Source organism: Oncorhynchus mykiss, chromosome 29 (assembly GCF_057628025.1).
Source record: "Oncorhynchus mykiss isolate SJ-2025 chromosome 29, ASM5762802v1, whole genome shotgun sequence".
In the NCBI taxonomy this organism is placed as follows: Eukaryota; Metazoa; Chordata; class Actinopteri; order Salmoniformes; family Salmonidae; genus Oncorhynchus; species Oncorhynchus mykiss.
In genome coordinates this window covers 9366854-9437500 of record NC_143050.1, presented here as the reverse complement: position 1 = coordinate 9437500, position 70647 = coordinate 9366854, and the positions used below count along the sequence as shown (strand labels likewise).

The 70647-nt window shown below is 42.6% G+C and overlaps 5 protein-coding genes, 1 long non-coding RNA gene and 1 other non-coding gene across 12 annotated transcripts in view; 2 read left to right on the top strand and 5 right to left on the bottom strand.

Annotated features, from left to right (window-relative positions):
- Nucleotides 1-3530, bottom strand: part of katnal1 (katanin p60 subunit A like 1) — a 22384-nt gene extending 18854 nt beyond the window's left edge. The window contains exons 1-3 of one of the 2 annotated variants that reach the window (XM_036968167.2): nucleotides 3418-3530; nucleotides 1299-1496; nucleotides 356-516 (exon numbers count right to left, since the gene is read on the bottom strand). In XM_036968167.2, coding sequence (XP_036824062.1) covers nucleotides 356-516; nucleotides 1299-1460 — 323 coding nt within the window. In that variant the 5' untranslated portion in view covers nucleotides 1461-1496; nucleotides 3418-3530. The remainder of the gene's footprint in view (nucleotides 1-355; nucleotides 517-1298; nucleotides 1497-3417) is intronic. The other variant, XM_036968168.2, reaches the window with a different exon arrangement.
- A 6578-nt stretch (nucleotides 3531-10108) lies between these two features.
- Nucleotides 10109-16305, bottom strand: hmgb1a (high mobility group box 1a). 3 transcript variants are annotated; one of them, XM_021590218.3, is made up of 5 exons: nucleotides 16171-16305; nucleotides 12516-12670; nucleotides 11949-12094; nucleotides 11473-11647; nucleotides 10109-10982 (listed from the first exon to the last, which is right to left on the bottom strand). In XM_021590218.3, exons 2-5 carry the CDS (start codon nucleotides 12660-12662, stop codon nucleotides 10836-10838), a joined length of 615 nt encoding a protein of 204 aa, XP_021445893.1. In that variant the 5' UTR covers nucleotides 12663-12670; nucleotides 16171-16305; the 3' UTR covers nucleotides 10109-10835.
- A 7027-nt stretch (nucleotides 16306-23332) lies between these two features.
- Nucleotides 23333-47246, top strand: uspl1 (ubiquitin specific peptidase like 1). Of its 2 annotated transcripts, XM_036968230.2 has the most exons (9): nucleotides 23335-23470; nucleotides 24449-24624; nucleotides 25395-25517; nucleotides 26071-28279; nucleotides 30069-30179; nucleotides 31847-31982; nucleotides 34795-34920; nucleotides 41862-42022; nucleotides 43581-47246. In XM_036968230.2, the coding sequence occupies exons 2-9, from the start codon at nucleotides 24565-24567 to the stop codon at nucleotides 45791-45793; spliced, it is 5139 nt and encodes a 1712-aa protein (XP_036824125.2). In that variant the 5' UTR covers nucleotides 23335-23470; nucleotides 24449-24564; the 3' UTR covers nucleotides 45794-47246. The 2 variants fall into 2 exon arrangements, with proteins under 2 accessions (XP_036824128.2, XP_036824125.2); XM_036968233.2 differs by lacking the exon at nucleotides 24449-24624 and having other exon boundaries at nucleotides 23333-23470.
- On the bottom strand, nucleotides 34526-34597 carry trnae-uuc (transfer RNA glutamic acid (anticodon UUC)). The gene has a single exon. It is a non-coding gene; the product is annotated as a tRNA-Glu (tRNA).
- A 2863-nt stretch (nucleotides 47247-50109) lies between the features above and the next one.
- On the top strand, nucleotides 50110-56339 carry alox5ap (arachidonate 5-lipoxygenase activating protein). The gene is given in 5 exon segments (NM_001165225.1): nucleotides 50110-50236; nucleotides 50867-50945; nucleotides 55221-55291; nucleotides 55375-55456; nucleotides 55549-56339. Coding segments are annotated over 5 exon segments (465 nt in total). The 5' UTR covers nucleotides 50110-50166; the 3' UTR covers nucleotides 55712-56339.
- medag (mesenteric estrogen dependent adipogenesis) lies at nucleotides 56292-60768 on the bottom strand. Of its 2 annotated transcripts, none has more exons than XR_016493189.1 (5): nucleotides 60485-60768; nucleotides 60223-60359; nucleotides 59546-59661; nucleotides 58099-59361; nucleotides 56292-58057 (listed from the first exon to the last, which is right to left on the bottom strand). XR_016493189.1 is itself a non-coding variant. In XM_036967583.2 (5 exons), the coding sequence occupies exons 1-5, from the start codon at nucleotides 60679-60681 to the stop codon at nucleotides 57972-57974; spliced, it is 642 nt and encodes a 213-aa protein (XP_036823478.1). In that variant the 5' UTR covers nucleotides 60682-60768; the 3' UTR covers nucleotides 56292-57971. The 2 variants fall into 2 exon arrangements, 1 of the variants encoding a protein (XP_036823478.1); XM_036967583.2 differs by having other exon boundaries at nucleotides 56292-57992; nucleotides 59191-59361.
- Nucleotides 60769-61812: 1044 nt separating this feature from the next.
- On the bottom strand, nucleotides 61813-62388 carry LOC149970336 (uncharacterized). The gene is made up of 2 exons (XR_016493188.1): nucleotides 62026-62388; nucleotides 61813-61868 (listed from the first exon to the last, which is right to left on the bottom strand). It is a non-coding gene; the product is annotated as an uncharacterized LOC149970336 (long non-coding RNA).
- Between the last annotated feature and the right edge of the window lie 8259 nt (nucleotides 62389-70647).

The window sequence follows — 70647 nt, the reverse complement described above, 5'->3', positions numbered from 1 at the left end:
GTCGACGTCAAGAGGGGATCATTTGGTTAAGTGGCAGTTCCTCCTCTCATATCAGTGGATAACAACACACTGATATGTCCACTTCAATACGCACACACACAGTTGTTGGAGCTATAACGTTTCGGTGTTCACGCTACAATGATCCACATGATGTTGCCTTGAGATATTAACTTGAGCTCTGTACTTGTTCTTCGTTATAAAATGAGACCTTACACAGCCAGGTGCTGTTTACTCCGTCAGGTTTCCTCCTCTCCACTCAGTAACGGAGCTGGTTTGGGGGAACCAGGCTCAAGTGATGAATAAGATTGACTGAGACCTGAAGAAAATTGTGACAGGTCTCAGACACTCCATGTACCTGTGCTCTGCAGGGGTGGGTGGGGGCCACACTGCGGGGTCTCTGGGCCCCTCCTCAGACTGAGGGACGGGGAAGTCAGCTGGCTTGTCCACCTTAAAACTCTCCAGAGTTCCCACAATGCCTTTCACCTGCTCATACTCCTCCAACAACTCCTGTCTCACCTAGAGCGAGAGAGAACGAGAGAGGACATTTCGGTAACACTTTTAGCCAACCGGAACATCACATTATTACTTGTTAAGCATGCATGAGCGTTCATAATGTCTTATTACCAAACAACTACCTCTTTCCCTACTGTATTTATTTTATTTATTTTGCTCCTTTGCACCCCATTATTTTTATTTCTACTTTGCACATTCTTCCACTGCAAATCTGCCATTCCAGTGTTTTACTTGCTATATTGTATTTACTTTGCCACCATGGCCTTATCTCACCTCATTTGCTCACATTGTATATAGACTTATTTTTCTACTGTATTATTGACTGTATGTTTGTTTTACTCCATGTGTAACTCTGTGTCGTTGTATGTGTCTGCTTTGCTTTATCTTGGCCAGGTCGCAATTGTAAATGAGAACTTGTTCTCAACTAGTCTACCTGGTTAAATAAAGGTGTTCTCAACTAGCCTACCTGGTTAAATAAAGGTGTTCTCAACTTGCCTACCTGGTTAAATAAAGGTGTTCTCAACTAGCCTACCTGGTTAAATAAAGGTGTTCTCAACTAGCCTACCTGGTTAAATACAGGTGTTCTCAACTAGCCTACCTGGTTAAATAAAGGTGTTCTCAACTAGCCTACCTGGTTAAATAAAGGTGTTCTCAACTAGCCTACCTGGTTAAATAAAGGTGTTCTCAACTAGCCTACCTGGTTAAATAAAGGTGAAATAAAATACAATAAAAATGACCAATGCTTCAACATGTATTTGTAGTGCATGTGTTTGGGAGAGTCTCACCTGTTGCCACTTGACTTTGAGTGCAGGGTCTCTGAGGGCTTGGCCGTGTTTATGTATCTGCTGGATCACTCCCTGGTAGTAGACCATAGAGGAGTCATAGTTCCCCAGCAGAGCATACTCTCTGCCCTTCTTAGCGTTGTCACAGATCTCTGCCAGGTTCATCTTAAACGGAGGACAATGTTTCTGTGCTGGAACTGTCTGGCAGGGAAACAGAAGAAGGCAACATTAGTTCTCCTTCGATCTTCGGGTCAAAACGTTGCACAATAAAACTGTAGCAATCATCATCAGTGTGCGGGTATCTCTCTCTCTCCTTAGTTGACTTGTTGTACCCTGCAAGTTACTACTCTGAAACTAAGCTATATTAGTATGACATGATCTCAGCCCTGAGAATGTAAAAGTGACGCAAGTAAACCAAGATCATGGCATGGCTCACAGGCTTTACTAACAATGGGAACTGTTGTCAAACAGTAGTGAGAGCTCTGGGTTCCCTTTACTTTGCTCTACTGCTGGCTGTGTCATATGATCCCTTTCTTCAGTGTGTAGAGTTGGCTTGTCAGACTTACTATGTTCAGATTAGCTAGCTAACCAGCTAGCTACATACTATCTGAAATCAATTGACTGTTTGGACAACCAGGGTAAGAGTAGATATAATAAACTGTATAGACTGGAGGACTAGGAGGTTATCACACCGTGAGGGTGTAATTCCGTCCCTCTCCTTGCCCCTACCTGGGCTCGAACCAGGGACCCTCTGCACACAACAACAGTCACCCTCGAAGCATTGTTACCCATCGTGCCACAAAAGCCGCAGCCCTTGCAGAGCAAAGTGAACAACTAATTCAAGGTCTCAGAGCAAGTGACGTCACTGATTGAAACGCTATTAGCGCACACCACCGCTAACTAGCTAGCCATTTCACATCGGTTACACTCACCCCCCTTTTGACCTCCTCCTTTTCTGCAGCAACCAGTGATCTGGGTCACGGCGCCAATGGAACAGTATAGCTTCAGTCCCCCTCCTCGCCCCTACCTGGGCTCGAACCAGGGACCTCTGCACACATCAACAACAGCCACCCTTGAAGCATCGTTACCTATCGCGCCACAAAGGCCAAGGCCCTTGCAAAGCAAGGGGAACAACTACTTCAAGGTCTCAGAGCTATTGACATCAACGATTGAAACGCTATTAGCGCTCACCACCACTAACTAGCTAGCCATTTCACATCGGTTACAAGGGCAAGGAGGTTATCACACCGTGAGGGCTAAGAGGTTATCAGGACCGAGTTTGGGAAACCTTGTGCTAGACAAGCAGTAGGATCCCGAGTGGCAGCGGTCTAAGGCACTGCATCTCAGTGATTGAGGTGTCACTACAGACACCCAGGTTCGAATCCAGGCTATGTCACAACCTGGCCGTGATTGGGAGTCCCATAGGGCAGCGCACAATTGGCCCAGCGTCGTCAGGGTTTGGCCGGTGTAGGCCGTCATTGTAACGAAGAATTTGTTTTTAACTGACTAGATCAATAAAATCTTATCCCACGGTGAGCAGGATGTCCTATTGTTGATAGCAATGTCCTTCATTCCGGTTACACCGACATACCTTTCATTAACCATATGTTCATAGTAGCTAAACGAACTACATTAACTTCAAAGCCTATTTAATGTAGCCCTACTTAATCCAGATGGGTTTCATAGTTAGCTAAAATAGCTAACAAACATAATTTTCACAGTGTAGCTAGCTAGCTAAGGTAAATGTCAACCATTATCATTAGCATTACTAATGGGCTAGTATGTGAATCAACAATAATAACATCAGCAGGAAATATTTTCAAAGAATGCACATTATCCATAAAAATGTATCATCGCAAATCGGGACCCTGGTCTTGTAGTTCAAACACAGACATCTCTCCATCTATTTTGATCAGCAGTATGTGTAAATAAAACAACATTTCCCATAAACCTCCAGTCAGTTACACCCCAAGCTTAGGCCAGATAACAAAACGGATCGCATGGCAAGAAAATACCCTCTCGTTTCGAACAAATTACGTCCGCGCAAGTATGCCACAAAAACCCAGAGACAAACAAATAGCTACTATTTACAACTACGTGCATGAAAAGAATATGATTGTACCTCAAAGAGAAGCACTTGTTTCTGTTGTTGTCTGCCGTAGTCCGTTAGACGGTGCTGTTACCATGGCCGCGGAGAGACGCCGTGTGGAGAATGACGATCATATGGGGGGAAGAAGAGGAAGAGGCGTGGCCGCTGGAGTTCATGGATGACATCAGTCAACGTCAAGAACTGAACAGACTGTCAAAATATGGGTAGTATGCTCACAGAATTTTCACTAAATTGTCTGGATGAAATGGTTTAATCGAAGCTGGAAGGTAAACAATGCATTCTTTATACATCTTTGTTCTAGACTAGAGAGAGAGAGAGAGAGCAAGACAAAAATAATGGTGTTCCAAAAAAGGTCCAGTTGCCAGAACCACAAATACAAAATTCCATCTAGACACCGTTGCCCTAGAACACACAAAAACATATACATACCCAGGCCTAAACATCAGCACCACAGGTAACTTCCACAAAGCTGTGAACAATCTGAGAGATGAGGCAAAAAGTTCCTTCTATGCCGTCAAAAGGAACATAAAATTCGACCTACCAATTAGGATCTGGCAAAAAATACTTGAATCAGTTATAGAACCCATTGCCCTTTATGGATGTGCTGTCTGGGGTTCGCTCAACAACCAAGAATTCACAAAATAGGACAAACACCAGAATTCTGCAAAAATATCCTCTGTGTACGGCATAGAACACCAAATAATGCATGCAGAGCAGAATTAGGCCGATACCCGCTTATGATCAAAATCCAGAAAAGAGCCGTTAAATTCTACAACCACCTAAAAGGAAGTGATTCCCAAACCTTCCATAACAAAGCCATCACCTACATAGAGATGAACCTGGAGAAGAGTCGCCTAAGCAAGCTGGTCCTGGGGCTCTGTTCACAAACACAAACAGACCCCACAGAGCCCCAGGACAGCAACACAATTAGACCCAACTAAATCATGACAAAACAAAAAGATAATTACTTGACACATTGGAAAGAATTAACAAAAAAAACGGAGCAAACTAGAATGTTATTTGTCTCTAAACAGAGAGTACACAGTGGCAGAATACCTGACCACTGTGACTGACCCAAACTTAAGAAAGGCTTTGACTATGTACAGACTCAGTGAGCATAGCCTTGCTATTGAGAAAGGCCGCCGTAGGCAGACCTGGCTCTCAAGAGAAGACAGGTTATGTGCTCACTGCCCACAAAATGAGGTGGAAACTGAGCTGCACTTCCTAACCTCCTGCCCAATGGATGAGCATATTAGAGACACATATTTCCCTCAGATTACACAGACCCACAAGGAATTCGAAAAACAAATCCTATTTTGAGAAACTCCCATATCTATTGGGTGAAATACCACAGTGTGCAATCACAGCAGCAAGATGTGTGACCTGTTGCCACAAGAAAAGGGCAACCAGTGAAGAACAAACACCACTGTAAATACAACCCATATTTATGCTTATTTATTTTCTCTTGTGTACTTTAACTATTTGCACATTGTTACAACACTGTATGTAGACACGATATGACATTTGTAATGTCTTTATTATTTTGGAACTTTTGTGAGTGTAATGTTTACTGTAAATCTTCTATTGTTTATTTCACTTGCTTAGGCCATGTAAACATATGTTTCCCATGCCTTAAATTGAAATTGAATTGATATGTTGTTCTCTGTGGTTTGACCCTTGGACAGTCATGCAGTGGCCTTATCTAGTTGTTTGGATGTTGATAGTGGATTAGGGTTACCTGTATGTCCTTGAAGGAAATACAAAGGCTGTGAAAGAAGAAGGTATGATTTTATTCACATAAAATAAATGTTATCATTTTTGCCTGGCTATTCCACACCTGGCCAAACAACACCTGGCCAAACAACGCCTGGCCAAACAACGCCTGGCCAAACCACACCTGGCCAAACAACGCCTGGCCATTCCGCGCCTGGCCAAACCACACCTGGCCAAACAACGCCTGGCCAAACCACACCTGGCCAAACAACGCCTGGCCATTCCACGCCTGGCCAAACCACACCTGGCCAAACAACGCCTGGCCAAACCACGTCTGGCCATTCTAAGAAAAGACTTGAAATAGAAAGTTACACGCCTGCAGCTATGGAACCCTGACCTGTTCACCGGACGTGCTACCTGTCCCAGACCTGCTGTTTTCAACTCTCTAGAGACAGCAGGAGCGGTAGAGATACTCTCAATGATTGGCTATGAAAAACCAACTGACATTTACTCCTGAGGTGCTGACTTGTTGCACCCTCGACAACCACTATGATTATTATTATTTAACCATGCTGGTCATTTATGAACATTTGAACATCTTGGCCATGTTCTGTTATAATCTCCACCCGGCACAACCAGAAGAGGACTGGCCACCCCTCATAGCCTGGTTCCTCTCTAGGTTTCTTCCTAGGTTTTGGCCTTTCTAGGGAGTTTTTCCTAGCCACCGTGCTTCTACACCTGCATTGCTTGCTGTTTGGGGTTTTAGGCTGGGTTTCTGTACAGCACTTTGAGATATCAGCTGATGTAAGGAGGGCTATGTAAATCAATTTGATTTGATCAGAGCTGGTTTGTTTGTTCTGTTGTAAACCAATACAATAACTGCTCATATAACTAGTGTTACATTAACTTTTATTATTCCCACATATTTTATCATCAATACCACAGAGAAAAATCTTTATAACATCTTTGTCAATACTTCTGCAGTTCTTCTAAATATCCACTAGACGTCAATCCAGGCCCATGTATTATGTGCAGTGGGAGTGAACAGCAGGAGACTGGATTAGTGAGGCTTTGAAGCCCGCTGTCTGTCTGTTCTGTGGCGCTGTGTGCTGCCTACCTGTCTGTATGTGGCTGTGGACTGCTGCTTTCAGACCTAGTCTGTCTACTCTGCTCTGCGCTAGCAGGATAATAGTCTCACAGAACAGCACAGTGAACCGCAACAGCTGAAAGGGAGCAGATCAGTAGTAGACCACTACAAAGAATCAGCATCACACACTCACACCGCCCTGTCCTCAACTATCACTACTATCACTATGAATCACAATGTATGCCTATTGTACTTGTGGTACCAGGAAATGACAGCGATGGAGGTAAACATCGTAAACACACAGCCATACTTCATTGTTGTTGTTCCATTGTTAATCTTCTCATGGACTGGGAGTGAACTCATTCTCAGCTGCCCGTCTACTACTGCTGTTGTTGACCCTCTAACTCCCAAAACTCGTGGTAGAACAGGGATGGGCAACTGGCATCCCGTTGGGCCACTCCCATTTTGAAGGTCCTTGGATCAATTTCCCCCTGAAAAAATAACCATATGGTTTAATAGGTACAAAATGGTGTCCTTTTTTCAAATCCACAGTCTATCATGAGTCATGATGATATTGATGACAACTCTACGGTTGGCCTTGGCATTCCCATTGTAAATTATCACAGATTGTAAAATAACTCTGAATGGGGAAATCACCATTTGTTTTTATACCGGATCACATGGTATCGCTGTTCTACTTAACTCATTTCTATCTAAACGTTCCGTTCAGTAGCATTGCCTCCTCCTGAATAAATCCCGTCTCTATCCAGTGTGTGTGTGTGTGTGTGTGTATTTATGTGTGTGTGTGTGTGTGTGTGTGTGTGTGTGTGTGTGTGTGTGTGTGTGTGATTGGTGAGTGACACTGTACATTACATTAAATGAGGCAGTTCTACAACACCAGTATCTTGTTTCACTGGGTTTGTCAAAGCACATAATCCTTCTTATATAAACCGCTGCTGTTTTTCCCCATCCTGGATGGAAGTCAATGAGAGAGAGAGAAAGAAAGAGAGAGAGAGACAGAGAGAGAGAGAGAGAGAGAGAGAAAGAAAGAGGGAGAGAGAGAGAGAGAGAGAGAGAGAGAGAGAGAGGGAGAAAGAAAGAGGCAGACAGAGAGAGAGAGAGAGAGAGAGAGAGAGGGAAAGGCCGAGAGAGAAACCGAGAGGGAAAGAGATAGACATTGAGAGTGAGATAGAGAGAGAAAGGCAGAGAGAAAGAGACAGAGAGAGGGAAAGAGAGATAGACATTGAGAGTGAGAGATAGAGAATGCCTCAGTATATCTAAATAAAGCAGGGAGAACAGGAGACAGTGGAGCATGGTGTTATCATGCCACGGTGTGTGGCTAAGACATACTAACATCCTCTCTGTATACTGTTAGCTATAGCCTAGACACAGTAACTTCCTCCACCAGGGTTAAGGAGAGGATAGGATACAGCAACACACAGGCTCAGATGTTTATGCACACACACACACACACACACACACACAATTGTTCACACATTGTCATTAAAAGTACACTTTAATAGTCTGTGTGTACATCCCATATGACACCCTGTTGGTTACTGCATTACACCCTGTTGATTACTACATTACACCCTGTTGATTACTACATTACACCCTGTTGATTACTGCATTACACCCTGTTGATTACTGCATTACACCCTGTTGGTTACTACATTACACCCTGTTGGTTACTACATTACACCCTGTTGGTTACTACATTACACCCTGTTGATTACTGCATTACACCCTGTTGGTTACTGCATTACACCCTGTTGGTTACTGCATTACACCCTGTTGATTACTGCATTACACCCTGTTGGTTACTGCATTACACCCTGTTGGTTACTGCATTACACCCTGTTGATTACTGCATTACACCCTGTTGGTTACTGCATTACACCCTGTTGGTTACTACATTACACCCTGTTGATTACTGCATTACACCCTGTTGGTTACTGCATTACACCCTGTTGGTTACTGCATTACACCCTGTTGGTTACTGCATTACACCCTGTTGATTACTGCATTACACCCTGTTGATTACTGCAATACACCCGGTTGATTACTGCATTACACCCTGTTGATTACTGCATTACACCCGGTTGATTACTGCATTACACCCTGTTGGTTACTACATTACACCCTGTTGGTTACTGCATTACACCCTGTTGGTTACTACATTACACCCTGTTGATTACTACATTACACCCTGTTGATTACTGCATTACACCCTGTTGGTTACTGCATTACACCCTGTTGATTACTACATTACACCCTGTTGATTACTACATTACACCCTGTTGATTACTACATTACACCCTGTTGATTACTACATTACACCCTGTTGATTACTGCATTACACCCTGTTGATTACTACATTACACCCTGTTGATTACTGCATTACACCCTGTTGGTTACTACATTACACCCTGTTGATTACTACATTACACCCTGTTGATTACTGCATTACACCCTGTTGGTTACTGCATTACACCCTGTTGATTACTACATTACACCCTGTTGATTACTACATTACACCCTGTTGATTACTACATTACACCCTGTTGATTACTACATTACACCCTGTTGATTACTGCATTACACCCTGTTGATTACTACATTACACCCTGTTGATTACTGCATTACACCCTGTTGATTACTACATTACACCCTGTTGATTACTACATTACACCCTGTCGATTACTGGGTTTGGAGCTTGTGCACATGACATTAAATCTTGAAACTTAATCCCTATACTGTATATCTACACACAATAACATACTCACTATACACACACATATACACATGGATTTTGTGTTGTAGATATGTGGTAGTCAAGTAGGGGTCTGAGGGCACACTTAGGTGTGTTGTGAAATCTGTTATTAATGCATTGTAAATGTATTTCTTTTTAAATGGACCCCAGGAAGAGTAGCTGCTGCCTCGGCAGGAACTAATGAGGATCCATAATACATACAAATTCAAATACAGGGTACTATGGGCCCTGGTCAAATACAGGGTACTATGGGCCCTGGTCAAATACAGGGTACTATGGGCCCTGGTCAAATACAGTGCACTATGGGCCCTGGTCAAATACAGGGCACTATGGGCCCTGGTCAAATACAGTGCACTATGGGCCCTGGTCAAATACAGGGCACTATGGGCCCTGGTCAAATACAGGGCAGTAAAAGGAAATAGGTCTCCTCTCTCGTTTTAGTTCAAACTGACTAGTCTATTTCACAGCAACTAGACAGTTGCACTGCAGGCTTCCTAGACACAGGACACACTACAGTCAAACATAATGTGTGTGTGAGCTTCTGTAAAGCACTATTCCCAAGCGTGCCTACGACACTCTTGAGCCATGATTACTCCCAGATTTGACGGTCTTCGCGACGTTCACGTGCTAGACAGAACTAGGAAACTCTTGAAATGTCCAACTTGCTAACTATTTGCAGTTATACACGTGACGCATTCAACCACTTACCAAGTCGTAAATGTCAAGAGTTCCCGACTGGCACGTGAACACGGCATCACAGCTATGATTATTCCCAGACAGGATAACCCATAAGGACCATTCATGACCGAATGTATTATTGTCTGGCTGTCAATTAGACACTTGTGTTGACAAGGCAGTGAAGATGACATTCCTCCTGGGAGGAACCCTGTGGATAATATAGTCAATACAGAATCAGTTGACCCTACATCAGACGAGTTCATTGATGAGCTATAGCTGCATTGGCTTGAGTTACGACTTCCATCCTCGCCCATTCTATTCAAAACGTCCATACGACACAATCAAATGCCGGAAAAACAGTAACAGTATGCTTTGTATATATTAACCATAATAATCATCTAGTGGTGCTCCATCTACAAGAAAACATTTCATAATAATTAAAAATATATATATATATTAAAAAAAAAATGTTTATTGATGTCAGAAGCAATTCAGAATCAACCAAAACAGATGTAATCCTTTCATTTTGTTGTTGTTGTTGTAATTACAGTGGTATTCAAACAGTACAGTAAAATAACGTTGATAATACGGCATCTAAAAGAAGAGAACAAATACACCGGTCATTGAAAACAGAAGAACTTCTAGGACCCCCACGTATAACTAGGTAGTGTGCTGCTGTGCATTGCTACATAGGGAAAATAGACCCATCGGTTTCCCAGACTATTTTTTGTAATTTTTTTTACAACCGCTTTAAAACTGTACCAGGCAAAGTAATGCGTACCAAATGGCAACCCTTTCCCTATATAGTACACTATTTTTGACCAGAGTCTCATAGTGAACTAAATAGGGAATAAGGTTTCATTTGGGATGCACCCCGGGGATAAGTGGTATAAATAGTACCTACCACTGGAAGAGAAGAACACTAGACAAACACAATTGACACTGTTGTAGAAAAGGAGAAAAAAAAACTGTACAGCTTAAAAACGATTCTTATACACAGCGGTTACGTTTTTGTTTTGTGGGTTTTTTTTTTGGTACAGGTTTTTTTGTGTCTTTTTTAATTTTTTTTTATGTTGTTTTGTTTTCAGTAAGTGTTGTGTGTACAAGAGGGGGTGGGGGGGGGGGGGTTAAATGCTTTATAAACAAGACATTGTAAGTGCTATACGTAACAACGGTAATCTACTCGTCATCCTCATCGTCGTCATCATCGTCGTCCTCATCATCGTCGTCGTCATCATCGTCGTCGTCGTCGTCCTTGGCGGGTGCGGCGGCCTTCGCTGGCATGCTGACCGGCACCTTACCCTTGTTGCGGTACGCAGTGATGTCCTGAGAATAAGGAGAGATTTTTTGTTGTTTTTAACTGTTGTTCTGAATGACACGTAGCTAGTGTTTCAGATAACTGGGGTTCAATCATTACTCCAAACAGTTGCAAAATGTTCCAATTTTAGAACAAAAACTTGTATTTCTATTGGACAGGATCAGCATACGAAGGGACTTACCTGATTGATTCTGGCCAATAGAAACGCTAGTTTACGTTGCAAAACAATTACACCCCTGGTGTTAGTAATAGATCTTTTCGACTGTTAACATTAAGGTATTTCTAATCAAACTGTAGAATTTATTGTCGGTAACTTGGGGCCCGAACCCCATGTTGAAATCCACAAGTCTAACTTGAATTGTCACACTATTGACATGAACTACGAGAAAGTCCAAATTAGACACAGCCCTCAGTATACACCTGTCACCCCCGTCTGACTGCACGGTGTTACAGGTCCTCCAAATTGATGAAGGAACAAAAAAAGGGTTGTTTGTTTACCTTCTCGTACTTCTCCTTCAGCTTGGAAGCCTTCTTCTCATAGGGTACCTTGTCCTCCGCTGTTAGGTTGTTCCACTTCTCTCCCAGCTTCTTGGCCACATCACCGATAGACAGGCCCGGGGTCTCCCCCTTCACCTGGGGTCTGAAGTCAGCGCAGAAGATGAAGAACGCAGACCTGGAGGATGGGAGAGACGTCGGTGGAAGAAAGGAAAGAGAATTCTTACTAATGTTGTTTGGATATCATGAATTGATTGTTGTTGCCAAAACATGGGACACCCTGATTTTAATTGTAGTGTTAAATGGGTGCATTAAATGCAGTAGTTGTTTTATTCAAATGTAATCCAATTCCAATCACGTTTATTGTTCATTATTTTATTATAGTAATTATTTCATTAATTTACTTTAGACATGCTTCTCTGAGACATGAGCCATGGGGGGGGAGAGATGACTGTCTTTTTCTGTCAGGCAGTACTCACGATGGTCTCTTGGGGGCGTTGGGGTCCTTGAACCTCTTCTTCTTCTCTCCCTTGGGAGGAATGTAGCTCCTCATCTCCCTCTCATATCGCACCTTGTCCAGTTTGGCCAGATCCTCAAACTTCCCCTTCTCCTTGGCAGACATGGTCTTGAGAGAAGAACAACAACATGAAGAAGGTATTTAAGTACACGTAGTAAACACTGGTGGTAAGATGCCAATAGTGAAGCGTGTGTTTTGTGTCAGGTAGGGGCAACACACAGTGGTAGAGGAAGACAACGTTTACAAGAGAATGATACACAAGGGGTGGCAAATAAGTATGGAACAACTTAGCTGTGACACCATTAATTTGAAACTAAGTTGTACCAAAGACAACTATCAAGGGATTGATAGTAGTACAGGACAGTTTCAACTAAAGGGGCTGGCTCCCAAAATGGCACTATATTCTCTATTTAGTGCATTACTTTTGACCAGGGCCCATGCAGGGTGCTGGTCAAAAGCAGTGTACTAAATTGGGAATAATTCAAAAAGGGTGCCAATCAATCACAGCTGAGATGTGTTCCATACTTACCTTCCATCTCTCAGAGCACTTCTTGGAGAACTCTGAGAAGTTGACGGAAGCTTCTGGGTGTTTCTTCTTGTGCTCCTCCCGACAGGTCTGGACAAAGTAGGCATAGGAGGACATCTTGCCCCTCGGCTTCCTTGGATCTTTCCCCATCTCAATATCTAAAAATGAGATGTTTTAGAAATTAGCAAAACAGCAAAGAAGAAGTTAACAACATTAAATATTATAAACATTGTAGGTCATTTTATTCAGTATTTTTTGACAGAAACTATTTACTGCCATATATATATATATATATATATATATATATTTTTTTTTAAAGAGTCACCTAAATACTTTTCTGCAAACTCTGCACGTGATTGGAGATTGCTGTTTGCTTTCTGTAATGTTCTCCTTCTTTCCGATCGGCCATACCGGCTACAGTTGGCGAATGATCGAGCTATAGTTGATTCATGGACATTTTCTCCCATCTCAGCCATGGAACTCTGCAGCTCTTTCAAAGAGGCAGTTGGCCTCATGGTGAGTTCCAGAGCAAGAATCCTTTTCGCCCAACTGCTTATTTTGGAAGGCCGTCCTGATCTGGGCAGAGTCTCAGTGGTGCCATACACCTTCCACTTCTTAATGATTGACCTGACTGTACCCAATGGGATACTCAATGTATGGGAAATTTTCTTATAACCTTCCCCTAATCTGTGCCGATCTACAACTTTATCCCTGAACTCTTCTGAAAGCTCTTTGCGCCTCATGGTTTAAATTGACTACCTGACTGAGGGCCCTCACAGATCCAGGTGTATATTACACACAGGTGGAACCCCTTTCTCAACTTATTACAAATATTTGTTGTAACTGAGTTAATTAGATTTGCTTTGACAAAGGGGTTGAAGACATTAAATAATATAGTATTGGTTATTGATTTTGATTATTCATTTTCTAATCATTTGGATCCCCCTACCAGCCTGCACTAAAGACTGTTTCCTTCCCTCACTCTTGGCATCAGAACTGTAAACGCAGCCCTCTGCGAATAAACACGTCTGGTTCGTTCGTTCTGTCTGCTTGACGATACGTTTGTGGAAAACAAACCGTTTCTAGAGTGTTTGTCACAGGGACAGTGCCCTTTGCCGAAAACGCATCCGTTATTTTTACTGGTCAAATCATGAGAAATTTAACTTTTTAATACAATTTAATTAAAACAATTTTCATGCATTTTTGTTGACTTAAATTAGTCACATTTGTTATTTTTTATTTAATGCAGAATGCTTGTCATTCGATGATTTGAGTTTTAGCTCCAGAACGTTACAGAAGTTCTCAGTCTAGATAAAAAAAAATGCGTGCAACATTGGATACTCTTCTGTATATGTATGCAAATATTTGAAATGTTTCACGCACTAAAGCGGAAAGAAAATGAGAAATACATATCGCCACGTTTCTGATGAATTCGTGTATAATGTTAAAATTATAGCGCATTTAAGTCTACAGAAATATATTCCTTAGAAAAACAAACTCCGAAAAATCGAGAAAAATACCCTAAAACCACAAAATAACGTTAAAAGATGCTTCCCTTTCACTCTAAACTCGATTTGGCAACATTTGAAAAAAAATCATAAAAATTGGGAAAAAATCCCTAATATTTCCTATTGTATATTACAGTACGTCTGTGTTGTAACAAAGCAATGCATTTCTATCTGCCGAGTGAAGTAGTAATGGCGCATAGGCTTCTCGTTGAGGAAAAGGAGGTCAACAACGACGGCAATATTTCTTCTTCCATTTTGTAAGAATGCCTTCTTCGTGAAAGAAAGTCGCCCTGAAATGTCTCGACCCGCATTCCCGGTCGCTTTATTAATCGACAAACATGTTGACAAAGCCCGCGAGCATGACAATACTTTTCCCCGGTAGATTCCTATTGCATTAGCCGCCGTTTATAGCAATACACTGGGTCTGTGCTATGCCTATGTGCGGGCTGTGTTGAGTTAGTTTCCTATTAGCTCGGAATGGCCGCTTGTCTTCATCCACTAACATGGAGAATATGGCTCCTTCTCTTTGTGTCAATGCACAGCCATTACACGGTTTACACTAGATACCACAGCCACAAAATCACAAATTGTCAATCGTAAAATTAGTGAAAACAAAAATGTGCTTTTTGGTCTTAATGGAAGGTCATTGTTAGGCATAAGGTTATCAGTGTGGTTATGGTTAGGTTTAAGATAATATTTTAAGAAGATAAATTGTAGAAATAGGCGGGGTTTAGGACTTTTTGGCTATGGTAACTAGTGACGACCCCATTACACAGATAGAACAATGAACCAGATGTTTCACCGGATGTACAAATCCAGCAAGCAATTCCACTCGCCACCAAATATGGTGATGAGAGGAAGCCTAGTGACCGGCAGTGGGAGAAGATGGAGTAAGATGGATTTGTCCAACATTCTGCACATTTTCTAATCAATGAAACATTTGATCTCAATAAAGTATTTTGTTCCCATTACTAGAATATGTAAAGAACAGATTGGACTATGTTTAATAGACTTTACCCGTTGCTGAGTTTCATTAAATTGCGTTGTTTAGAACGACTTCATGAGCGAATGGAGTTATTGCACACGCGCACTTCATAGTAGGCGTTCTCTAACGGAAATATGCTAATAAATGCTACAACGTGCCAATGGGATCTTGCTAACTTGTGCTTTGCTCTGCCCACCTCCTTGCTTGTTCTGCCCACTATGATTCATTTGCTCCCATTGGAAACGACAGTCTGTGGTCTATCTTGGGTTAGTTAAATCTTTGGCAATTACATTGCATACAGTAGAGGGCAGCGCAACCGCGGGTACCCACCTTATTTCAATCTGTGATTTCAACCCTTTAATCTCGACGGAAAAATCAAAAAATACTGTCGTTGGAACAAGGACAGATGGGACTTTAATTTCCAATCGTTAGATTGTACAGTTTTATACGTGTTTGGTGAGAAATCACGGTTTGAAAAAGTTGAAGTGAACTGCGCTTGTATGGCTGTCTGCATTTTTTCCAATGCGAGAACAGTCAGCCATTACAGTAAAGCGCAGATTCCTGAGGTAATTTTGTTCACTCTTTTATGAGTCGAATAGTGAAAAATAACTATTAACAGCTTTTTTTCCCCACAATGTTTTCTATATTTTTATTTTCAATTTTCCCACGATTTCATCTTCGCATGAGAGGCATCACAGCCTCGCAACACTGCAATGGCTAGCTATGGCTGGAGCTCATACCATGAACCGTGTCTTCTACCATGAACATGTTTGTGCGCTAATGTTACATAGCCAGCTGTCCGCTGGACATTACTGATTTTTAATTCGATAAATAAACCACATTTTATCATAACAATGCAACACTTACCTGACATGAATTAATACAATAATTTGCATTCAAGGAAATCCACGTTTGTATTGAAATTCCACCGATTAATTTTGCTTTCTCCTTTTTTCAACGAGCGGCTAATGTGTGCTTACTGTACAGTAAGTAACGTTAGCTGGCTAATTTCTTGTTTTTTTACGTTCGCTTCGAATGAAAAATCACAAAATTGTTTCCAACCTAACATTCAAACATGGTCAATACATTTCTGAGGTATTTCTGTATTTTCTTATCACTTTCATCCTTACCGAGACTTAACATTTTTTTCGTGCCTGATACTTACCAAAGCGGCTGCCGCTGTATCTCAATGCACTGCAATGGCTGTATGTGGAATACCAGCGATACGCAGTGTCTTCAGTCTTAGCTTCTGTAACATTACTGTCGATGGTGCTCGCCCCCTATTGGCCACCGCCAAGTGTATCGCACGTCTGATTGGATATAACTTTTTCATTGCCCTAATATCAGACGATGCGCCATTGGCTATTTTTTTGTGAAACGTCACCGGAGTTTTCAGTGGCGCGGTGATACGAAACATGTTGCTGGTGCTGAGCTTGGGGCGCGCAGCTCGCTAGATAGTGTAGTAGTGTGTTTGCTATAGAATTGAGTTATGTGTTTTGAACACAGTGTAGCAAATGAATGGGGCAACGTGGAGCGTTCTAGTGAGCTACAGAGAGGTAAAAGTGAACGCGATACGGGTGTTGGTGAGCGTTTCCCCCGATCATCAATCACAACCATTGACTATTCACACCACCCAATGTGAACTTTATTAGCAAATTATGACTTTGTTAATTTAAGATTAGGATGGTGGGTTTTAAATAGGAACACAAGAAAAGTGTTTGAGCGACCTCTTGGTAGGTTGATATGTAATGTAGATAATTTGGCATAATTTGGCATTTGTTTTTGACCCAATCAATAGGCTATAGGCTAGACACAAGATACACTGCTATCAATGCAGGTGTATAAATAAATGACTGTCTAATTGTTTAGCCTACTTAAGCCACCATCGCGCTGCTTTTCGATACGAGACGGCGTTTACTGTGTTAATGGTGATTGTTTAAGATAAATACAATATTATTTATTCACGTAGGTTAATTTAATGCACATGGGGTATATTGCTATCAGTGGGCGCACCTCAAACATAACAACCTGTTTTATGTGCGCTCTTCTGGCTATATGAAGCGGTGAGACGCGCAATAGGCTACAGCTCTTGACTCGAACCGTTACTTTGTACCGTTATTTTTCTGCTATTGTAACTGTACGTTTTGTTACAATGTAGCTAAAGTCTAAACCTTTTGAATACATTTATTAGGATACAAGCAAGAGCATCGCGGGAGACCTACTAAAATATATTTTATGTCAACGCGCTTACAGTAGCCTATGCGTGTATGTTGCAACCCAATGTTCCAATTATCACATGCGCTCGCGCTCCTATGAATAGAACTGTATTGAATGCCACAGCCCATGGGGTATTCCAATCTTAACCTACGAGGTCCGGAGCCTGCTGTTTTTCTGTTCTACATGATAATTATTTGTACACAACTGGTGTCCCAGGTCTAAATGAAGAAATTGTGTGGAACTGGCTTCGAGGTCCAGAGTTGAGTATGAGGGGCCTTGGTCCCTTATAGGTACATTCTATTCACACATATAAGATCAATCCATGGATTGATTGAAGCCTAACTTACAATTTTAATAAAAACAATAATGTGTCATTAGAAATATAATCAGATTTTGATCTTGACAAATTTGTATGACATGTTTAATTGGCAGATTTGAATGTACCCTTGTTGATAGCACCATGCCCTTTATATTATAGTAAATGGGACAGTGCTGGTTTTGGTCATTCATTATCAAATCAATTATCAGCATCATCATCATACCACTGACAAAAAAAACAATGCCATTTTTATAGGGCTCTGAGACATTGTCTTTGCGGGTGTGGAAAGTACAACAATCATTAATGTCTAACTTAGAATACAATGATGACGGTGCTGGTGATGATGATGTGATGATGAATATGATGATAAAGCTGGTGATGGTCATGATGGTGAAGATGATGCTGGTGATGCTGATGTGATGATGCTGGTGATGATAATGTGATGATGATGGTGGTGGTGATGATGATGATAAAGCTGATGGTGATGATGATGATGATGATGGTGATGATGATAAAGCTGATGGTGATGATGATGATGATGGTGATGATGATAAAGCTGATGGTGATGATGATGATGGTGATGATGATAAAGCTGATGAGGATGATGATGGTGATGGTGGTGATGATGATGATGATGATGATGATGATGATGATGATGATAAAGCTGATGAGGATGATGATGATAAAGCTGATGAGGATGATGATGGTGGTGATGATGATGATGATGATAAAGCTGATGGTGATGATGATGATGGTGGAGATGATGATGATGATGATAAAGCTGATGGTGATGATGATGATGTGATGATGCTGGTGATGATGATGGTGATGATGATGATGCTGGTGATGATGATGCTGGAGTTGATGATGATGGTAGTGATGATAATGATGGTGGTGGTGATGATGATGGTGATGCTGATGATAATAATGATGGTAGTAATGATGATGGTGATGATGATGGTGGTGATGATGATGCTGGTGATGATGATGATGCTGATGATGATGGTGAGGATGATAAAGCTGCTGATGATGATGATGATAAAGCTGATGGTGATGATGATGATGCTGGTGATGATGATGCTGGAATTGATGATGATGTTAGTGATGATGATGCTGGTGATGCTGATGATAAGGATGATTGTAGTAATGATGATGGTGATGATGATATGGTGGTGATGGTGCTGGTGATGAAGGTGGTGATGATGATGATGGTGGTGATGATGGTGGTGATGATGATGATGGTGGTGATGGTGATGATGCTGGTGATGATGATATTATTGATGGTAGTGGTGGTGATGATGATGATAGTGGTGATAATGATGGTGATGATGCTGGAGATGATAATGGTGGTGGTGGTGATGATGATGGTGATGCTGATGATAATGATGGTGATGATGATGATGGTGATGATGATGATGATGATGGTAGTGATGATGATGGTGATAAAGCTGATGGTGATGATGATGATGTGATGATGCTGGTGATGATGATGTGATGATGATGGTGATGATGATGATGCTGGTGATGATGATGCTGGAGTTGATGATGATGCTGGTGATGCTGATGATAATGATGATGGTAGTAATGATGATGGTGATGATGATGCTGGTGATGCTGATGATAATGATGATGGTAGTAATGATGATGGTGATGATGATGGTGGTGATGATGATGATGGTGGTGATGCTGGTGATGAAGGTGGTGATGATAATGATGGTGGTGATGATGATGCTGGAGTTGATGATGATGGTAGTGATGACGATGCTGGTGATGGTGATGATGGTGGTGGTGATGATGATGGTGATGATGGTAGTAATGATGATGGTGGAGTTGATGATGATGGTAGTGATGATGATGCTGGTGATGCTGATGATGGTGATGATGGTGGTGATGATGATGATGGTGGTGATGGTGATGATGCTGGTGATGAAGGTGATGATGATGATGATGTGATGATGATGGTGATGATGATGATGATGATAAAGCTGATGATGATGATGATGGTGATGATGATGATGATGATGATGATGATAAAGCTGATGAGGATGATGATGGTGATGATGATGGTGGTGGTGATGTTATTATGGTTGTGAGGAAGATGAAGCTTTCCTTTCACATTCTGATATTAATTTACTGTTTGTTAGCCACATTTGTTGGCATCATTATCATCATTTTAAACTCAACCACCCTTGATTTATATTTCTACAATCAATTTCTATGTACCAGGGCCTGTATGCATACTCTGTTGCCTGCTGTTATGTCAAGCGTCTCCATTTTCTTTCGAGGTTACATTGATACCCTTAGACCTACAGAACAATCGAAGGGTGACACTGATAGTGGCACCAATCAGAATTTGCCATAGGAATACATTCTAGCACAGTGCTATTAAAAATGAAGGGAGGTGATATGTTCACCCAATAGGAACAATTGAGGGGAGGGACCTAATAGACTTATTTGACATATAAGAATAAATACAGTCCAGTTTTTTTTTTTTTTTTAACAAAGGAAAACAAATTAGGGGGAGGGGCAATTCCACCGCTCATATCTACGAGTAGGATTCAGGGAGCAGAAACTGATCCCAGATCTGTACCTAAGGGCAACTTTTATCCAGAGCCCCACTTGTCTCTGTCTGGCTATTATACTGTCATATGTCCCATGTAGCAGCAGTAGCAGCAGCACCGGTAGTATAATGACAGAAAGCCAGCCAGCCTGTCCATGAAGCACAGGGAGGAAAGGAGAGAAGAGGAGAGGAAAGGAGAGGAACGGAGATGAGAAGATGGGAGAAGGAGAGGTGAAGATGGGAGAAGAGAGACAAGGAAAGCAGAGCAGGGGGATAAGACAGCCCACCACCAGTGTATTTATGCATTCTATTGAGGCCTCTCTGGGGGGAAAAAAATATGCAAATTCATTTGTCATCAGGAGAGAAAAATAAAGGACAGCAGCGGTGCATACAGGAGGGGCTGAAAGAATGGGTGTCGGAGTGTGTATGTGCCTGAGTGCATGCGTCCATGTGCAGGGGGAAGACAGGAATAGGGGGATGTGGAAAGGGGGACAGGAGAAGGGGAACAGAGGAAGGGGAACAGGAGAAGGGGGGACAGGAGAAGGGGGTCAGGGGGATGGTGTGACAGGGGAAGGGGGGACAGGAGAAGGGGGGACAGGAGAAAGGGGGACAGGAGAAGGGGAACAGGGGAAGGGAGCCAGAGGGATGGAGAAAAAGGGGAAGAAGGGATTTTTTTGAGGGGGGGCGGGGGGCAGGAGCACTGAGATATACATGAAAGGGGGATTGTTTTTCAGAGATTTGTAGTACCTACCCCACCGCCCGCCCTCTCACCTCTGTACACTGAGAACCCCCATACCCCAAAGAACCCCCCTCTCCATTTCATGATTCTTCTTCTATAAATTCAAATCAAAAAGAGATGCTGAAGGCGATGTGGATAACAAAAGATGACATACTGTAGTTGCATTAGTACAGCAATTATTATTATTAGTATTCATATTAGTACAGCAATTATTATTATTAGTATTCATATTAGTACAGCAATTATTATTATTAGTATTCATATTAGTACAGCAATTATTATTATTAGTATTCATATTAGTACAGCAATTATTAGTATCAGTATTCATATTAGTACAGCAATTATTAGTATCAGTTTTCATATTAGTACAGCAATTATTATTAGTAGTGTCATATTAGTACAGCAATTATTATTAGTAGTATTCATATTAGTACAGCAATTATTAGTATCAGTTTTCATATTAGTACAGCAATTATTAGTATCCGTATTCATATTAGTACAGCAATTATTATTAGTAGTGTCATATTAGTACAGCAATTATTATTAGTTGTGTCATATTAGTACAGCAATTATTATTAGTAGTATTCATGTTAGTACAACAATTATTAGTATCAGTTTTCATATTAGTACAGCAATTATTAGTATCAGTATTCATATTAGTACAACAATTATTATTAGTAGTATTCATATTAGTACAGAAATTATTATTAGTAGTATTCATATTAGTACAGCAATTATTCACATTATGATGACCATGTAATCTTATATTATTATCAAATCTATTAAATAGATTGGACCTCTACTCCACAATGTCTGCTGTTTGTTGCAGGCAACTGTGCAGAATCTGCTGTTCTTCTTGATTTCAATCAAAATGTACCAGTCTCATAGAGGTAGATAGAGGACTCATCCTTGTGTCTGTGACAGAATTATTATTATTATTATTTGTTTTATTTATTTCACCTTTATTTAACCAGGTAGGCTAGTTGAGAACAAGTTCTCATTTACAACTGCGACCTGGCCAAGATAAAGCACAGCAGTTCGACACATACAACAACACAGAGTTACACATGGAATAAACAAACATACAGTCAATAATACAGTAGAAAAAAAGAAAAGTCTATATACAGTGAGTGCAAATGAGGTAAGATAAGGGAGGTAAGGCAGTAAATAGGCCATGGTGGCGAAGTAATTACAATATAGCAATTAAACACTGGAATGGTAGATGGGCAGAAGACGAATGTGCAAGTAGAGATACTGGGGTGCAAAGGAGCAAGATAAGTAAATAAATACAGTATGGGGATGATGTAGTTGGATGGGCTGTTTACAGATGGGCTATGTACAGGTGCAGTGATCTGTGAGCTGCTCTGACAGCTGGTGCTTAAAGTTGGAGAGGGAGATACGAGTCTCCAGCGCCAGTGATTTTTGCAGTTCATTCCAGTCATTGGCAGCAGAGAACTGGAAGGAAAGGAGGACAAAGGAGGAATTGGCTTTGGGGGTGACCAGTGAGATATACCTGCTGGAGCGCGTGATACGGGTGGGTGCTGCTATGGTGACCAGTGAGCTGAGATAAGGCGGGGATTTACCTAGCAGAGACTTATAGATGACCTGGGGCCAGTGGGTTTGGCGACGAGAATGAAGCGAGGGCCAGCCAACGAGAGCATACAGGTCGCAGTGGTGTGTAGTATATGGGGCTTTGGTGACAAACGTATGGCACTGTGATAGACTGCATCTAATTTGTTGAGTTGAGTGTTGGAGGCTATTTTGTAGATGACATCGCTGAAGTCGAGGATCAGTAGGATGGTCAGTTTTACGAGGGGTATGTTTGGCAGCATGAATGAAGGATGCTTTGTTGCGAAATAGGAAGCCGATTTTAGATTTAATTTTGGATTGGAGATGATTAATGTGAGTCTGGAAGGAGAGTTTACAGTCTAGCCAATGGGCAGTACCATTGAGACAATCCGTTCTGAAGTAATCAATTTTCTTTTTCACGATTGTCTGATCCTTCCTGATGTCCCGGTTGGACATGGGTCAGCCAATGAAGTTAGAAGTCCCACCCAGTTGATTATATTAAAATGGTGGAAGTCCTCAGTGGCACCGCCCATGATAAATAGCCTTTTTGCCACTAGAGGCCTCTATCCTTATCTATGACCAGTCTAGCCAGTAAGGTGTTATACATTGTGTGACCATTGGGGGGTGGTACACCAAAGTCTTTTTCCCCGTTCGAAAGGAAGGTAAAAGCTTGCTACACAACCAGCGCCAGCGATTTTCATTAGCTACCACAGCCACAAAGTCATAAACCCCGCCCATTTTCTACAATTTGTCTTCTTAAAATCTGATTTCCAACCTAACCTCCACCTCATTTTTAACCGTATGCCTAAAAAAAAATTTAAAAAAAAAAATTAAGACCAAATTTGTAGCTTTTCATGAATTTTCTACAATGCAGACAATTTTGACTTTGTGTGTGGGTTATCTAGTGGAACGCCCCCAACCGGAAACACAACGTTTCGATCCCGAAAGAGCGGTGCACGTGGAAAAACACCGGGGACCCGAGTTGATGAATGAATTAAATTCAGATGGATTATTGGAATCATATTCATCTCTAAATTGGATATAATAAGCGCTCTACTGAGGTATGTTAAAATATTAGCAAGGTTTGAGGTCTAGCGTTTTTTCAAACTGCTAGCTAGCATGTCATTGCTAGCATGTCATTGCTAACAACTAACAAAAACCGCACCACGTTATAGCTAACGTTACTATTTTTTTTTCACAGCAAGATTAAATCACATTCCCTGCATTGTCATATCAACTGTGTTACGGACATTAGTATGAACGATTATGGGTGTATAACGTTTAGCGATTAATTTAGCTAACTTCGTTAGATATCCAAACGTAATGCCAACGTTTTGCTGCATGTGTACTTTGCCAATGTACTCTCTGTCAGCGTGACATTTGTTAACTTTGACCAACAGACCAGCATCTGCGTTAGACCCTTCTGACTCCCAGAAAGCTCCGACTCAAACTCCCATTCACTAGCTCTGCAAGCGTTATAATGGCAAAATGCGTTCATTGAATTTCGCTGAGAGACTACCTTCATTTACTCCTGTTATGGCCGGTATAAAAAAGGCTTAAGTAAATCGGTCCAATAAAAATATTCGCCACAAATACCTTTTCAGTATATCCTGTTACTATCATCCGTAAAATATATTTTCAAATCAACTGGTCCTGGTACAACTATAAAACTCGAATAACCAAAATAACTTCGCTCATTGGTTTATTATTATAACGCCTATGACTCGGAGCATTCTGGACTTTAGAGGTCCCTAACGTAAAGATACTGGTTGAACTAGGTAACTACTTAATCATGAAACCCTATATTCTACCCCTGAAAGACCGTGCTTAGCTACACTAATCTTCAGTTCTGGTGGCTAGAATAGGGCTGTGTTGCACATCTGAATAAATATGGTAGTCAATTGCCTTGTCAGAAGGCCGGAGTTCCATTGGCTGACATGGGTTCATTCTCTGACTCTTCTTCTTTAGATACGTACATCTCTTAGGTAACACTCACTGTACCTAACATCTTCTGCTTTGTTGTTGTCCCTCCCCCATAGCCTACCATGCTGAGGTGGTGAGACTGGGTGGTCACAGTGATATGGTAATGTAAAGTGAATGACGCAGGACACTGACAGTACTGGCAACAACAACAAACAGCAGTGGTTTGCCTGTGATGAGTGGCGACGGCACTGGTTTGGGGGCCCCTGGCCCGCTAGCAGGTTATTGGGAAAAAGTCAGTTGAACTCGTGTTGTCTTCCTCTCACTTACTGTCACTTGTGCAAAGCTATTTTGGGTCTGAGAGATGCTGTCTGATTGGGAAGGCAGAATCCTCTTGTATCCCAAATCAACATTCAAAATCGATCTGTTGTGTGGGTGCTTTTGAGGGCTAGATTGATTGACATTGACTGCCGGGTACAATGCAAAACTTAAAAATGATTCTCATCGACTGGATTGTAAATCCACTGTAATAAATGATATCTTGAGATACAAAAAAAAAATCTATGATACTGTGTCCTCTAATTTGATACTACACTGTACTATATGGCATTAAGATACTCTCTGATTCTAAATGATACTGTGTACGATACTCTGATGGCACTCAATTCTATTTTGACGATACCATTATCGGGATCCCCTCCCCGATGCATTAAATGAAAACACAAAGCAGGTTATACTCTTTGGTCCTTTAAAAACCTGCTGTAAGTAAAATATTGTGTGCTATATCTTGGAAAATGAATTTCTCTCTGGATGACAACATGTTTACATCTGTTTACAACATTATGGCTGTCTTCCTAAAGAAGTGAAAATCTGCTTTGTTTTTTTGTCTTCTGGCTAAGGTACTAACAAGTGTCACGATACTGGTCATACTCTGTTGTACTCAATGATACTGTACAATACTGTACAATGTGTATTTACTGTATGTGGTCTCTCCGTTGACCAGGTTACCCTCCCCTACTGATATCTATCAGGGATATTAACATGTTTTGTGATTGGTCCCTGCAGATCCAGGAACGCTCAGCTTTGTTGGAGACCTGTCCATGGTGTGCTGCTAAAGGACAGTCTCTGGCCCTGCGCTCCTACAGGATCAACTCCCAGGAGTTCATCACTCTCTGCACTGACCCACAGGTAGGGTAACGTTAACACACACACACACACACACACATGTGCTCACGTACACAGACACACACATATACACGTGCACACAATCAGCACAACGTCAACAAAAAACAAGGGTGGATCAATGGGTGAATCCTAAACTGTCTGAACAAGACACCGGGGTTTAGTAGTTTCCTAGAGAAACTGGCCCTTGCCTGGATTTGTTTTGTTGTCCGCCATTGTGGCAGTATTATGAGAGAGTCAAGTTTTGGCTGAATTCTGTGTTACTGTCAGCGCAGTAAATGCATTCAGAAACTGTGCTAAAGTATCTTTTCACTCTGCTAGTTTATAGTCTTGAGTGTTGTCCTCTAGTGTTTTCCTGGGCCCCATCCTTCAATGCAAGAGTGAAAACAAGTGGTAGGATCAAGAAACAATATGAAGCCAATGTGAAGTTTGAACTTCCCCGACAGTTACCCATCATTTCTTCATTCAGCCTCGCCTCTTGCCAGGCCATTGTAAATATGAATTTTCTTGCCTGTTTTAAATAAACAAATAAATCAAAGTAACTTATTCTCCCCTACAGTGCCTGTTTCCCTTGGTCTCTCGTCCTTTGGAGGATGTCCTGGCCAGCCTCGTACCCCCTCTACACCAAACTCAGACAGGGAGCAAGAGGAAGAGCCCCTGCGGGTTGGAAAACGGAGACCCTGTACCTTCCCCCAAACATGCACGATCGGTGGAGTCCGAAGTGGCCGAGGACGCCGTATCACAGAGTGGAGCTCTATCAGTCAGCGGCATCACCAGCAAACTCAATGGGGAAGAAGAGTGCTTTAATGGGAAGAAGGAGAGAATCCGCCAATCAGAACACACCAACATGGATGTGGTGAATAAAACCCTCAAACACACACTTCCTGAGACTGAAAGGGGAGGGGCCAACGCATATCACAAGGATTCTGGTTGGTCGATGCCAGAAGAAATGGACCAGGAACTCCTAGAAGAGGAACAAGATGGTGTCTGTCGCCCAGAGGACGGTACACCAACTTTAGACAAGGGTTTTCCTCTCCAAAAGAAGACGGCCACCTGTAAGACTGGTAATGTTTCTGCTGTAGAGTCTACTGCAGAGTCTGTAGGTGCACAAAAGGAGGTTCTCTCTACTTTACAGGAGGCTGTATTTGCCCGAGAAAATACTTTCTCTGCCCCGCAAGTAGCCATTTCTCTCCCAGAGAAGATTTCACGTCCCTTACATGTGGCCGTTTCTGCCTCAACGTCTGCCCCAGAGAAACCCTTGGCAAAGGCTGCCTTAGTGGAGGTTGTCCCTACCTTCGAGGACACAGTGTCTCTCTTAGAGGCTTTGACGGCCCCAGGGGAAGTTACACAATCATCTCAGAAGGTTCACCCTCCCTTACAAAGGACTGTCAAGGTTGTGTCTGCGCCAGAGAAGGTTGTGTCTGCGCCAGACAAGGTTGTGTCTGCGCCGGAGAAGGTTGTGTCTGCGCCAGAGAAGGTTGTGTCTGCGCCAGAGAAGGTTGTGTCTGCACCAGAGGAGGTTGTGCCTGCGCCAGAGAAGGTTGTGTCTGCGCCAGAGAAGGTTGTGTCTGCACCAGAGGAGGTTGTGCCTGCGCCAGAGGAGGTTGTGCCTGCGCCAGAGAAGGTTGTGTCTGCGCCAGAGATGGTTGTGTCTGCACCAGAGGAGGTTGTGTCTGCACCAGAGGAGGTTGTGCCTGCACCAGAGAAGGTTGTGTCTGCGCCAGAGAAGGTTGTGTCTGCACCAGAGAAGGTTGTGTCTGCGCCAGAGAAGGTTGTGTCTGCGCCGGAGAAGGTTGTGTCTGCGCCAGAGAAGGTTGCCATGGTTCCACCTGCCATGGAAGCTGTCCTGGTGTTGCAGGATGCTCTGACTGTCTTAGAGAATGCTTCACCTGGCATAAAGGAGGGTCTCTCTGTCTTAAAGAAAGATGAGGAAGAGGAGTGTTTAATCGAGGAGGAAGACGTGGCTATACTTGTGGCTTTGGATGATGTCCCTGCCTCAGAAGAGGTTGAGAAGGCTCTACCTGCCTTGGTGGAGGATGTCCCTGCCTCAGAAGAGGTTGAGAAGGCTCTACCTGCCTTGGTGGAGGCTGTCCCTGCCTCAGAAGAGGTTGAGAACTCTCTACCTGCCTTGGTGGAGGCTGTCCCTGCTTTAGAGAAAGATGAGGAGGAGGTGGCTACACCTGCCTTGATGGATAATGAGTGCGGAGAGGATGATCTGTCTGTCTTTGACGAGGAAGAGTGCTCCCCAGAGGTGATGTGTAGGCCCTGTAGTGTGGACCTCAGTCAGAGCAAAGTGCCTGTTGAAGTTCATGATGATGATGATGGTCCTATCAAAGCTAGAAGAAGAGCTCAGAACACCCGGCAACTAATCAGTAGCGAGGACGAGATGACCGGCGAAACCATGGAAACCGAACGGGAAGGAAGCGTCACTGAGGAAGTGGAAGTCGTGCCATCACCGCCAAAAAAGAAAATGGGCCGGCCGAGAAAGACTTCTATTATTAAATACACGCAGGTAGTGGTGCCCAACTTTGACCCGGAAGTGATCTCAACTGAGGAGTTGGTTCCGGTTCCCGGGCCTCACCTATTCTGGAGGAATGAGCATAGTCTGTGTTGGCTGGACACCTTGCTGGTAGCGCTGGTCCACCTTCACACCCTGAGGGACAGACGGCCCACCAAGAGGCCCACTGTAGGTCAACCTGTCTGGGACCTGTGTGAGAGTTACAACCGGGCCTGTGGTCTCATCACAGCCTACCAACACACTGGCGCAGGTGGGTGGACTTATCTATTTAGTAAGTTTTATTTGAATTGATGTACAACATTGGCAGCTAAGAGCTGAATATCTATTTCGAACGGGGAAGAATGTATCCGCACGCACACTATCCCTTTGATACAATACATGTATTGATTGAATTACCCCTCTACAGACTTAGCCCTGTCTAAGCTCGATGTCGGCGGGGTTGTACTAAGCTATATGGAATTGTTTTAAGAAGGTCATACCAACGATAATTTATCTATTTGATTTAGAATTTTAAGACTGCTTGAAGTGTCATTTAAAAAAAAATAATAATAATTAATTTTTGGCCTTTCTGCTGTTAGCCCATACAAATGAATTGCATAAAATGTTTACTACATGGATAAACAGATGGTCCCCCCCCCCCCAAAAAAAAAAATCTGAAGTAAGTTTGTTCAGAAATGTCTGTCCTATATTTGAGAGAGAGATAAAAGATTATTATTATTATTAGTAGATATTTTTATTTTATTTATTTATTTACATGTATTTAGCCATCAAAATTATGAAATAACACATGGAATCATGGTAGTAACCAAAAAAGTGTTAAACAAATTAAAATATATTTAATATTTGATATTCTTCAAAGTAGCCACCCTTTGCCTTGATGACAGCTTTGCACACTCTCAACCAGCTTCATGAGGAATGCTTTTCCAACAGTCTTGAAGGAGTTCCCACATATGCTGAGCACTTGTTGGCTGCTTTTCCTTCACTCTGCAGTCCAACTTGTCCCAAACCATCTCAATTGGGTTGAGGTCGGGTGATTGTGGAGGCCAGGTCATCTGATGCAACACTCCATCACTCTCCTTCTTGGTCAAATAGCCCTGACACAACCTGGATGTGTGTTTTTGGGTCATTGTTCTGTTGAAAAACAAATGATAGTCCCACTAAGTGCAAACCAGATGATGGGATGGCGTATTGCTGCAGAATGCTGTGGTAGCCATGCTGGTTAAGTGTGCCTTGAATTCTAAATAAATCACAGACAGTGTCACCAGCAAGACACTCCCACACCATTACACCTCATCCTGCATGCTTCACGGTGGGAACCACACATGCGGAGATCATCCATTCACGTACTCTGCGTCTCACAAAGACACGGTGGTTGGAACCAAAAATCTCCCATTTGGACTCATCAGATCAAAGGACAGATTTCCACTGGTCTAACGTCCATTGCTCGTGTTTCTTGGCCCAAGCACGTCTCTTCTTCTTATTGGTGTCTTTTAGTAGTGGTTTCTTTGCAGCACTTCGACCATGAGGACCTGATTCAAGCAGTTTCCTCTGAACAGTTGATGTTGAGATGTCTGTTAATTGAACTCTGTGAACCATTTATTTGGGCTGCAATTTCTGAGGCTGGTAACTCTAATGAACTTATCCCACGCAGCAGAGGTAATACTGGGTCTTCCTTTCCTGTGGCGGTCCTCATGAGAGCCAGTTTCATCATAGCGCTTGAAGGTTTTTGCGACTGCACTTGAAGAAACTTCCAAAGTTCTTGACATTTTTCATATTGAATGACCTTCATGTCTCAAACTAGTGATGGACTGTCATTTCTCTTTGCTTATTTGAGCTGTTCTTGACATAATATGGACTTGGTCTTTTACCAAATAGGGCTATCTTCTGTATACCCCCCCCCCCCCCCCCCCCCCACACACACACACACACACACTTTATCACAACAGCTGCCTTCATCAGGGCTTCTCGTGTATTAATCTATTACCTAATCCTTAATACATGTGGACCTGTTTGTGTTTGTCTCCCTCATCTCTCTCCAGACGGTGTTGTCAGAGTGCCCTCTGCGGTGTTACAGAGGGTCCAAACTGAGATGCAAGCCATCAGGATGTCCATCTTTAGACTGCTGGAGCCCCTACTGAAATGTAAACTGGGTAAGAACCTGGCTGGGGGCCTCCCGAGTGGTGCGTTGTTCTAAGGAACTGCATCACAGTGTTAGGTGCGCCACTAGAGATTCTGGGTTCGAGTCCAGGCCCTGTCGCAGCCGGCCGTGACCGGGAGACCCATGGGGTGGCGCACAATTGGCCCAGCGTCGTCCGGCTTAGGGGAGGGTTTGGCTGGCAGGGATGTCCTTGTCCCATCGCGCACTAGCGACTCCTGTGGCTGGCCGCTCGCAGTGCACGCTGACCTGGTCGCCAGGTTCACAGTGTTTCCTCCAACACATTGGTGCGGCTGGCTTCCAGGTTAAGTGGGCATTGTGTCAAGAAGCAGTGCGGCTTGGTTGGGTTGTGTTTTGGAGGACGCACGGCTCTCAACCTCCGTCTCTCCCGAGTCCGTACGGGAGTTGCAGCGATGAGACAAGACTGTAACTACCAATTGAATACCACAAAAAAAGAGGTAGAAAAAATAAATAATAATAAAAAAAAATTAAAAACAAGAACCTGGCAGGGAATCAGAGGTGATTGGTGATGGCTCTCGGCAGTTCATAGGTCAACCAACATGTGTGAAAGCTAGAGTCTTTCTGGATAAGAGCTTCTGCAAAATGGCTCAGATGTGTAATAGGCTATTTGTGCATGTGACCCTGCTCTTACCTACTTAGTCTAAAGTAATATACAGAGCCTTCAGAAAGTATTCATACCCCTTGACTTATTCCACATTTTGTTGTTACAGCCTGAATTAAAAAATTCATTAAGTTATTAGTTTTCTTTATGTGCAAATGTATTACATTAAATACAGAAATATCTCATTTACATAAGTATTCACACCCCTGAGTTAATATTATATTGAAGCACATTTGGCAGCGATTACATCTGTAAGTCTTTCTGGGTAAGTTTCTAAGAGCTTTCCACACCTGGATTGTGCAACATTTGCCCATTATTCTTTTCAGAATTCTTCAACCTCTGTCAAATAGGTTGTTGATCATTGTTAGACAACCAGTTTCGGTTCTTGCCATAGATTTTCAAATAGATTCACTGTCCTCTTGGTAAGCAACTCCAGTGTAGATTTGGCCTTGTGTTTTAGTTTATTGTCCTGCTGAAAGGTGAAATCCTCTCCCAGTGTCTGGTGGAAAGCAGACTGAAGCAGGTTTTCCTCTGGGATTATGCCTCTTCTGTTTCTTTCATTTTTATCTTGTAAAACTACCCATTTCATAATGATTACAAGCATACCACCTTCTCAACCATCTCTTACCTTCAGAACTAACACAAACATACCACCTTCTCAACCATCTCTTACCTTCAGAACTAACACAAACATACCACCTTCTCAACCATCTCTTACCTTCAGAACTAACACAAACATACCACCTTCTCAACCATCTCTTATCTTCAGAACTAACACAAACACACCACCTTCTCAACCATCTCTTATCTTCAGAACTAACACAAACATACCACCTTCTCAACCATCTCTTATCTTCAGAACTAACACAAACATACCACCTTCTCAACCATCTCTTATCTTCAGAACTAACACAAACATACCACGATTGATTAAAAATGTACCTGATTTGACTTTGTGAGCTGACCCTGATTTGACATTTTTTATATATATTTTTTAATCCCTGACCTCACCCTGACCCCTGCTGTCTCCTCTCCTGCAGGTCAGAATGAGACACCTGTGTTTGCCCTGCCCCTCCTCCTCAGGGCTGACTCCTGGGCAGAACCTCTCTTCCAGCAAGCTTATGAGTGGCAGTTTGAGTGTATCTCAACAACTTGTCAACATGCCACCAACACCAAGTAAGAGCCATCTTGAACTTTTAGGGACAGTTTTCTAGACATAAATATATAACCTAGTCTTGGACTAAGAAGCACTTTCAATTGTTCAATGGTGAATCTTCATCTTTCTGTGATTTAGTGATCATTATCCTAGAAGATATGTGGGGCGGCAGGGTAGTCTAGTGGTTAGAGCGTTGGACTAGTAACCGGAAGGTTGCAAGTTCAAACCCCCGAGCAGACAAGGTCTGTCGTTCTGCCCCTTAACAGGCACTGTTCCTGGGCCGCCATTGAAAATACGAATTTGTTCTTAACTGACTTGCCTAGAAAATGACTTGCCTAAAAAATAAACGTTCTTTAGTTTTCATAAGAAGCTTTGTAGTCCCACTGCAATACTGTAGATTCTGTCTGTCTGTTAACTAATGGTCAGTACGGTAGACTCTGTCATATTAACCTAATGGTCAGTACTGTAGACTCTGTCATATTAACCTAATGGTCAGTACTGTAGATTATGTCATATTAACCTAATGGTCAGTACTGTAGACTCTGTCATATTAACCTAATGGTCAGTACTGTAGACTCTGTCATATTAACCTAATGGTCAGTACTGTAGATTATGTCATATTAACCTAATGGTCAGTACTGTCATATTAACCTAATGGTCAGTACTGTAGACTCTGTCATATTAACCTAATGGTCAGTACTGTAGACTCTGTCATATTAACCTAATGGTCAGTACTGTAGACTCTGTCATATTAACCTAATGGTCAGTACTGTAGATTATGTCATATTAACCTAATGGTCAGTACTGTAGACTCTGTCATATTAACCTAATGGTCAGTACTGTAGAATCTGTCATATTAACCTAATGGTCAGTACTGTAGATTATGTCATATTAACCTAATGGTCAGTACTGTAGACTCTGTCATATTAACCTAATGGTCAGTACTGTAGAATCTGTCATATTAACCTAATGGTCAGTACTGTAGAATCTGTCATATTAACCTAATGGTCAGTCAGGTGAGAGAGCAGATTTATAAGTGTCTTGTCCTCTCTCACAGTAGACCTGGCTGGTAACAGCACAATGTGGGATAGGCATGGACATGGGAATGTAGAGGGAATGAGAGAAGAGGGAGAGAAGTGAAATGAATATAATCAACATGGTGATTGTACTGTAGTGCTGGAGGAACGTCCAGTCTTCTGCCCTGAGGATGTCCCTAAAGAGGAAAGAATAGGAAAATGAGTAATGAATGAAAACAAACGTTTACTCATCTAATTCCTTCCTCTATTTTGGGGATTTGTCATATTATGACTCATTGAGAATCTTGGACCAGTACAGGTTTACCCAAATAGACAGGGAAGTAAGTTTACCAATATAGAGAGTGAAGCAGGTTTACCAATATAGTCAGTGAAGCAGGTTTACCCAAATAGACAGGGAAGCAAGTTTACCAATATAGACTGTGAAGCAGGTTTACCAAAATAGACAGTGAAGCAGGTTTACCAATATAGTCAGTGAAGCAGGTTTACCAAAATAGACTGAGGCAGGTTTACCAAAATAGACAGTGAAGCAGGTTTACCAAAATAGACAGGGAAGCAAGTTTACCAATATAGACTGTGAGGCAGGTTTACCAAAATAGACAGTGAAGCAGGTTTACCAATATAGACAGTGAAGCAGGTTTACCAATATAGACAGTGAAGCAGGTTTACCAATATAGTCAGTGAAGCAGGTTTACCAAAATAGACAGTGAAGCAGGTATACCAAAATAGACAGTGAAGCAGGTTTACCAAAATAGACAGGGAAGCAAGTTTACCAATATAGACTGTGAGGCAAGTTTACCAATGTAGACTGTGAAGCAGGTTTAACAATATAGACTGTGAAGCAGGTTTAACAATATAGACTGTGAAGCAGGTTTACCAATATAGACTGTGAAGCAGGTTTACCAATATAGACAGTGAAGCAGGTTTACCAAAATAGACAGTGAAGCAGGTTTACCAATATAGACAGTGAAGCAGGTTTACCAATATAGACAGTGAGGCAGGTATTTGGCAACATTTTAGCAGTGCAAAGAGCAAACAATACTGTGAACCTATTGGTCTAATTAAGACTCTTCAAGGAACTTGGCCCAGTAGCTACAATACAGATGGTGAAAAGGGTAGCGATTTAGTCTGTTGGAACTAAACCGTTATTTACTGGGGCGGCTGGTAGCCCTGCGGTTTAGAGCATTGGGCAAGTAACTGAAAGTTCCCTGGTTTGAATCCCAGAGCCGACGAGGTAAAAATGGTCTGTTCCCTTGAGCAAGGCACTTAAACCTTAAACCTGTTAGTTGTTCTGGATCAGAGCGTCTGCTAAATGACTCAAATGTAAATCTCATTGAATATTTCCTGTAGTTTTTGGTTTGGTATCTTTTGATGAGCTTGACTCAGTACAAGTTTACCAGATGATGAAACGAATAGATATTATTTGTTGAAACCTTCATCTCTTATTCCTGTGTGAATTAAAATGTAATTGGTTTAGATGGCTTATAATACTTTTTAAGTGAGATGAAAACTATAAACAAAAAGACTCATTCCCATACCGGGAGTCGAACCCGGGCCGCCTGGGTGAAAACCAGGAATCCTAACCGCTAGACCATATGGGAAGCTGTGTCTGTCTGTATTTTAATTGGGCTTTTGAATAGTAACAAGAACAATGATGTAATGTTGACAGAAAGGGAGTGTACAAGGACATTTCAGAAAATAATTTTCATTAAACAAATAAAGGGGGAAACTGACTCACTCAACTGGACCAAAAGGTCTGTGTGTCTTTTAATTACTATCAAATTTATTTTTCTTTCAGATGTAAGAAGACCCTCACCACTTTCACCAAGGTGCTTTCTGATTGGCACCCTCTCAACGCAGCCCACCAATCACGTTGCAGCAAGTGTAATAAGAGGAAGCAGACCAGGATGTTGGTGCTGGAGAGGTGAGGGCGCAACTTCTAACCTTTCATACCTGGGGTGTATCTCAAACCAGGGTTGGGGACAATTCTGTTTTTTTTAATTCTGGAAGTGAATGAAATTGAAATTCTGTTCACGAATTGAGAAGTCCTCACAGAAAACAATGGGCAACTTCCTATTCAGTGGAGGAATAGAACTGAATTGACCCCAACCCTGATCTTAAGTGAATTCCGCTCCGGGGATTTCCAGGCCCTTTTCTCTTTACCTATTCATTCAGTGCAGATGGAGGAGATGAGTAGTGGAAGACACTGTAGACTATTGAGATGGAGCCTATAGTTGATATTGTAGACGATTGAGATGGGGCCGTGTAGTTTTTAGAGGGCTTGAAGTTGATGTATGATGCCACCTGGTGGCCGTGTTGGAAGACCACCGCATTAATTCTTCCGACAACAGCTGACTAGCTTCCAGAAAGAACATGATAACAGTGCCTAAAACGTCTTTGATTCATCAGTATTTGGCTGCTCTAACATTGCAGGAAAGACAACGGGGGAAAAAAAACATGTTTATTGATTCCCCGCAATCATGAAACACCAGGATACACCAACTGTCAGAAAAGCGAAGAAACATTTTTGCCTGTCAAGACCTGAACCCAGACAACTGTCAGTACAGGGTCTGCTACGATCATTTCATCACTGGTAAGTCCAGTCTGATCAATTTCCAGTTTAGTTTAGCCGTTATGCTAACCAGGTGTTGACAACACTGTTAAACAAAATTAGCTAGAAAGATAGCTTGTAGTCTAGCTATTAGCTTGTAGTCTAGCTATTAGCTTGAAGTCTAGCTATTAGCTTGTAGTCTAGTTATTAGCTTGTAGTCTAGCTATTAGCTTGTAGTCTAGCTATTAGCTTGTAGTCTAGCTATTAGCTTGTAGTCTAGCTATTAGCTTGTAGTCTAGCTATTAGCATGTAATCTAGCTATTAGCATGTGTTGCGTGAGTTTAACGTTTTAGAGGAAGCAAATTTTTGCACCATTAAAAAAAATGCACCTTTTTATAACATGCATTTATCATCGCATTTGCAAACTAATGTAAGTCTAGTATTCCTAATGTGATGAGTAGATTGGATGGTCATAATGTAGGCTATTAATAAATGGGTAGTGGCATAGGCCTATAGGTTTTTCTGGAGACCTTTCTGTGGCCTTATGACAAACATTTCATGGATTTGTAAAATGACTGGAGACATTAGCAGAATTTGTTTTTAAAAGACGATCGTAGTCTCGACCTACTCTGCTGACACTTGACAACAGATGAATGAAAACGACCTTGTCTAGAATGTAACCATATAATCTAGGCCTATGAAAAGGGGTCATGGCTAGAAGGGATCCAGCTATTGGTAAATTAATGTCAAGTCATTTTTTTTGTTTGTTGCATTTTAGCTAAACCTTTTCCTTACCCTAATAATTATCCTAACCTGCTATGTTAATTATCCTAGCCTGCTATGCTAATTATCCTAACCTGCTATGTTAATTATCCTAGCCTGCTATGCTAATTATCCTAACCTGCTATGTTAATTATCCTAGCCTGCTATGCTAATTATCCTAACCTGCTATGTTAATTATCCTAGCCTGCTATGTTAATTATCCTAGCCTGCTATGCTAATTATCCTAAACTGCAATGTTAATTATCCTAACCTGCTATGTTAATTATCCTAGCCTGCTATGCTAATTATCCTAGCCTGCTATGCTAATTATCCTAATCTGCTATGTTAATTATCCTAACCTGCTATGTTAATTATCCTAGCCTGCTATGTTAATTATCCTAACCTGCTATGTTAATTATCCTAGCCTGCTATGTTAATTATCCTAGCCTGCAGCGTAAATTCTCCTAATTAGCTACGAAAAGTCAAATGACTTAGTCGGATCCCTTCTAGCGATGACCATGAAAAGAGAAGACACAAATTGTACAATATGAGGCTGGAGGAGCCTGGAGGAGGACATTATTGTCCAATGACCCAGTGATCATTTGTAGAGAACTTGATTCATAAGTAGAGGTAAAATGAATGGACATTACAGCATAGGACAAATGCCTCACTGGGATATGACAACCTGTTGTGTTGACTAATGTTCCAGCCCAACAATATATTGAATATTTATATGACACTAAAACACCTGAACGAATTAAACACAACCAAACAATTATGAGCCATGATGGTATTGGTGACCTTAAATAAATGATATTCTAACATCAGGTGTGCCTCTCGTGTTTATGTACTGTAGGTTCACCAGCTGACCTCTGTCAAGACACCCATGTCGACTGAATTCCCCCTGTGAAGATGACCAATGCTGCAGGACCATCAGTTTCCCCCTGTGAAGATGACCAATACTCCAGGACCATCAGTTTCCCTCTGTGAAGATGACCAATGCTCCAGCACCATCAGTTTCCCTCTGTGAAGATGAGTAATGCTCCAGCACCATCAGTTTCCCCCCTGTGAAGATGAGCAATGCTCCAGCACCATCAGTTTCCCCCCCCTCTGTGAAGATGAGTAATGCTCCAGCACCATCAGTTTCCCTCTGTGAAGATGAGCAATGCTCCAGCACCATCAGTTTCCCTCCCTGTGAAGATGAGCAATGCTCCAGCACCATCAGTTTCCCCCCCCTCTGTGAAGATGAGTAATGCTCCAGCACCATCAGTTTCCCTCTGTGAAGATGACCAATGCTGCAGGACCATCAGTTTCCCTCCCTGTGAAGATGACCAATACTCCAGCACCATCAGTTTTCCCCTGTGAAGATGACCAATACTCCAGCACCATCAGTTTTCCCCTGTGAAGATGACCAATACTCCAGGACCATCAGTTTCCCCCTGTGAAGATGAGCAATGCTCCAGCACCATCAGTTCCCCCCCCCCCCTGTGAAGATGACCAATGCTGCAGCATTTTATACTTCTTCGTCCTTTTCCAGATATGAAAGGAGACATCCTTCAGTTAGACACATTGGTTGTCAAATGCTCTACTTTGGTAAATCTGAATGATTTATGTTGTGCCATTTGAGTAGTGAGCACCTTGTCATGACAAAATAAACCGTGTGAGTATATACAATGTCATTTTAAACCAAATGTAAACTACTAATGTTTATGATATTGTTAACATACTGTATTTTAATATATAGTTGTATAGGTGATATTAAAACGATATTGTGTGTCATCTCTGCTTCACCCCATTGAATAAAATGTATTTCTTATAGCCCAACTATTGTCTTTCTTTTTACGATTTAAACACATTTAGCATAGACAATGTAATTGTTGTGGTAGTCTTTGGCAAACCATCTTCATTATCACAGTGGAACCTCCAAGTGCCTCTCAGACCTTCTGGCAGACAAGTATCTGGCATGGAACTTGGTGGTAGTAGTTTTGTATGTTCTAAGATCAGGATCCCATCATCTCCTACCAGACATTTCACCACCAATATTACAAGGGTTGGATTTGCACTAAAACAATGTCATGTCAACACAAGGCATGTAAAACATCTGGTGTAGTCTTAGCCTCTACAGTGCATTCGGGAAGGATTCAGACCCCCATCGACTTTTTCCACATTTTGTTATGTTACAGCCTTATTCTAGAATGGGTACAATTTTGTTTTCCTCTGCAATCTACACACAATACTCCATAATGACAAAGCAAAAACAGGTTTTTATAAATGTTTGCACATTTATAAAAAAATAACTTATTTTTTTCCCCTTTTTGCTATGAGACTACAAATTGAGCTCAGGTGCATCCTGTTTCCATTGATCATCCTTGAGATGTTTCTACAACTTGATTGGAGTCCACCTGTGGTAAATTCAATTGATTGAACATGATTTGGAAAGCCTCACACCTGTCTATATAAGGTCCCACAGTTAACAGTGGATGTCAGAGCAAAAACCAAGCCAAGAGTTCGATGGAATTGTCCGTAGAGCGCCGGGACAGGATTGTGTCGATCTGGAGAAGGGTACCAATAGGCATTGAAGGTCCCCAAGAACACAGTGGCCTCCATTCTTAAATGGAAGAAGTTTGGAAACACCAAGACTCTTCCTAGAGATGGCCGCCCGGCCAAACTGAGCAATCGGGGGAAGGGCCTTGGTCAGGGAGGTGACCAAAAACCCAATGGTCACTCACTGACAGAGTTCCTCTATGGAGATGGGAGAACCTTCCAGAAGGACAAGTGTCTCTGAGGACCACCAATCAGACCTTTATGGTAGAGTGGCCAGATGGAAGCCACTCCTCAGTAAAAGGCACAAGACAGCCCACTTGGAGTTTGCCAAAAGGAGTTTGCCAAAAGGCACCTAAAGGACTCTCAGACCATGAGAAACCAGATTATCTGGTCTGATGAAACCAAGATTGAACTCTTTGGCCTGAATGCCAAGCATGAAGTCTGGATGAAACCTGGCACCATCCCTACGGTGAAGCATGGTGGTGGCAGCATCTTGCTGTTGTAATATTTCTCAGCGGCAGGGACTGGGAGACTCGGCAGGATCGAGGGAAAATGAATGGAGCAAAGTACAGAGAGATCCTTGATGAAAACCTGCCCCAGAGCGCTCAGGACGTCAGACTGGGGCAAAGGTTCACCTTCCAAAAGGACAATGGCCCTAAGCGCACAGCAAAGACAAAGCCGGAGTGGTTTCGGGACAAGTCTCTTTAATGTCCTTGAGTAGCCCAGCCAGAGTCCGGACTTGATCCCGACCGAACATCTCTGGAGAGACCTGAAAATAGCTGTGCAGAGACACTCTCCATCCAATCTGACAGAGCTTGAGACGATCTGCAGAGAAGAATGGAAGAAACTCCCCAAATACAGGTGTTCCAAGCTTGTAGCGTCATACCCAAGAAGACTCGAGGCTGTAATCGCTGCCAAAGGTGCTTCAACGAAGTACTGAGTAAAAGGTCTGAATGCTAAATGTAAACGTCATATTTCAGTTTAACCATTTTTGAACGCTGTAACGTAAAGTGTGTAACAAGTCAAAGGGTCTGAATACTTTCTGAATGCACTGTACATTGTTGACTGGTATACATTTATTTTTCTTGAACATATAGCTCAACAATATGTAAATAATGTTAGTCGATAATGCTTCAGATGGACAATGTCAAAGGGGTGCATTGCAAATGCCTACAAGGCAGCGTTTCTCAATCTCGGTCCTTGGGACACACAGCGGTGCACATTTAGTTTTTTTTGTCCTACCTCTACACAGCTGATTCAAATCTTGATGATAACTTAATTATTTAAATCAGCTGTGTAGTGCTAGGGGCAAAAAAATGGAATGTGCGTACCGAGGACCAAGTTTAGGGAACCCTGCTATAAAGGCTTATGCCATCACACTGTAGGCCAGTGGTTCCCAGTCCGGTCCTCGAGAACCTCCACACGGTTTTTATTGTAGCCCCGGACAAGCACACCAGGCTGCAACAAAAATGGCTGGGAACCACTGCTGTAGACCTATGGCTGCATTGGCGTTGCAAAATGGGTTCACGTGGCTGATAATCCTGAACAAAAGTGACAATCAAATAATACTAATTGTAAGAGCTTACAACTGAACAAAAGGTAATGTTCATTTGAGAATATGACACACAAATTAGACAGGTTTGTGAGCTGTGATGAATCAACATTGACACCTAGTTCATCTTGAATAATAGTTTTAAAGTGAACAATTAAAACAAGTTTAAACACTTCACTTCAAAGAATCAACACTATTTCAGATAATTTTCAAAGTGTTTCGCGAAAAACTAACTCCTATGTAAAGGTTAGACGTGTTAGTAACAAGTAGGCTATTATTATTATTATTATTACTAAAGCATAAAACATGTAAACACCAGAAGGGGCCAACATTGCTCCACTGATCCCTGATCTACTGGCTGGGAGGACTTCTATTCCAGCCCAGCAATAGCACACTTCATTTTGATCAATTGAATCATGTCTGTTAGTGCTGGGCTGAAACAGAAGCCTGCACGCCCAGCAGGGTTGGCCTTCTCCAGTTGTAGGAGGTTTCTATATTGTGTGTGTGACACCTTTTTAAAATGTATTTTTCTTTACTCAATATGCCAACACATTTTACACATATAATCCATGGTTTAAAAGGATCCTTATTCTCTTGGGACATTCTTTAGGACCTCTTCATCTGCGGACAGGGTTTCACCGCTCTCTGTATCGGAGGACAGAACACATCACATAGAAACAGGCTGCGTTCTACTCCAAATAGACAGCACTAAATATTATGTTGCTGTGTCTCTCATAGTTTTCCTCGCTAGGGACTGTAAACTGGGGAATCTTTTCATAGTGTCCTCCCACACAGGTACCTAGCCTACCCAGAGTACTACTCTCCCTTCTCTGACAGCTGGAACTGCCATCCATCTATTCCTTTCACCCGTTTCCATGGCTGTTAGCTAGCTAGCTACAAATGCATTTTGAGTTACAAAAATAAATAGATCAAGATAGGTAGCTAATATGACGTTAGCTTGCTGGTGATATTTAATTTACTTGATTACCTATACAGTATGTCAAGTCAGCTAGCGAACATTACATTAGCTCATTTGAGTTAGCCTGCAGCTGTCATTTTCAAAATGATATTTACTTACTTGGATAGGTTCTTCCACTGCCTCCGTTTTCTGGGTCCTTAGAAAAAATTAAATAATGGGCCTTCTTCCCGACGTTTACGTCGATGGCAAAACGCAGCCAGCCATGGGGACGATTGGAGGACTTCCACCAGACTTGCTGGTCTTCCAAAGCTAGGTGATTTGTGAAGCAACTGCAAAGCGCTCGAGCTTGTCTTGGTTTTCCTTTTTTCACGTTTTCTGTTACAGATTGTCGTTCTGTTACCAGTCGGGTGCAGATGGAGGACAGGAAATGAGTAGAGGATTTATCATCCAACGATCGAGACACCATGTTGTAGATAATGTCTTGCTTTCTCTACCTCTGTTTCCTGAGGCTGATATATATTCTGTCTGTTCCTCCAGGGTGTCTCCTGTGTTTGTGCTGCACTTTGTAGAAGGTCTTCCTGACAACGACCTCTGCGTGTACTCCTTCACCTTCCAGCAGCAGGAATACTCCATCACCACAGTCATACAGTATGACCAGCAACTCAAGCACTTTGTCACCTGGATACGCAGAACTGACGGTCAGTGTGACTTTGTCATTTAGTTCAGTATAACATTATTTGTCCCTTCAGGGGCAGTTGACTGTCATTTCCTTAGTAAAGTTTTTGTTGTTGTTTACTGGTCAACAAGTAAATTTGTGTTCTTTGTAAATGTGTATGTCGGGTTTATCAACTTCCCCAGTCAGATGAACTCGTGGCTACCATTTTTATGTCTCTGCGGACAGTTTGAAGGAAATTGCTAACTAGTGTTAGCGCAATGACTGGAAGTGTATGGTAACTACTAGCATGCTTATAGATTGCTAGTTAGCATTGGCTCGCGAAACTACCTCTTAACTTCCTTCGTACTGGATGCAAGGACATAAAAATGGTATCCCTGAGTTCATCTGACTCTGGAAGTAGATAAAGGGCTTAATTGCCAAAATCTCGAAATATCCCTTTTAAGAATGCTATATATAGCTTATTCATACCTCCATTATCAATGGATAGAAGCAATTATATTTCATAATTGAAAAGTAATGTCAGTCTCTGTCTAATTATGTGTAGCATTTATAAAATGCCAATCAGTAGGTCTCTACATTGTGTTGGGTTAACTCTTTAAAAGAGATGGACAGCACACCAAAAATACCTTCAATAATCCATTTAGTTATCACAAGGATTCAGCACCTTCCTACGATTGAGGAATGATCAGAGTGAGCATGTTATCCAGTCCTCTGTGACTGTGGTAACTCTCCCCGTCCACAACCAGTGTATAGAACCCATTCCTCTGTGACTGTGGTAACTCCCCGTCCACAACCAGTGTATAGAACCCATTCCTCTGTGACTGTGGTAACTCCCCGTCCACAAACAGTGTATAGAACCCAGTCCTCTGTGACTGTGGTAACTCTCCCCGTCCACAACCAGTGTATAGAACCCAGTCCTCTGTGACTGTGGTAACTCTCCCCGTCCACAACCAGTGAATAGAACCCAGTCCTCTGTGACTGTGGTAACTCCCCGTCCACAACCAGTGTATAGAACCCAGTCCTCTGTGACTGTGGTAACTCTCCCCGTCCACAACCAGTGTATAGAACCCAGTCCTCTGTGACTGTGGTAACTCCCCGTCCACAACCAGTGTATAGAACCCAGTCCTCTGTGACTGTGGTAACTCTCCCCGTCCACAACCAGTGTATAGAACCCAGTCCTCTGTGACTGTGGTAACTCTCCCCGTCCACAACCAGTGAATAGAACCCAGTCCTCTGTGACTGTGGTAACTCTCCCCGTCCACAACCAGTGAATAGAACCCAGTCCTCTGTGACTGTGGTAACTCTCCCCGTCCACAACCAGTGAATAGAACCCAGTCCTCTGTGACTGTGGTAACTCTCCCCGTCCACAACCAGTGAATAGAACCCAGTCCTCTGTGACTGTGGTAACTCTCCCCGTCCACAACCAGTGAATAGAACCCAGTCCTCTGTGACTGTGGTAACTCCCCGTCCACAACCAGTGTATAGAACCCAGTCCTCTGTGACTGTGGTAACTCTCCCCGTCCACAACCAGTGTATAGAACCCATTCCTCACTCTTCTCTCTTGCTGTCTCTCCCCACAGGATCGTGGTTGGAGTTTGACGATCTGAAGCACCCTAACTGTGTCTCCCACACCCAGCTGGTGGTCCCTCCTAGAGAAATCCATGTTGTCTTCTGGGAGTTGAAGACCGACAGACCGGACAACCCACAGACACCCTGCTCTCCCCCTGTATCCCTGACAAGCACTTTACTGATACACAAAGAACTGCAGCAACCTCCCTTAGCCAAACTCTTTGTCAACAATGAATCTCAAGACATCTCTCAGACGGTCTCTGATGATGCGGACACTGACATGGACAGCACCATAACTGCTGGCTATATTGATAATGATATGGACGCAACATTAACAAATAACGTTAACTCTCCCATCACCATCGGTTCCACCAGTGTGCTTCATGGCGTACCGGTTCAATCCTGTTACCACAACCTCTCTCTCCCCCTTCACAACGACACAGCCGTTGTCGAGGCACTGACTGTGTCTGACGATACCGACATCATGGACGCCACGGTAACCACTGGTAAAGCTGGTAACTCGTCTATCAGCACCACACTGCTTGACACCTTCGAGGGCCTCTCCCACGATGACGTTGTCACCCTGACGCTCGTAGAGGTCAAAGTTGGCTCTGATGGGAGGCCGTTGGACGACAACAATGTCTCCCTGGCTCCCGGGCAAAATGGAGACCTCAGTCCTCCTCTACCTGCTCCTACACCTGAGGCTGAGAACCCTGCACCTGCCCACGAAATGCCCCCTGAAACAGATGTTGTCGTCATCAAAAGGCCATCGTCCCCTGATACTGCCAGTGTGTTTCTCCTTGCCAGCAGTGACGGTCCTTCTGAGCCCGACTCTGAAAAGCCCACTCCTCCTAGTCCTCCCAGACTCAGAAGGGGCAGAAGCACCAGCAATAAAGCCAAAATGATGGCATCCAACACTCCAGTTGCACCAGCAGCTAAGGTGGTCGCAACAACACCACCAAGAACAGCTACACCAATGGCACTTCCTGGAAAGTGTGGTGGAATAATCCTGCCCTCAGTTGTATCTATGATGTCACCGTCATATGTGGAACCCAGCACCCCAGCACCAGAGGCCCCTACTCCTCCTTCTCCCCCGCCCCACTCCAAACCCGCTACTACCTCCACCTCTCTGCAGAGCAAACCCGGCCTTCCACCACCCCCGGACCCCAACTCTCGCTGGTCCTACCTGCTTAGCCTCCACCCCACCTCCATCCCCAATCCCCCAAGACCAACCAGTCACTTCAAACACTCAACACCCAACCGGTTCCAGCAGCTTTCACATAGCTGGCAGACCCCAAGCATGGCTCCCCCCAACCCAGACGCCAGGTTGAAGAAGCCTCCGCCTCCGCCTCTACCCAAACCCAAACTAAGTAAGGTGGACAACGAGGCCCTGCCGGTGAAGGCTGCCGAGATGTACGGAGGGTTCCAGGCCAGGAGCAGGATCGTAAATATAAACATGAACAGCCCCTCCAAGACTTCATCTCCCACCCAGCTTCTCTATAAAAGAACTGACCCTCAAAATGGCGCCTGGAAGATACCAAGTCAACCTCCCGCCCTCGTCTCGCGAAAACCCCTTATCAACCACACCACTTCAACAGTGCCTATTGTGACCTCACTTCCTCCCTCTCCAGGAGTCACGGAGATCCCTAAAATCTCTTCCTCCAGGAAACACAGCCCCGGCGGTCAGGTCAGTGAGACCGATGCCCTCAGGTACAAGCTGCTGAAGAAGCTGAAAGCCAAGAAGAAGAAACTAGAGAAGCTGAATCAGATGCTGGGTTATCAGGGGGGTGCGGGAGGACGGGGGGAAGTAACCTGCACACCAGACATCACTGATCGGAGTCCCTCCCACACCGTGAGCTCTAGTACCTCTGTCTACGACAGCCCCGCATACGACCAGTTCTTTGCTGACCTTCTGTCGCCGGCGACGACCGCCAGCAACCTATCGCCGGACAGCACGGGCTTGCTGGAGATGCTGACTACCAATGGGCAAGAAGGGGGCGGGGACTTGGTGTGTGGGGGGAATGGTATTAGTGGAGCCTCACAGGTGGTGACACCTGTGATCTTGCATCCGGCCAATCACGGCGTAGTAGTGCCACAGCCTGGTCTAGCCGAGCCAATCACGACCTCTGGTGAGAACTTCCTGGAAGAGTTCATATCAGGGTCGGCCAATCAGCAGACGGAGATGGAGACAGATACCCTTAGTGCTCTCGACCTGTTCTTTTAGGCACGTTAACTACAGGTCTAGGATCTGCTAACAACTCTTACCCAACCCCTAAGCTTAAACTTTGGTTGGAAATGCAAAGCTTACCTCAGATCAGAGTCTACGTCTCAAATGTCATGCTAATCCCTATATAGAGCCTCTGGTCAAAAGTAGCACCATAGAGATCCTATTAAATTAAACTACTCTAATTCCTAATTATATGAGTAGTGCACTATAAAGGGAGTAGTGTGCCATTTTGGATGCATACAGACAGTTTCTAGCAGAAACTGCATGCTACTATTCCTTTCAGTCGGGAGAGTGAGTGAGTGAGTGAGTGAGTGAGTGAGTGAGTGAGTGAGTGAGTGAGTGTGTGTGCTTGGCATCAATGGGTCGTTCTGTTCTGGGTAGCATGTGTTACATGAAGCGGAATCAAACTGCCATTTTAAAGAGAGAGTTCACCTAAATTACAAAGTGACATATTGGTTTTCTTACCCTGGAAGCAGTCAATGGACAAGGTACGATGGCGATCCATGCTTTGGTTTAGTTTCCCTGCCACTGTTTCCACGGTTTCCACGTTTTAGCGTTTGTGGCACAAATGCCATTCAAGTCATGGGACCGATGTATTATTTTCTACACATCCTGTTCAAATCATATTTAAGTGACTTTGGTTAGATTCACAATTAATTTTAGATCATTTTAGATGGTTAGGACAGGATGCATGAAAAATGCTAATATCGGTCCCTTGGATGGGATTTCTGATACAAATACTAAAACGTTAGCATATGGAAACAATGCCAGGGAAACTTAACCAAAGCACGGATTGCTGTCATCCATAGACCTGCTTACAGGGTAAGGAAACCAATGCATCATTTTGTCATTTGGGTGAACTATCCCTGTAACTCTGGTAAGCACTCGCATATCGCTCATGTATTTTTGTTGTGGTTTTACCAAGAATGTTGAAGTTGAACATGGAGTAATGTTAATACTCACTGAGGTTTTGTCCTCAATGGCACCTTATTCCCTACATAGTGTCCTGCTTTTGACTAGGGTCTATAGGGATCTGATCAAAAGTAGTGTACTTTTTTTTTTTTTAAAGGGAATAAGGTACCATTTGTGATGGAACCATTGTACTTACAGGTTCTGAGGCTTTAAGGGAGATTAAAAATGGAGGTTGTTTCAGAGTATTCTGGAAAGTTAATAGACCCAATTATTTGATCCTGCTTTGTGGAAAAAAACTGCTGAAGACAACATATGCTGTTTTTTGTTGGCTTTTTTTTATTTGAGTTTGTCTGAATTACTTGAAAACTAGGATAAAAAGCCTGACATCTAGGATAAAAATATGTTTGTGTTTTAAAGGGTGGTTCGAACTGTTATCTTTTGAATGTATTTTCTGTAATACAAAACTGTGACAGAGTTCTAAAATGTTGTACTGAATCAGATACTGTATGTAATTCTAATAAAATATTCTTTACATGGATACACATGTTTTGGGGGGTATTTGTCTGAGCCAGAATCTAATAATAGTTTTTTGTATTTGCGTGAGTCCGTGTGATGTAGCTGTACCTCTTGTAGCTGTACCTCTTGGACAGAACGCTTGTCGGTCTTACCCCCCCTCCACAAACCATCTCCTTATTTATTTGTGAATGGTAGGTAGTGGGAAATACTGTGACTCCTTGTAGCAAATCAATCAGGAGGCAAAATGCTCCATATTGACAATTTCTAGAAGAAAATGTTCTTGGGGAGAGTTGTGAGAAATGAACTAGCCACAATAGACAGGTAGTGATACCCAGGCTAAGAATCATCAGCAACCTGCAGGGAAGTATACAGACTTTACTAAACTAAAATGAAGGGAAGGGATATGAAAATGTGGTGATGTAGCTTTGTAGTTGTGGTCTCATTACACGGTGATAAATTGTATTTAATATACATTGTTTGGGAAGTAGTTTCACCACCGCCTGTTTACTGGTAATACAATTTCACTAGTAGTGACGCTACAAATAGCATACTTTACTTCACCATAGCAGGCTCTTCGATAGTGCTAATGCGCTCCCTAGTGGAGAATATTTGAAAGACCATGTCCATTTACCCAACTTCAGTTTTTCAATATTCTACCAAAGATGACAAATAAGAGTTTATCCAGATTTTTATTTTTTTTCAAGGTTCCTGTGAGCTCACGGGTCCTCCATAATATCTGGCATACTCATGCAAAAGAGAGGAATGCAGCTTAAGCCAGACCCTCTTCAACATCCATGTCAACGAATTGGCGAAGGCACTAGAATAGTCTGCAGCACCCGGCCTCACCCTACTAGAATATGAAGTCAAATGTCTACTGTTTGCTGATGATCTGGTGCTTCTGTTACCAACCAAGGAGGGCCTACAGCAGCACCTACATCTTCTTGGCCCTGACAGTAAATCTCAGTAAGACAAAAAATAATGGTGTTCCAAAAAATGTCCAGTCGCCAGGACCACAAATACAAATTCAATCTAGACACCGTTGCCCTAGAGCACACAAAAAAACTATACATACCAACCAAGAATTCATAAAATGGGATAAACACCAAATTGAGACTGCATGCAGAATTCTGCAAAAATATCCTCTGTGTACAACGTAAAACACCAAATAATGCATGCAGAGCAGAATTAGGCTGATGCCCGCTAATGATCAAAATCCAGAAAAGATCTGTTAAATTCTACAACCATCTAAGAGGCAGCGATTCCCAAACCTTCCATATCAAAGCCATCACAGAGAGATGAACCTGGAGAAGAGTCCCATAAGCAAGCTGGTCCTGAGGCTCTGTTCACAAACACAAACAGACCCCACAGAACAGCAACACAATTAGACACAACCAAATCATGAGAAAACAAAAAGATAATTACTTGACACATTGAAAATAATTTACAAAAAAACAGCAAACTAGAATGCTATTTTGCCCTAAACAGAGTACACAGTGGCAGAATACCTGACCACTGTGACTGACCCAATATTAAGGAAAGCTTTGACTATGTACAGACTCAGTGAGCATAGCCATACTATTGAGCCATACTAAGAGTGCATACTGCCCACAAAATGAGGTGGAAACTGAGCTGCACTTCCTAACCTGCCAAATACATGACCATATTAGAGACATATTTCCTTCAGATTACACAGACCCACAAAGAATTCAAAAATAAACACAATGTTGATAAACTCCCATATCTACTGGGTGAAATTCCACAGTGTGCCATCATAGCAGCAAGATTTGTGACCTGTTGCCACAAGAAAAGGGCAACCAGTGAAGAACAAACACCATTGTAAATACAACCCATATTTATGTTTATATATTTTCCCTTTTGTACTTTACCTATTTGCACATCGTTATAACACTGTACATATACATAATATGACATTTGAAATGTCTTTATTCTTTTGGAACTTCTGTATGTGTAATGTTTACTGTAAATTTGTATTGTTTATTATCTACTTCACTTGCTTTGGCAATGTTAACATATGTTTCCCATACCAATAAAGCCCTTAAATTGAATTGATAGCTGGCTCTGGTCTACTTATTGTCCCCTCCCGCTCGCCCCATCCGCCCCGACCATAAAAAATTAGCCAGTGACATATCTCGCCTTGGGGCATCTGCTCCGCGGGGCGGGAGAAATAAGTAGACCAGAAAGAATTACGGAGTGTTTTGTCTCGCTTTCTCTACCATCTCTGGTTCTATCTAGCTACAGTATGTAAATTATTATCAAATAAGGTATTTTATCAGTTGGAGGAATCAATGTTTTGTTTAATTTATTGACATAAATTATACATGTGTAACAGTCAGTACTAGCTAGGCTGATGTATTGGATGTTCTCTCGACTATCTTACGGTTACTAACGCAGAATACTCCTCGCCAATTGGAACGTCAAGCATGCATTAAAAGCATAATTGTAAAAATATGTAAGTACATTTAATTGCCTATAAAACGATTTATTGGTGAGAAGACTAGTAAGAAAAATACTCGTTCCCATACCGGGAGTCGAACCCGGGCCGCCTGGGTGAAAACCAGGAATCCTAATCGCTAGACCATATGGGAGTATGAATTTGTTTGTCATCAATGGGGTTTTGAATGAACTACGCAATGACAACAACAATGAAGTTGACGGAAAGGTGAGGGAGCTCCGTTACCAATACACACATCACTAAGGAAATCATGTCTGAGAAATTGTTTGCATAAAAACGGAGGAAAAAAACGGACAGTCTAACAGGAAGTGCAAGAGAGAGAGAGAGAGAGAGAGAGAGAGAATGTGTGCGTGTGTGAGAGAGAGACAGACACAGAGAGAGTTATAACTGTTGTCTCTCCTCCTCTATCCTTATATTCAATAAAGCCTGTCCTCCCTCTGTTCTATCTGTCCCTCCGTTCTGAGTCGTCATGTTGTCCATAGTGGTGGAACACATCTTTCTCTTGGTCATCGTCACTCTCATTAGCGTCCTACAGAATGGTAAGATAATTAATACACTTCATATCAATTATTTATGTTATTATTATTATTATGATTTTTTTTTATTTTTATGTTTGACTACATTTTTTATTTGATTTAAACTAGGATGTTCCATTTACATGAATAATATATGTATAGAAAGGAGGCCAAAAAGACAACTGTGGCGAAGTTACTTTTTTCTGGGTCTTTTCCCCAGACACACATTAAATCTAATCCTGGTATAAAAACCACTTTCAATGCCGATTTTTTTAGTCCAGGACTAGGCTTAATCTGCGTTTGGGAAACCGGCCCTATCTCAGGTAAGAGACTATAATATAAATGTAATATATTTTTGTTTGAACCAGGAAGTCCCATTGAGATAAATAATATCTTTATAAATGGTGACCTGTGGAGGATTTACTCACATTGTAAAGTAGACATTACAGACATTAGTAGTGGTGTTCTTTGTTTTTCATACTGTAAAATGTATTTATCATTTAACCTCTCGGTTGATGCTTTGAATTGAATACTATGCCTTACTTTTAAATGACTGTATATCACTTGATAACCAAGTCTTTTTCTTCACTTCTCTGATCGACGATAAAATACATTTGTGAACTGTTGGTGTTTTATCTGTCGTGTTATTTCCAGCTTTCTTTGCAACAAAGGTAGAGAGGGAGGGTAAAGAGCACAACAACAAAACTGCTTTTGAGAGAGTGTCCTGCGCCAAGTAAGTAACTTTCACACACACACGCACACCCACACACACACACCATTTTTCCCAGACACACATTAAACCTAATCCTGGAATAAAAATATTGCTTTTAAATGCTAGTAAAACTAAGTGCATGCTCTTCAACCGTTTGCTGCCTGCACCCTCTCGCCCCAATAGCATCACTGCTCTGGACGGTTCTGACCGAGAATGTGTGGACAACTACAAATACCTAGGTGTCTGGTTAGACTGTAAACTCTCCTTCCAGACTCACATTAAGCATCTCCAATCCAAAATTAAATCTAGAATCGGCTTCCTATTTCGCAACAAAGCCTAGTTCCCTCATGCCGCCAAACATACCCTCGTAAAACTGACTATCCTACTGATCCTTTACAAAATAGCCCCCAACACTCTACTCAGCAAACTGGATGTATTCTATCACAGTGCCATCCGTTTTTTCACCAAAGCCTCATATACTACCCACCACTGCGACCTGCATGCTCTCGATGGCTGGCCCCCACTACATATTCGTCGCCAAACCCACCGGCTCCAGGTCATCTATAAGTCTTTGCTAGGTAAAGCCTCGCCTTATCTCAGCTCACTGGTCACCATAGCAACACCCACCCGTAGCACGCGCTCCAGCAGGTATATTTCACTGGTCACCCCCAAAGCCAACACTCCCTTTGGCCGCCTCTCCTTGCAAAAATCTCTGAAGCTGGAGTCTTATATCTCCCTCTCTAACTTTAAGCATCAGCTGTCTGAGCAGCTTACCGATCACTGTACCTGCACACAGCCAATCTGTAAATAGCCCACCCAACTACCTCATCCCCATATTATTACTTACCCTCTTGCTCTTTTGCACCCCAGTATCTCTACCTGCACATCATCATCTGTAGATCTATCACTCCAGTATTAATTATAAATGAAATTGTAATTATTTTTGCCTCTAGTGCCTATTTATTATCTACCTCCCTACTCTTCTACATTTGCACACACTGTACATATATTTTAATTTAATTTTGTGTTATTTGACTGTATGTTTGTTTATGTGTAACTCTGTGTTGTTGTTTGTGTCGCACTGCTTTGCTTTATCTTGGCCAGGTCGCAGTTGTAAATGAGAACTTGTTCTCAACTGGCCTACCTGGTTAAATAAAGATTAAATAAAATAAATAAATATAAAATACACACACACACACAGACACAATGCACAATTACATTCTTTCCCTGTGTATTCAGAATGTGAACTAAGCCCATAATGTCACGTCCTGACCTTAGTTCCTTTTTTATGTCTCTATTTTAGTTTGGTCAGGGCGTGAGTTGGGGTGGGTTTTCTTTGTGTTGTCCTATATTTGTGTATTTCTGTGTTTGGCCTGGTATGGTACCCAATCAGAGGCAGCTGTTTATCGTTGTCTCTGATTGAGAACCATACTTAGGCAGCCTGTTTTCCCACTATGATTTGTGGGTAGTTGTTTCCTGTCTTTGTATGTAGTTTACCAGACGGAACTGTTTCGGTTGTTCTTTTTGTTACTTTGTATTTTTAGTGTTCAGTGCTACTGATTAAAATGACGAACACTCACCACGCTGCATATTGGTCCGATCCTTCCTACTCCTCCTCAGAAGAGGAGGAAAACCGTTACACATAACCCAAACAGGGACGTACCATTTTAACTGTGTTTAACTGTTGATCCAGCTGGTTATCATTTCTTTACTGCTTATTTCATTTACATAAATGCTACTATCCCCGTGTATCAAGCCATAACCTAATAATAGCCATGCTGTAACCCACACAAGACTGCGTGTGTTTCTTTACACATTAGTTGTGTTGCCAATGGGAGAAGGGTTTTGCATATCCCATGTCTCCTCTCTCTCTTCCATCTGGTCACCTTTTACATGTGATTTCCATCTCTCTTAACATTACTAACCATCACATGGAGTTTCCTCAAAGTCCAACCAGACCAGGTTATAGCACCCTATTTTCTATTTATAGTGCGTAACTGTTGACCAGGGCCCATACAGTAGTGTAATATATAGGGAATAGGGTGTAGGGAATAGGGTGTAGACTCTGCTTACTGTGTGGATCTGCCCTGGGTCTTTAGGGGAGGTTAGACTCTGCTTACTGTGTGGAACTGCCCTGGGGTCTTTAGGGGAGGTTAGACTCTGCTTACTGTGTGGAACTGCCCTGGGTCTTTAGGGGAGGTTAGACTCTGCTTACTGTGTGGAACTGCCCTGGGTCTTTAGGGGAGGTTAGACTCTGCTTACTGTGTGGAACTGCCCTGGGTCTTTAGGGGAGATTAGACTCTGCTTACTGTGTGGATCTGCCCTGGGTCTTTAGGGGAGGTTAGACTCTGCTTACTGTGTGGAACTGCCCTGGGTCTTTAGGGGAGGTTAGACTCTGCTTACTGTGAGGAACTGCCCTGGGGTCTTTAGGGGAGGTTAGACTCTAATGGGTTCCTGTACAGATGTTAAACCTAATCCTGGACTAAAAGGCACACTCAATGGAAACAGCCCCATTGTACGTGTTTTGTACTCCAGGACTTGGCTTAATCTCAGACCAGGAAATCGGCCCACAGGGCGCATCTCAATAGTATGAAGTGGCTTCCTCTCCTTGTCTCCTTTCCTTCAAATATTCTGGTCAAAAAAAGGAATAACGTAGATAAAGACATGAAGGAACAGAGGATCAGGACTGTTGTTTCATTGGAGGCCATCGTTGTTGCGATGATGTACTTCCTGTATTAAAAAAGGAAGCAGTGGACCCACACCCTTTCTCTGCTCCTCACCTTGTTGCATTGTCCAGAAATAACCTGCCTGTAAGCATTTCATTGGACGATGTCTATCATGCATATCTCGTACATATGACTAATACAACTTCTCTGTAGAGAGGACTAAGTTAAGGTGGTTAGGCTGACATCACGTGTGTGAAGAAACACACACACACACACACACACACACACAAAGTGAAACATTTCGCAATAAAGAACAAAGTTCAGGAAGTTGCTGTGTAGCTGCGCTGTCACACAGGAACTATATTTTTGTATTTTCAGGAAGAGGTGGTGTTTTTATTGCAACACCCCTCCCTCCAATCACTCCTCCTTCCTAGTGAGAGAGCAGGGCTGAGGATGTTGTCAACCCATTTCATCATTGTTACTTTGCTGACTGCATACTACAGAGTATTTTACTGAAGATAGAATATTTGCGATGGCTCTCGTGACTCAGGGCTCTATTCATTCTTGAAGCGTTACAGCTTCCGCTATAGAACTTCAATAGCCATTTCCGATTGAGCCGACATATGTAGCTTTTACCGTGAGCGCAGTCTCCGCTAAAGCAAGAACATTGCCTTTACATGTCAATCGCGCTGTAAATGTGGAGTTTCCACTGTATGGATTAGAAGCCTAACACTTCATACGCGTCGAGTCTCAGTGTGTGTTTGTATTCGCTGTAATTTCAGCATCAAACTGTCTAAACCCAAGGGCTCTATTTCAATCAGATCTGCTTTAGCCAACATCCACATAGCGGTGGAACTTAGGTAGAGCTGTCGAAGCCACAAGTGGCTTCCGTGTGGACTCGGTTGGGTAGATTGGGGTATTTGCAACACCAGCATTTACACGCATCGCACACACACCGCACGGGCACGCACACACACCGCACGGGCACGCACACACATTTGGGGGTGGGGTTGCCTGGGGGACGTGAGGGGTGTAATCATGTATTTATTTGTTAATAACATGTCAGAATGTTGGGTTGACTCCTGTCTTAAATATAACTATTATCTGGTTAAGAGCCTCTGCTAAATGACTAAAATGTAAATTATACCTAAAGCGGGCATTGCCATTGGCTGAGTCTCATCAACATAAATCCCGTTGCAAACTGTAATCTACACCTCCATTAAGATGCTAGAAATCATTATTTAATTGAATGATTTTTCAGTTGGAGCGTAATTATTTCTGAATGGCCTACACTTTCTCGCTCTGAACTTCTAACACCAGTAGGGCAAGTGTGGATTATTACTTTTTGACCTTTAAATAACTTGGCAACTCAGTTAAGAACAAATTCTTATTTACAATGATGACCTACCCCGGCCAACGCTCGGCAAATTGTGCGCCGCTCTATGGGACTCCCAATCATGGCCGGATAGTGATAGAGCCTGGATTTGAACCAGGGACTGTAGTGACACCTCCGACATCGCCAAAACACACTGCTATGCATGTGTCTCCTAGCGCCGGTTAACCCTTGATCTGATTGAATCTAGGCCTAACTGGGGTTTTCATCATGTGTTTCTCTTGTCTGTCTCCACAGTCGTAACTGTATGGATTCCTACCCGACCTTCCTAGCAGTGATGTGGTGTGCTGGGCTCTGCCTTAACCAAGGTAAATCATCCAACAGATACTGTAACATTCCCCAGTCTCTCTTTTCATCTAGCTAACACTGTCTGTGATCTTGGTGTGTTCAGCTCCTGCTGCCTTCGCAGGGATCATCTACCTGGTGGCCAGGCAGAAGTACTTTGTCGGGTACATGGGTCAGACATCTCAGAGGTGAGAGTATGTGTGTGTAAAGTATGTATTTGTAACTGATTGACTGCTGTTTTGTATGAGTGTGACTAATTAACTGTGTTTCTGTCTGACAGCACTCCAGGGTTCCTGTTTGGGAAACGCGTCCTGGCCTTCCTCATCCTGATGTGCATTGTGGGTATCTTCAACTTCCTGCTGGTGCGTTACCTCGGCAACGACTATAAAGACACCATGGAAACGATCACCAACGCAGCCTCTGCTCTACTCCTCATTCCCTGAACTACGGCAGTGACTATAAAGTCTGTTTTGTGTCTGTGTTGAGGTACTACGGCAGTGACTATAAAGTCTGTTTTGTGTCTGTGTTGAGGTACTACGGCAGTGACTATAAAGTCTATTTTGTGTCTATGTTGAGGTACTACGGAAAGTGACTATAAAGTCTGTTTTGTGTCTATGTTGAGGTACTACTGAAAGTGACTATAAAGTCTGTTTTGTGTCTATGTTGAGGTACTACTGAAAGTGACTATAAAGTCTGTTTTGTGTCTGTGTTGAGGTACTACTGAAAGTGACTATAAAGTCTGTTTTGTGTCTGTGTTGAGGTACTACTGAAAGTGACTATAAAGTCTGTTTTGTGTCTGTGTTGAGGTACTATGGAAAGGGACTATAAAGTCTGTTTTGTGTCTGTGTTGAGGTACTACTGAAAGTGCCTATAAAGTCTGTTTTGTGTCTAGGTTGAGGTACTACTGAAAGTGACTAAAGTCTGTTTTGTGTCTGTGTGTATTTGCACAGTGCAAGGGGAGCAAGTATGGTGATGTGATGGGTGATTCAATGTGGTGCAATTATCCACTTCTGTGCTCAATCATTTCATGTTTTATATTCTTTATTGTCTGGGAAATAAAAACACAACAGCTACATAGTATTGAATTCTATTGAAGATGTATACAATAAGTTGATATGCCACAGCTATCCCTCTAAATGACATTTAACAGTTTCTAAAGTCAGTCCAAGGTGACCCTTCATCTGAAGAGCATGCAACATCTACATTCAAATGTCCTAGAAATCATGTCGCTATGTTCTAGAAATCATGTTGCTATGTTCTAGAAATCATGTTGCTATGTTCTAGAAATCATGTTGCTATGTTCTAGAAATCATGTCGCCTGATGTTCTAGAAATGTCGCCATACACAATTTTAAAATGTTTTCTAACAACGTAAATAGCCTTCAGAAAGTATTCATACCTCTCAACTTATTCCACATTTTGTGTTACAGCCTGAATTCAAAATGGATTAATTTGATTTTTTCCCTCTCACCCAGCTATACACAATACCCCATAATGATGAAGTGAAAACCTGTTTTTACAAATGTTTTCCAAATGTATTGAAAAGTAAATACAGAAATACTCCCGAGTCAATACTTTGTAGAAGCAACTTTGGCAGCGATTACAGCGGTCTTTCTGGGTACGTCTAAGAGTTTTCCACATTATTATTATTTTTAAAATTCACTGCTCAACTGAGGGACATTACAGAGAATTGTGTGTTGGGTACAGAGATGAGGTAGTCATTCAAAAGTCATGTTAAACACTATCATTGTACACAGTGAGTCCATGTAAACTTATTATGTGAATTGTTTACTTCTGAACTTTAGACTTGCCATAAGAGGTGGAATACTTCATTTAAAAAATAAAAAAAATCTGATTTTTTTTTTTATTATCTAAAAACATCCTTCCACTTTGTCATTATGGGGTAGTGTGTGTCAGTAACAGTAACAAAAACTCAATTGAATCCATTTTAAATTCAGGCTGTAACACAACAAAATGTAGAAAAAGTCAAAAGGATTGAAATGCTTCCTGAAGGCCCTGTATATATGAACTTGATAAAACAACTTATTGTAAAGTATTTTGGGCTATTCTTTCAATAGTTTCTTGCCGACTGGCTTACTCCATCTTCCCAGTGACATAACAGTGCAGCCGAGGGTTAAATTCTCAACCCAAAGCAGCAGCATTGAACTGACCATCCATGTCTTACACTAAAGGAGATGATCCAGTCTACTGATAAACAGCTCCCCCCAGTGGTGGAATCCTGCATAGCAGGCAGCAGGTATCCAAGCTTCTCACTTCAACTGACAGATGTCGCTGTCCACTGAAACATGGGCCTTGGAAGAGGTGAAGCGAGAGGATTTTACCGCCCTAAATATGTCCGTGTGAGATAAGACCCTTTTTGTATGGAGGTCTATCAGAGTGTAGAATTACATGGGGCTAATTTGATTTGAAGTTTGTAAATTTTAGACTGTTTCAAATGGATGCAGGTGGCATTCCGACAGCTTTGCGAAAAATGACTTGGTTGTGCCTGTTGTTCATAAGCATATCTGCCCTCTCATTTGGCTAGTATGGACCCACCTGACCTCAGTTGCATTCAAGCATTGAGGACATGCATTTCCATTGTTAGAGTGGTCACTCGGCTACCTTGTCAATATAATAGATCATATTTGGCCTATGTCCAGTCTTCTTGCCCATCAAATAGTAATTATGGATTCTTGCTAAGGTCTCATCTTCCATGGTAGGAGATCTACAGGGAAGAAATCACAAAGTAAATAAACACGTGTTGGTTTTACTTCTTCCTAGATTGAGCACCTTGGCCCAATCATCTCCTTCCTCCCTCCCAGAGTGGACACCCTACCTATGGCCCAATCATCTCCTTCCTCCCTCCCAGAGTGGACACCCTACCTATGGCCCAATCACCTCCTTCCTCCCAGAGTGGACACCCTACCTATGGCCCAATCATCTCCTTCCTCCCAGAGTGGACACCCTACCTATGGCCCAATCATCTCCTTCCTCCCAGAGTGGACACCCTACCTATGGCCCAATCATCTCCTTCCTCCCAGAGTGGACACCCTACCTATGGCCCAATCATCTCCTTCCTCCCAGAGTGGACACCCTAGCTATGGCCCAATCATCTCCTTCCTCCCCGAGTGGACACCCTACCTATGGCCCAATCATCTCCTTCCTCCCTCCCAGAGTGGACACCCTAGCTATGGCCCAATCACCTCCTTCCTCCCAGAGTGGACACCCTACCTATGGCCCAATCATCTCCTTCCTCCCAGAGTGGACACCCTAGCTATGGCCCAATCATCTCCTTCCTCCCAGAGTGGACACCCTAGCTATGGCCCAATCATCTCCTTCCTCCCTCCCAGAGTGGACACCCTACCTATGGCCCAATCACCTCCTTCCTCCCAGAGTGGACACCCTAGCTATGGCCCAATCATCTCCTTCCTCCCTCCCAGAGTGGACACCCTAGCTATGGCCCAATCATCTCCTTCCTCCCAGAGTGGACACCCTAGCTATGGCCCAATCACCTCCTTCCTCCCAGAGTGGACACCCTAGCTATGGCCCAATCATCTCCTTCCTCCCAGAGTGGACACCCTAGCTATGGCCCAATCATCTCCTTCCTCCCAGAGTGGATCCATTCCCCTCACTGATTTGAAAGAAAATGACCGGTATAAGAAATATTGTGGAGGAGTAAGAGTGTCCACCATATCTCAATGCTTTTAGATTGGTGGGAAGTTGTGAACAAGTGCACACTTCAGGAGGACAGAGATATTATTGTGACGCACCCTTTGATGGCCACAAGTAAGATTCAGAGAAACACATTATTCAGCAGTAAACTGTCCGCAGTAGAGAATATACATCAATAAGCTAAGAGGAAAGTTCCAGATACATTAATAAATAAATAAATAAATAGTCCTTATTCATTTATTGTATTTGACCTTGAAATGGCGTTTGCTGAAGCCGAGCCAGTGTGGGAAGTCGAAGAGGGCATCCGAGTAATATTTCAGGGTGAAGCAGGTATCCTTCCACACGGGTGTGACCTTCTCTCTGTTGCCTAGGAGACAGAAACTCTCCCCTGCCCAGCCACGCAACGCATCACACAGGTCAATCTGAAAACAAAAAAAGCAGAGGGAAAAATGTATTTAACTTTACATAAAAAAATTATAATAAATATGAATTTGCCATTTTCAATGTCAACATCTTGAGAGGTGGCTGCGTAAAGAAAATAAGCTTGTTATCTAAGAATCATTCTTTAAATGTAATTTTTATAACAAAAAAAAATGACAAACTCACGTCGACCCTGTAGCTCTCCCCAGCCACAGAGGAGATAGTCCTGTCCAGGCCTCTCTCAATCTCCCACTTGATCAGAGGGTTACGGCCATCAATGGACACCACATACTGCTGGAGCACTGGGGAGGGAGGGAGAAAAGGAGAGAGAGAGAGAGCGAGTCAGAGAGAAAGAGCATCAGAAAGAGTCAGTCAGTCCTGTGAAGGCCACTGTGTTAAGTTAGGCTGTGAGTCACACTTAAAAAGGTCACTCTGCACCGCCTGCAACTGGTCAAAAAAACCACAGTTACGTCCCAAATAGCACCATATTCCATTTGTAGTACAATATATTGACCATAGCCCTGGCCAACAGTAGTGTACTATATAGGGAATATGGTACAATTTGGGAAGCAAGGAGTGACTCATTATAACCTCCATATGGAAGGGCCAGCCCAGGTTAAAAATACATAAATAAACGTTGTTGTTTCACTGCATGGTTAAGAACTATGTAGTGCTGATATCCACCAACACACATACTGTATCAGGCTAACATTTACTCCTGTACATATGCAATCTGGTATTTGATGCAGTAAAGAGTAACGTTATGAAAAGTCATTTAGGAAAACCATGGACGACAGCGCAGAGCACGCCGTGTCTGCTGCAGCCTACAGGTCCATTATAGATAGAGCAGTGAAAAGTTGTACCTCTTCTGTTTTTGGGAGCTTTCTTATCTGTCGATGAAGGTTTACTTTCACATGCAGACACCAGTATATATATCTTTTTTGAGGTTAGGTTCTTCCTGAAGCGAGTGTAATCTCCCAAATTGCGCACTGTGATTTTCCTGAAAGAAAATAAATTGTTGGATACATTTTCGATTGCTAGTTAAGAAGTTGATGCTCAGCTGAATTAATTATATTTTCAAGGCTGACTAATGTATCAAACTTTTAAAATGAACATATTCCTTACTTTCCCTGCGAGTGTTGGAAGACTACTTTTCCTCCTCTGGATAACTCGAAGTCATCGATGAACACGCAGCAGTTTTCAGGATCGCTTTTCACGAATCGGTAGCCAGCCTCTACGGTGAAACCGGGCGGAGGGTTCCGCAAGAATTCCTCAACTTCTATAACTTCCATCGTACAACGGGAGACGTCTGTGATCGTCATGTCTTTGGAGTTATGTGGAGTTTTCTGTCTCGAGCAATGTCTGTTTTTCTGCTGCGATTCCAGATCACGTGATGAGGAAATAAAGGTCTTGTAAGCCCAGATGGGCGTTCCGGATCTTTTCAGTGAGCCGGTTCGTTCGGCTCAGCTCACCAAAAAGAGCCGGCTCTTTTGGCTCCCAAACGGCTCTTTAAAAAAAACTATGTTTTGTATTTTTTCAAGTCATAAAGTTTGCGATAGTTTTGACTATGATTTGTGTTAAAATAATTCTAATTAAATGATTAAATGAAATCATACTCTACCTTAACCACAATGTATTTAGAAATGCATTGGTTTGTTATGAAAAATGATGCTATTAAACATTTGCATTTAAAGTATAACTTTTTAATGTATATAAACAAAATGCATATAAATGTAACTATTTCAAAACAAATACAATCTGAACAACATAATAATAGAATATTGCACCATATCAAAGACAAATAAATATCAATGTGCAAAACTGCAGCATTCCACTTAAAACATTAAACCGGTCCTTCTTTTCTCTCTCTTCTTTATTGCCATGTTATAACCAGCAACACACAGAAATGCTGACCATACTTTGCTTTTATGAGAGATTTGCATTCAGAAATGCAAGCTGCCTCACTTTCGGCTGATGCGGTTTCTTCTCTCAGTAATTATTTGTCCCGTTTTCGAGAAGACCCTCTCAGAGCCGTTTGGGAGCCAAAAGAGATGGCTCTTTTTTGGTGAGCCAAATGAACCTGCTCACTGAAAAGAGCCAGAACGCCCATCACTGGTTCATCTGCCACTAGGCAGAGTCTCCCTGTCATGACTTTAGTAAGCCGTGGGGAGACAGAGGCCTTGTTCTTCCACCAGCTCAGAGGATCTGCAGCGGCTCCTCCAAATAGGATCGGCTCTCCATTATGGCATCTGCTTAGGGATTCCTTCGTGCTGCATCCCCAGTTGCTCTCTCGTCAAACAGCATCCAAACAGCAGATGTTTGTGGCACTACTGCTGGTGCTTCTGCTCTGTCTGATCCCTCTTCTTCATGTTGCCCTGGTGCCTGTGTAGCCGGTGCTATACTACACCGCTGTAACTCTGCGTTGTGTGTGGTTGATAGAGACCATAAACGTGGACTTTGGAGATCAGGTAGTTTTAATCAAGCAGAACTGACTCTCTGCATCTTGCATCTGCATCCAAAAGGAAATAAAACATTTGTAGAGCACATCTGTTCTGAGAATCGTCGCCTCTTTCTCTCTCAGTGCATCAAAATAATTTGGAATACAAAAATTAATACACTCTCTCCTTATTATACATAACATATTTTACATTGATAAAACCACATACCTGCATCCAAAAGGAAATAAAACATTTGTAGAGCACATCTGTTCTGAGAATCGTCGCCTCTTTCTACAACAGATGCACAATAGGAGGGACTGGGATCATTCGAGGAGCTAGCCATCGTTCACACATACAATAGCCTGCTAATACCTTAGCTAGCTATTAACCACATGTTGAATTCAGAATGTTGATATCATCCTAAAAAGTACAATTACAAGTGCATCTTAACAATACCATCCACTTATGAGTAACCTCTAAATATACATCATTATTCATGAACAAAACATTGTGTGTATGACTTTGTACTTAAAAGAATCAAACTTTTCTGAAGACAGAAAAAGCGTGCCTACCTCTCTCAGTGCATCAAAATAATTTGAGCACGAGCACGCCGGGCAAAACGTAAGTACACACTCCCCTTCTCCCAGGATGCAGGCATGCATAACAAATCAACACAACATATTGATATATGAACCTGGTGAAATTCACATAGTACTTTAACAACTGTTACACCTGAGCCAGCTGACTGCTGGGGCTGTCCCTCCCTGCTGCTGAGGTTATTCTTTGAAGAGCCTCATCAATCGCTCTGGCATCACTGAAGGCTAACTTCTTAAACCTGGGGTCAAGTGCAGTTTCTGATAGCACGTGATTATATTCCATTCTGTGGAACTTTCTGTCCGTTGATGAACATATGTCCATCAACTCTGTCACGTGTCCTGTGGTTACATTTGCTCCTCTCTGGCAGCTGGCTGTGATTGGCTGCAGACCCTTACACAGGAGTATCATTATTGAGGCTGTCACATAGCTGAAAAGAGAGAACAGTAACTTATTAGTTCAGGTTCATGTTCTGTCTACTGATACAACATTCTCATCTACTGCTCATCTACATATATAATACTGGAGTAAATAATGATGTAGTAATAACTGCGTACTGTACCTCTCTCCACTGATCTCCACAGTGACCTGCTCAAAGGGTTCCAGGACTCTGCACACCTCCTCCACCACCTCCCGTTCCTCTCGGGTGAGAGCATCAACAGGTGTATTGACAACGGCCAGGGTAGAGATGATGGCATCCGCTTCAACATGTAAAATGTTTAATTCTACCTTGTAGTGCAGTCTTGTTTAGGCCTCAGCTCAGGCATCCCCATCTGGCGTTGTGTACACTTTAGTTTATCTGCACCTACTGTGCTCCTGTGGAAGTATTCCACAGCTGCTTTCACTTTGTCCACAGTGGGCTTCGTCACCGTTTTATTTCTCTATTTTGGTTAGGTCAGGGTGTGATGTGGGGTGGGCCTCTATCCGCGGTGTCGGCTCTGGTGCGAGACATAGACCCCGCTCCACCTCTGGCTCACCCCACTTTGGTGGCGCCCCTGGTGTGGGGACCCTCGCCGCTGACCCCGGACTGGGGACCCTCTCTACCCCACATCACACCCTGACCTAACCAAATAGAGAAATAAAATGTCTCTCTAAGGTCAGGGCGTGACACACCTTCAGAGCATCTCTTACAATCAGGTTGATTGTGTGGGCAGGACATGGATGATGGGTCCATTTTAAAATGTTCATGACTTTGGTTATGTTAGCTGCATTGTCGCTAACACAACAGACCACTTTTCCATCTACTTGCCATTCTCTTGCCACTCTCAACAGTTCCTCTGCCAAGTTATCTGAGGTGTGTCTGTCGCTGAACTCAAATCAGTCCAGACGACAGCTAGACATTAAACCATCTTCAATGAAGTGACATGTAACCGACATGTAAGAAGTGGTTACCCTTGATGTTCAGCAGTCAGTGGTAAGGCAAACTGCAGTAGCTTTTTGGACTCTTTCCCACACTGAAGCCTCTGTGCTCTCGTACAGTTGTTGAATAAGTGATTTTGAAAGGGTTTTCCTGCTTGGAATTGTGTACATTGGATTTAGACTATTGCTATAATTTCTAAAACCTCTCTCCTACACGATGGAAAATGGCTGGAAATCGGTGACAATTGTTTTAGCCAATGCAATATCAATTTAGGCTTGTTTTGCTGCAGACATAGACTTTGGCATAAACTGGTCCATAGAAGACTGCGTTGCTGTGGGTCGCGGAGTAGGTCTACTTGACTGAGTGGATACATCTCCACGTGTGGAGGTGCTGGCTCCACCACTACCGCTAGCAGGCCTACTTGACTGAGTGGATACATCTCCACCACTATCACTAGCAGGCCTACTTGACTGAGTGGATACATCTCCACGTGTGGAGGTGCTGGCTCCACCACTACCACTAGCAGGCCCGCTAGTTTCTCGAAGCTCCACTACAGCTAGCTTCACAGTTGGCTGCACAGTTCGCATATGCCGGTGTAGGTTGTGAGTAGAACCGGCTTTATATGAGATTTTGTTTTGAAAAAATTCTACACTGTGCTCTAACATTGTCTACATTATTAAAATGCATCCAAATGTTACTGTGATTCCAACTCATTTTCCAGCTGTTGTTTTCACAGCTGTCCTTCTTCTCTCTCCTCGACTGGAGAGAGAGGAAGCGTGAACGACCCAAACACACGGCTCAAACAGAGGGATGCTATGTTAGCTAGCTGGCTATAACAGAGGGATGCTATGTTAGCTAGCTGGCTATAACAGAGGGATGCTATGTTAGCTAGCTGGCTATAACAGAGGGATGATATGTTAGCTAGCTGGCTATAACAGAGGGATGCTATGTTAGCTAGCTGGCTATAACAGAGGGATGCTATGTTAGCTAGCTGGCTATAACAGAGGGATGCTATGTTAGCTAGCTGGCTATAACAGAGGGATGCTATGTTAGCTAGCTGGCTATAACAGAGGGATGCTATGTTAGCTAGCTGGCTATCCAACACAGGAACTCTTCCAAGTCAAGGTAAGATTTTGGTTTTATTCATTTATTGCCACGGGGCCCGCTGGTGTAACTGCTAAACTGCTTGCTGACTACACTGTACTGCATGATTGTAGTGGGTTTACCAACCCGTTAGTTCTAGTAGCGATGTTGACTATGTTGTTCGCTAGCTAATAATGGCGATAACGATCTAGGCTGTGTGTAGAGGTTAGTGGTTATGATATGAAGGTTTAGCTATGGAAAGTATTTTTTCGCCCGGTTCACAGTCAGATGTGAGGACACAGCAGTTCACCGGACACAGGACTGAATCCAAACATGACACTGTTGATTTTATGTGCATTTTTACATTTACTGTACTTTTTGCCATATTTGTAGATAACGAAATCCTCTGGATGCATTCATTCAGCAACATGATAATAATATTCCTTGAAAATGTGGGGTAGGTGCAACAGAAGACAAAAAAAAATGACAAGGGTTTGAGTGAGAGGACTAACTGGTGTCTCCAAGTGGACACACACCTCTCCAAAGTGTTCACAGTTCCTAAGTCATTTCAACTATAAGGTGCTTTTTTTGAGTTCTCCTATTTTTGCTGTTGAGGAACTAGAGCAAACACACTTATAGTTATTTTGTTTGCAAAAGCCCTGTTGTATCCCTGCTTTTACACAACTACTGTTAACGCAATCCTAAAAGGTCCATTATAAATCCCTGGGTCAGGTGGGTCATTATCTGAATGCTTGTACTATTGCCAACATGACTAGCTAAATGTTACAAGATGATTCAATGAAGCAGATTGTCATTTTTGGTGCTCATGAAATGAAGTCATATGAGTGCTCTCAGATGCGTGGTCCACGGCACATTTTTCACAGCAATACAAACAAACAGGCTCATTCTGTTCAGGACAGCCCAACGTATAACACCATGTCATCTTGTAATTGTACATCAAACATAGTGATGTTGAACTTTGACACTGTATATGAGTTTTATAGAAATGTGAAGTCCACATTTGGACTACTTGTATAACATCAAAGCAGTATGTATTATAATCCTCAACATCTCATTTCTCAAAAATACACGGTGTCCTCTTAATTGACAGAATTCCCCTCACTCAGACAACAAAACATTTGCAAATGTTACCCGATTAGCGGGTACTCTGGTTCAGAACGGCTGTCAGTAAAACAGAGAACCTGAGCTCCGACGCCATGTTTAGCATGTTACTGTACAGCCACTGCGTTCCAATTTAGGCTCTTATCAGTGTCCAAATCTGCCATTTTCAACCAGCATACAAGGTAAGAGTGTAAAGGGCTACTGAGAGTTCAACCAAGCCAACCAGTTTATTTACCACAGGCTGAGTTGCTAAAGCACTCATTATCTTTATTAAGTCTTTTGTCTGAAAGGATCTGGGTGTGTGTGTAAAAGTCTGTGCAAATGTGTAGTGTTTGTGCGTCAGTGAGTGTGATGTGTGCGTCTGTGTCTCTTTCTGTGAGAGAGCAGTTTATTGTGTTGACAGAATCTGATTGGGGTCACTTGTCCAACCCGCTTGTCCAGCGTAGCCTAGTGGTTAGAGCGTTGGACTAGTAAACGGGAGTTTGCAAGTTCAAATCCCTGAGCTGACAAGGTGCAAATCTGTTGTTCTGCTCCTGAACAGACAGTTAACCCACTAGTCCATCATTGAAAATAAGAATTTGTTCTTAACCTACTTGCCCAGTTAAATAAAGGTACAAAAATATATATATATATGTAAGTTACAAATAGTGCTCAAGTGGGTTGAACTGATTTGACATCATAGACCCCTTCTTTCTCTCTCCACCCCTCACAATTCTCTATTCGCTTCTCTCTCTATATTGAGCCCCCCCAGATGATAAGTAAAAAAAAAACGGTAATATTGTGAAGCAATATCTCTCTGCCAAGTCCTTTTTTAATTCGTCCTCAAACTGTTGTAGTACACTGAAATCGCCAGAAGAGGTCCCCATTGACCTGTCTCTGACTCCTCAACTGTTATTTGACTGCAAAGAATGAGACAAGACAGACAGAAAGACACATTAGAGGGAGAGACAGGAAAGATAGGGGTTGTAGTAGTCTACACTAGACAAAGAACATTGAATAGTGAACAGGGAACAGTGAACAGAACAGTGGACAGAACAGTGAACAGTGGACAGAACAGTGAACAGAACAGGGTACAGAACAGTGAACAGAACAGGGGACAGAACAGTGAACAGAACAGTGGACAGAACAGTGAACAGAACAGTAAACAGGGTACAGAGAGCAGTGAACAGGGTACAGAACAGTGAACAGGGTACAGTGAACAGGGTACAGAACAGTAAACAGGGTACAGTGAACAGAACAGTGAACAGGGTACAGAAAAGTGAACAGAACAGGGTACAGTGAACAGAACAGGGTACAGAACAGTGAACAGGGTACAGAACAGTGAACAGGGAACAGAACAGTGAACAATGTACAGAACAGTGAACAGGGTACAGTGAACAGAACAGTGAACAGGGTACAGTGAACAGAACAGCGAACAGAACAGTGAACAGGGTAAAGAACAGTGAACAGGGAACAGAACAGTGAATAGTGAACAGGGTACAGAACAGTGAACAGGGAACAGAACAGTGAACAGGGAGGGTAAGAACAGAGACAGGAGAGATGAGAAGGGTGCAACTAAAGAGACTAGGAATGAGTGAATGGTAGAATAAGAAAATATTATCACAGATTGATGGGAACGAAAGAGGTTGGGGGTTTAACTAAATAATTTATCGAAAGAATGATAGCAGGAGAGAAATACAAAATAATGAAAAGAGAGAGGGAGAGAGATGTGTGGGTAAAGAGAGAGGTGTGGGTAATAAGAGAAAAAGAGGTGTGGGTAAAGAGAGAAAGAGAGGTGTGTGGGTAAAGAGAGGTGTGGGTAATAAGAGAAAAAGAGGTGTGGGTAAAGAGAGAAAGAGAGGTGTGTGGGTAAAGAGAGGTGTGGGTATAGAGAGAAAGAGAGGTGTGGGTAAAGAGAGGTGTGGGTATAGAGAGAAAGAGAGGTGTGGGTAAAGAGAGGTGTGGGTATAGAGAGAAAGAGAGGTGTGTGGGTAAAGAGAGGTGTGGGTATAGAGAGAAAGAGAGGTGTGGGTAAAGAGAGGTGTGGGTAAAGAGAGAAAGAGAGGTGTGGGTAAAGAGAGGTGTGGGTATAGAGAGAAAGAGAGGTGTGGGTAAAGAGAGGTGTGGGTATAGAGAGAAAGAGAGGTGTGTGGGTAAAGAGAGGTGTGGGTATAGAGAGAAAGAGAGGTGTGGGTAAAGAGAGGTGTGGGTAAAGAGAGAAAGAGAGGTGTGGGTAAAGAGAGAAAGAGAGGTGTGGGTAAAGAGAGGTGTGGGTGAAGAGAGGTGTGGGTAAAGAGAGAAAGAGAGATGTGTGGGTAAAGAGAGGTGTGGGTATAGAGAGAAAGAGAGGTGTGGGTAAAGAGAGGTGTGGGTATAGAGAGCAAGAGGTGTGGGTAAAGAGAGGTGTGGGTATAGAGAGAAAGAGAGGTGTGGGTAAAGAGAGAAAGAGAGGTGTGGGTATAGAGAGAAAGAGAGGTGTGGGTAAAGAGAGGTGTGGGTAAAGAGAGAAAGAGAGGTGTGGGTAAAGAGAGAAAGAGAGGTGTGGGTAAAGAGAGAAAGAGAGGTGTGGGTGAAGAGAGGAAGAGAGGTGTGGGTGAAGAGAGAAAGAGAGGTGTGGGTGAAGAGAGAAAGAGAGGTGTGGGTAAAGAGAGATAGAGAGAGGTACAGTGCATTTGGAAAGTATTCAGACCCCTTCATATAGACTCTCAGACTATGAGTCACAAGATTCTCTGGTCTGATGAAACCAAGATTGAAATCTTTGGCCTGAATGCAGTGTCACATCTGGAGGAAACCTGGCACCCACCCCTATGATGAAGCATGGTGGTGGCCGCATCATGCTGTGGGGATGTTTTTCAGCAGCAGGGACTGGAAGACTAGTCAGGATCAAGGGAAAGATGAACGGAGCAAAGTATAGAGAGATCCATGAGAACACTCAGGACCTCAGACTGGGGCGAAGGTTCACCTTCCAACAAGACAACGACCCTAAGCACACAGCCAATACATCGCAGGAGTGGCTTTGGGACAAGTCTCTGAATGTCCTTGAGTGGCCTAGCCAGAGACCTGAAAATAGCTGAGCAGCAATACTCCCCATCCAACCTGGCAGAGATTGAGAGGATCTGCAGAGAATAAGGTGAGAAACTTCCCAAATACAGATGTGTCAAGCTTGTAGCGTCACACCCAAGAAGACTCGAGGCTGTAATCACTGCCAAAGTTGCTTCAACAAAGTACTGAGTAAAGAGCCTGAATACATGTGTAAATGTGACATTTTTGGTTATTTTTTTATACATTTGCAAACATTTCTAAAAACCTGTTTTTGCTTTGTCATTATGGGGTATTGTGTGTAGATTGATGAGGGGAAAAAACAATTTAATCCATTTTAGTATACGGCTGTAGCGTAACAAAATGTGGAAAAAAGGCAAGGAGAATACTTTCCGAATGCACTTTATGTGTGGGTGAAGAGAGACTAATTTATCACCGACCTCAACCCAGAGTCTCAGAGTCTTCACAGTCAGCCCACTAACAGCCCTCTCAGACCACAGTAAAATCACAGTGTATCTGAGAAGAGCAGAACCCAACCATGAAGCATCACGGCCCAATAAATTACATGGTACAAAACAGGCCTATATGGATGGATTGCAAACAGTACAGACATCTTCCCACAAGCAATTAGCAGCCAAAAAATAAATCTCTCCTGGACAACTTTTTAGCCTTAACATTCTCCTACAGCAATGAAGGTGGCCGTTTATAACATAAACTTTATATTTAACAAATTAGCCTCCTTGGCTAATATAAATAAATAAAATAATAGATAATGAAAAATGGTTAGATAATGATTGAAGAAATGTAAGGAGGTCATTGAGAAATATATCTAATCAAAAACCAGACAACAAAAATAGTCACCTTTAATATGGAGAAACACTGAAGCAATGCAAACACACCCTAAGAACAAAAAATAAACACCACTTTAGAAATCAGCTGGATGGAATTGAGGAATCTATTCGCCTTATTCTGGAACATCACAGTGATCGTGGCGAGTTAGTTGCAATTGTGTTTCTATTTCCGGCAACATTCGTGCGACGCTAGCGCGTGCTAGTGGTGGCAGGTGAAAGCGGGAACTTTTAGTTGAGAGATTGATAGTTTTACACTGACAGGACCGCACAAAATCCTAAAATTGATCAACATGGCAAGCACTATTTGTTCAGTACGAGGCTGTCACAATAATTGAATGAAAAAGGAGGCAGTTTTACAACAACAATGTTGTGAACACCAACCCCTAAGGCGATCTGAATATACCTGTGGAACCCCATGCGACCGACATCCACCTCCTGAAGACACAGTCTTTGCGGCTCTGGCTCAAAGCGTTAAACCTAAAGAAACCATCAAAACGTCCCTTTGTGTCTTCTTCCTATCACTTCTTTGACAAGAATCCTACAGTGGAGCTTCCTTAACCTGAAAAATGGCTTGACTACAATGCTCCACTTGTGAAGAAGCGTCCAGGTGTTGGTCAGGCAGTCATCAGTGACAGGTAATAGGCTGACCACACCGCTTGCGTCACGTGCACACAAGCGTTGCAAAATAATTTTAGAAATCTATGTTATTCAATTATTGCACCCACACTGTTCGCGTCTGCGTTGCCAAGGGCTAAAATAGAACTCCTTTCTATTTCTGACGCAAATCGTGCTGCAAGCCCTGCCTCTCCCATCTCCTCATTG

Coding starts and splice junctions, on each gene's coding strand:
- hmgb1a (XM_021590217.3), bottom strand. CDS start 13,255: ATGAGGCGCAAAGAGCTTTCAGAAGAGTTCAGGGATAAAGTTGTAGAT. Junction 12,671..12,837: donor GTTTGCAGAAAAGTATTTAG/GTGACTCTTTAA, acceptor TCTCATTTTTAG/ATATTGAGATGGGGAAAGAT. Junction 12,095..12,515: donor AGTGCTCTGAGAGATGGAAG/GTAAGTATGGAA, acceptor TCTTCTCTCAAG/ACCATGTCTGCCAAGGAGAA.
- uspl1 (XM_036968230.2), top strand. CDS start 24,565: ATGAGTGGCGACGGCACTGGTTTGGGGGCCCCTGGCCCGCTAGCAGGT. Junction 28,280..30,068: donor CTACCAACACACTGGCGCAG/GTGGGTGGACTT, acceptor ATCTCTCTCCAG/ACGGTGTTGTCAGAGTGCCC. Junction 30,180..31,846: donor CCTACTGAAATGTAAACTGG/GTAAGAACCTGG, acceptor CCTCTCCTGCAG/GTCAGAATGAGACACCTGTG.
- medag (XM_036967583.2), bottom strand. CDS start 60,681: ATGACGATCACAGACGTCTCCCGTTGTACGATGGAAGTTATAGAAGTT. Junction 60,360..60,484: donor TTCCAACACTCGCAGGGAAA/GTAAGGAATATG, acceptor ATTTTCTTTCAG/GAAAATCACAGTGCGCAATT. Junction 57,993..59,190: donor TCAGCAAACGCCATTTCAAG/GTCAAATACAAT, acceptor TCTTCCCTGTAG/ATCTCCTACCATGGAAGATG.